Genomic DNA, 62,007 nt, shown 5'->3' on the forward strand with positions numbered 1-62,007 from the left:
TTCATATCCTTTAATATCCTTCATAATAAATCGGTAATCTAGTAAGTAAACGGGTTTCCTTAGGTCTATGAGCCATTCTAGCAAATTAATCAAACCTGAAGAAGGGGTTGTGAGACCATAACCAATTGGTCAGGAAAAGGTAACAACCTAGCTTCCAATTGGTCAGAAGCACAGGTAACAATCTGGGCTTACAATTGGCATCTGAAGTGGTGAGGGGTGCGCAGTCTCATAAGACTGAGCCCTCAGCCTGTGGAATCTGATGCTATCTCTGGGAAAATGGTGTCAGAATTGGGTTGAATTGTAGGACATCCAGCTGGTGTCCGAAAATTGCTTGGTGGCACACATTGTAATTGGTGACTAGAACCCTCTTATCTCCCCGCCTTGGGTGGTCTGGAACTTCCCACTCCAAGACTGAGGAACCTGGCTTTCATTGTCTTTCATCCATTTATTTATTTGTTTACATGTAGTGGTTTCAGAATTGTTTACCCATACACCGTTTACGTACACTTGTCTTTAGACTTACAGTTTCTACTCATTCCCAAAGTTACTTAAGTCAGCTTTCCCCGCCCCCCATATTCTTCAATGAGGTTTATCATACTTTTTTTTTTTTTGCGGTACGCGAGCCTCTCACTGTTGTGGCCTCTCCCTTTGCGGAGCACAGGCTCCGGACGCGCAGGCTCAGCGGCCATGGCTCACGGGCCTAGCCGCTCCGCGGCACGTGGGATCTTCCCGGACCGGGGCACGAATCCGTGTCCCCTGCATTGGCAGGCGGACTCTCAACCACTGCGCCACCAGGGAAGCCCTATCATACATTTTTAATACAACTGGATTCAATTGGATTGAATTGGATTTTTTGTCATTGTCTGAATTTCATCCTGGGATGCCTCAGGATCAACTTCCTAATTTATTTTTTTTATGAGTAAACATTAAGTTTCACTATTTGTGCTGTTATGTTCTATGGATTGGACAAATGCATAGTGTTATATATCCACTACCACAGTAACATACAGAATAGTTTCACCATTCTAAAAAATTCCCTGTGCTTCACATGTTCAACTCTTCCAAATCCCTAAACCTCTGGCAATCAGTGAACTGTTTAATGTCTTAATATTTGCCTTTTTCAGAATGTCATATAAAATGTATGTATGTATGTATGTAGCCTTTTCAGACTAGTACCCTTATAAGAAGACAGGAGAGCTTGCTTAAGCTCATTCTTCTTTCTGCCATGTGAAGATGAAACAAGAAGATAACCATCTGCAAACCAGGAAGCAAGCCCTCACTAGACACTAAATCTGCCTATGCCTTGATCTTGATCTGCTGGCTAGCCTCCAGAACTGTGAGAAATAAGTGTTTGTTGCTTTGGCCACCCAGTCCATCCTAATTTGGTTTTTGTTTATTATTTTATATGGAGCAGCTGTTTTATTTATTTATTTTAAGAATTTTTTAAAAAATTAATTAATTTATTTTTGGCTGCATTGGGTCTTCATTGCTGTGCATGGGCTTTCTCCAGTTGCGGCGAGCAGGGGCTACTTTTCGTTGTGGTGCGTGGGCTTCTCATTGCGGTGGCTTCTCTTGTTGCAGAGCACGGGCTCTAGGCGCGTGGGCTTCAGTAGTTGTGGCACACGGGCTCAGTAGTTGTGGCTCATGGGTTCTAGAGTGCAGGCTCAGTAGTTGTGGCGCACGGGCTTAGTTGCTCCACGTCATGTGGGATCTTCCCGGACCAGGGCTCGAACCCGTGTCCTCTGCATTGGCAGGCGGATTCTTAACCACTATGCCACCAGGGAAGCCCCTTATTTTAAAAAAATATATTTAATTAATTTATTTATTTGGCTGCGCCAGGTCTTAGTCGCGGCCTGCGATATCTTCGTTGCCGCGTGCGGGATCTTCATTGTGTCATGTGGGATGTTTAGTTGTGGCATGAGAACTCTTAGTTGTGGCATGTGGGATCTAGTTCCCTGACCAGGGATTGAACCTGGGCCCCCTGCATTGTAAGCGTGGAGTCTTAGCCACTGGACCACCAGGGAAGTCCCTATCCTAATTTGTTATAGCAGCCCAAACTAAGATAGTGGTGATATCTCGTTGTTTTAATTTGCAATTCCCTAATGACAAATGATGTTGAGAATATTTTCATATGCTTATTTGCCACCTGTATATCTTCTTTGGTGAGGTATATGCTCAAAGCTTTTGCCCATTTTTCAAATGGGTTATTTTCTTATTGTTGAGTTTTAAGATTTTAAAAATATATTCTGGATACAAATCTTTTATTAGATATGTATTTGCAAATATTTTCTTTCAGTCTATGGCTTGTCTTTTCATTCTCTTAGTGTCTTTCACACAACAAATGTTTTTGATTTTTTTTTTTTTTTTTTTTTTTGTGGTATGCGGGCCTTTCACTGTTGTGGCCTCTCCAGTTGCAGAGCACAGTCATCCAGACGCGCAGGCTCAGCGGCCATGCCTTACGGGCCCAGCCGCTCCGCGGCATGTGGGATCTTCCCGGACTGGGGCACGAACCCGCGTCCCCTGCATCGGCAGGCGGACTCCCAACCACTGCGCCACCAGGGAAGCCCTGATTTTTAATAAGGTCTAACCTATTGATCTTTTCTTTCATGGCTCATGCTTTTGTTGTTGTACCTAAAAATTCATCAACCATCCCAAGGTCACACAGATTTTCTCTTATTTTTTTTCTAAAAGTTTTATAGTTTTGTGTTATATATTTAGGGCTATGATCCATTTTGAGTACCAAGGTTTTGTATTATTTTGCTTTTTGTTCTTTTTGCATATGGGCATCCAGTTGTTTTGCACCATTTGTTGAAAAGATTATCCTTTCTCCATTGAATTTCCTTTGCTCCTTTGTCAAAGGTTAGTTGACTATATTTGTGTGGATCTATTGCTGAGCTCTCTCTTTGGTACCACTGATATTTCATCTATTCTTTTACTGATACTATGCTGTTTTAACTGCTGTTACATTATAGAAAATCTTGAAATCAGTAATATGAGTTCTCCAAACATTATCTTTTTATATAACTCCATGCTTTTGGTTGGAACATATATATTTCTTGAAAAAATCATACTTGTGCTTTAAGATTCAGTTCAAACATAAGGTCTAGAAACCATTTACCCATCATTTGAATTCTCATTGCATCCTGTGAATTCAAATGATGGGTAACTGGTTTCTAGACCTTATGTTTATAATCTCCTTCTATAATTTTTATGCCCAGAATCTACCAGTGTTACCAAACTCGATAGTCAAGAAATATCTACTGTTCTCAATGGAACAAACTGATATCTGAATTGTGTATGTAAACATTCTCACCCAATAATTGGCTATATTATATACTCAAATCTTAAAAGGAGACTTTTATACCCTAGTGTCTCCATGTGTTCATTTTTCATATGTTTAAGCACTTGATATTTGCCAGGAACTAGGTGAGATGCTGCTGATGAAATGGTGAATAAGAGTCCTGATCAAGCCAGTCTTGTCAGATTAATTTTGTACTTAACATATTGTGTTAAAATGGTCATTTTTCAGGGACTTCCCTGGTGGTCCAGTGGTTAAGAATCTGCCTTCCAATGCAGGGTATGTAGGTTCGATCCCTGATCAGGGAACTGAGATCCCACATACTGCAGGGCAAATAAGCCCACGCACCGCAACTACAGAGCCCATGCACTCTAGAGCCTGTGTGCCACAAACAGAGAGCCCACACACCGCAACTACTGAGCCTGTGCACCACAACTAGAAAGAAGCACACACACCACAATGAAGAGCCCTCATGCCACAATGGAAGATCCTGCATGCCACAACTAAAACCTGATGCAGGCAAAAATAAAAATAAATAAATATAAAATGGTAATTTTTTAGTTCTTGGTTGTGAGCTCATTGAGGGTAGAAACTGGGCCTTTGTGTGTGATTTTACTTATTAATTAATTAATGTATCTGATGCATAATAATGCCTGGTTGGGATCTCCCTGGCAGTCCAGTGGTTAAGATTCTGTGCTTCCAATGCAAGGGGCACGGGTTCGATCCCTGGTTTAGGAACTAAGATCCCACATGCTGTGCCACACAGCATGGCCAAAAAAAAAAACGCCTGGTCTATGTGTATGATAAGTATTTGGTGAATAAATTATGAAGGACTTTCTTTCAGTTAAATGTGAGTAAGAGAAAGTATTAACATTTTAAAAATCACACCTAAACACAGGGTGGTATCAAAAGCCTAATTGTCTCATTAGAGTAAAAGAAAAATGCAGTTATCTTAGATTTAAAAAAATAAAATACAATCACTGCAGGACACGGTTTCATTTTTCCACTGAGATGCCTGAAACTGCAGATTCTTTTTCTTGAATCCAATCAAGTACATCATGAACACTGTAATAAAAGCAATGTATTCCTAAGTGCTAGATAGGTCAAATGTACTAAAAGATTAATTAATTAACTTACTTAAGGTTGTGAACTAGCAAAGAATGTTGGTTCAGTCTCCAACCAACAATCCTAGTGAACTAGAAATACAAGAGAGGTATGGATTCCAGGAATTTAAAAAATTTTAAAGCCTCCTGACCATGATGGAGTAACTGATATCAAACTAGGTTTCTTGCCAAAAACAATCATAAAACTAGGCAAAATATATGAGGCAGTGGTTTTCAAACTTTGGACAATAGGCAGTGCAGGACTGTGATCACTGATAGAAGAGAAAAACATGAAGTAAGCCCATGATTGTCTCTGCTTTCTGCCTGGGGCTACTTTCTGGAGTATGGTATGGAGAGGTATAGCTCAAGTAAACTCAGAGCCTCACTGAGCGGAGTAGGCTAAGAATTTGGCCTAAGACTAAGAGTTTGGGGATGCTAAGTGGCTGGAATTAGTGGAGTAGAGTCAAGAGAATAGTTTTCTGCAAAGAAGGAGTCCCAGAACTGTGCATAGGGATCTTCTTACATTTTTAATTAATACTAATCTGTGCATGTACAGGGAGAGACTCCACAAAGCCTAGCAGAGAACAGCTTCTGGGGAGTTATGAGCTTCACAGAGATTCTAGAAGTGCTGGGAAAAAGGAAATTCCAAACATTCAGAGTGGACAGACACTTCTGGACACCGTAGTAGTCAGCTCACACCCTAAAAAGGCCACACCTTTAGAGTACGGTTATGCTAGCCCTAAGCAAAGGCTACTCTAGATCTAAGGGAAGAAAGTTTTAAAATAGGTCTTGAAGAGATCAGACTGTTCTGCCAGTAAATTAACTGGCTGCTATAAAAAAAATCAATAATCTTTAAAGAAAGATAACAAAATCTGAACTCTCAACAACATAGCATCCACAATGTACAACATACAATCAAAAATGACTACTCATTCAAAAAAGCAGGAAAATGTGATCCCTAAGCAGGAAAAAAGCAACCAATGGAAATAGAACATGAGATTACCCAGATATTGGAATTAATTAGGAGACAGTATAAATATGTTTATTGACTTAATGGAAAATACAGTCATAATGAATAAATGGACAGGATCTTCAGCAGAAAAATGGAAAGGATAAAATAGAATTGGGAATGAGAGTTTTATAGCTGAAAAAACAAACAAAAATTTCACTGAATGAGCATAAGAACAGATGGGGGGCATCAGAAGAAATGGTCAGTAATCTCCGTGATAGATCAGTAATAATTATTCAATCCTAAGTATGAAAAGGAAAAAGATTGAAAAAAGAAAGATATTTATGGAACAGTATTAAGTGACCTACTGTACTTGTAAATAGAGTCCTAGAATGAGAGGATTGATAGAATGTGGTAGAACAAAAACTATGACCAAAATCCCCCAAATCTAATAAATAGAAAATCCTGTAAGCAGATAGAAAAAAACAATACATAACATATTGGGAAACAAAAATATGAATAATGCTGACTTAATCAGAAACAATAAAAGCCAAAAGACAATGGAATAACATCTTTAAAGTATTAAAGAAAAAAATGTGAATTCAGAATTCTATCCCCAGAGAAAAATATCCTTTTAAAATGAAGATGAAATGAAGATATTTTCAGATAAATGAAGATTTATATCATAACCAGTAGAACTGTAGTATAGAAAACACTAGAGGGAGTTCTTCAGGTTGAAGGGAATTGACATTGGATGATACAGAAAGGAAAGACCAACAGGTAGGAAAGAAGAGTATCAGAAATGGAAAATATGTGGGTAACTATAAAATTTGTTTTCTTTCCTAAATGTTATTAAAATATATGACTGTTTAAAGCAAAATAATGTAACATGGTACGGTGAATTTTATAAGGTATGTAGTTGAAATGACAACAGTAGGACAAAGAATAAAAAGTTCAGGGGCTTCCCTGGTGATCCAGTGGTTGAGACTCCATGCTTCCCCTATGGGGTGTGGGTTCAATCCCTGGTTGGGGAACTAAGATCGTCATGCCCCATAGTGTGGCCAAAAAAAAAAAAAAAAGAATGAGGAGTGCAAATGAAATGATATTGTTACAGGTTCTTATATTTTACATGAAGTGGTATGATATTAATTCTAGTGTAAACTATATTAAAGATGCATATTTAATCCCTGGAGCAACCTCTAACAAGATGCATAGAGGTATAGCTGAAGAGCCAACAGAACTCAAATATACCAGAAAAAATTAATCAACCCCCTCAAAAAAAAGCAGGAAAGGAGAAATAGTTAATTTTTTTAAATGTGGCAAATAGAAATCAACAAAACAGTAAACATAAATCCAAACAAATTAATAATTACATCAATATAAATTGATTACATATTTCAGTGAAAAGCCCCAAGACTGCCACACTGGATTAAAAATGTGAAACCCAAACTACATGCTATCTGCCAGAAATGTATATTAAATGTAATCACAGGGGCTTACCTGGTGGCGCAGTGGTTGAGAGTCCGCCTGCCGATGCAGGGGACACGGGTTCGTGCCCCAGTCCGGGAGGATCCCACGTGCCGCGGAGCGGCTAGGCCCGTGAGCCATGGCCGCTGAGCCTGCGCGTCCGGAGCCTGTGCTCCGCAACGGAAGAGGCCACAACAGTGAGAGGCCCGCGTCCCGCAAAAAAAAAAAAAAAAAATGTAATCACAGATAGGTTCAAGGGAAAAAGGTAGAACAAGATATACTTGTGCACACAGTAAGCACAAGCAAACTAGAGTGACTCTACTAATATTAGATAAAACAGATGTCAAGACAAGAGACAGAGGCACAGGGATATCGGCTCGGTGCTTTGTGACCGCCTAGAGGGGTGGCATAGGTAGGGTGGGAGGGAGGGAGACGCAAGAGGGAAGAGATATGGGAACATATGTATAACTGATTCACTTTGTTATAAAGCAGAAACTAACACCATTGTAAAGAAATTATACCCCAATAAAGATGTTAAAAAAAAAAAAAGACAAGAGACAGAGAAATGTTTCATAATAGAAGGGTCAATTCATTGGGGAGAAACAATCATAAATGTGCGTATGCTATAATAACAGCTTCAAAATACATGATGCAAAAACTGAATGAACTAAAGGTAGAAATAGACAAATCCACAATCGCAGTTTTCATGTATCTCCTACTTCATACATATTTTGCTGTTCGAAAAATGAGATTTAAGATTAGCCTAGATATTTTCAGATAACTTCTAAAGTTTTTTGAGAGGAGAAAAATCCTTCCATCTATGAACTAATACATAAAATCCAAGTCCGGAGGTCCACCGCCCGCTCCCGCCCCAATCGCTCGCACGTGCGCTTGCGCATTCCTCTCAGCCCGTTGGGGCGAGGACCAGGCCCTCCCTACCGGGACTACATTTCCCACAAGCCTCTGCACCTAGTTTCCTTCCGGCTTCCTTGCTGGTGTCGGCTCGGAGAGGTGAGTTGGTCTTGTGCATTGAGGAAATGGGCACGGGGGCGGCGCGGGGGCGGCGCGGCCCTCTGTGTGCACTGGGCTGAAGTGACTGTGTAGTTTGTGACGCTGACTGGACACTGGGCACCCTGGTGCGTCCTCTGTCCTCCTGCCTCAGGGCCGCACAGTTGCAGCGGCCCAGAATGGCTCCGAGTTAGATTTATGAACCTCACAGTGAAGGCCCCTAACAAAAAGACGCAGAACAACAGCTCTCAGAACCACAGCTTAGCCAGAGCTCCCTCCCAAGGCAGCTTTTGAGAACTCGGAGACGTATTCCAGCCCTGGTCTTTGTACTCTGGCCATTCTCACCCAGAAGGGTCAGCTTCTCCCCAGGCTCCCTCTTACTTCCATCGGGTTATGTGTGTGGTGGATGGCGGGAGCAAATGTGGTAGCGGGGGTGTGTCCTTAATCTGGACAGGCTGAGCTCCGAAAAAGGCGCAATGTGTCTAGATTCCCGTCTCCGTCCCCCAACCTGATGATCTTTAGGAATGGAGTCAGAAAGGAGAAAATAATTATGTATATACAATTATATATGTGTGTGTGTGTATATATATGTATATAATTATATATAGGTTTATGTTTCCTCTTTGTTCCATGAAATGTAATTTTTATTTTTTTCTAGACGTGGGGACGTTTGCTTCTCCTGTGAAAGAGTGAAAAATCAGGTCGGACTGAAAAAAGATAAAGCGGCCCTGCCATTAATCTGGATGGGAGAGGATAGACAGATAAAGCAAGCTGCAGAGTTAATAGAAAACATTATTTCTGCCCAGGTCATGCAGCAGTTGTAAAATGCCATAAAGACTCCCTTTTTGAGAGCTTATAGCTTTCTTACCAGTGTTGCCCCAGACCTGCCTTGCTGATTTTATTTTATCACTGGGGATACCCAGTTACTAAATTACCCTCACTTCACTTTCTAGCACTTAATCTCCAATTAATCCCTGCCGCTCCTATTCTCACCTCAGAAGCAGCAGTGACTGAAGTATGGTTCCCCACTTCTTCAGAATCCTTCAGCTGGAATTCAGCTCTTTACAAAAGAGCTTTTCTTATCCCTCTCCTCCATCACATTCCAGCCATTCCTGTAGAATTTCCTCCCTCTCTTGAGTCAATAAATCTTATTTTGTTGGACTGTACAGAATTGTTACAGGTAGTCTTCAGTTGGTTAGGCTTTAATACCGGAATATCCTATCCATTGGCGTGGTACTTTGTTCTTCCTTCCCAGTGAATGGTGGAGAGGATGAGGGTAGAGTCCCCCCCACCTCCACTAAGGGTATCCTCTCCTCTCCAGTGGCTATTCAGATGAACATTTGGCAGTCATTTAATTCCACCTGTGAGCTGCTGCTTTCTAATAGTTTGAATGGTCTGCAGGTAAACCTCATGCAGGGAGGCTAACTGTAGAGCTTTATTTATTTTTTGTGTGTGTATGGTACGCGGGCCTCTCACTGCTGTGGCCGCTCCCGCTGCGGAGCACAGGCTCCGGACGTGAAGGCTCAGCGGCCACGGCTCACGGTCACAGCCGCTCCACGGCACGCGGGATCCTCCCGGACTGGGGCACGAACCCGTGTCCCCAGCATCGGCAGGCGGACCCCCAACCACCGCGCCACCAGGGAAGCCCAGAGCTTTATTTTAGGCTGTGATTTATTATGATTTATTTATTACAGTTTAGTTGGAATCATACACTAGGTGTTTTGATCTTTTCCACTGCCCTGAGGTCAAAAGCAGGAAAAGATTGGAGATGGTTTGATTGGTGACAGGGTCTTATTCTTTTGAAGCTTTTAGGAGTGGTAAGGTGATAGATTTTTAACAGAGAGCTCTGTGTTAACAAGACAAGGGATTACTAGTGGGAGGGAAGGGAAACATCAGTAGAAATTTGAAAATTGGTTTGAGGTTTTTGACGGCATGAGTTTGTTTCAGGCCACATATTTATGTGGTCTTATGACAGGCAGTTTAGTATAGTTGCAATATGGGTTATGGAGCCAAATTATCAGGGTGCTAATCCTAATCCTTCACCCTTAGAGCTGGGTGAAGTTGGGGCAATTTATTTCATCTCTTTGTGCCACAGTTCCTTCATCTGTAAAAAGAGGATAATAATAGAACCTACTGTGTAGGGTTGCTAAGAATAGGTGAATTAATATATGTAAGGTCCTCAGATAATGCTTGATACATAAGTACTCAGTAGATTTCGTTGATATTATTAAAGTGTGATCCATGTTTTTCCTCATCACCCAGATCCAAAAATTATGAGGATTTTGCCATGTATGCTTCATCCACATACCCTCCCTTTGTAAATTGTTGTTAATCAAGAGGAATTGCCTATCAGTCTGAAGCTCTGAAATTTATTAGCATTCTCAGGAAGAGCGGGGCTGAGAAGCTCAAACTTTTTGTGGAAGAAAAAAGAAAGCTCAGAAGAGAATTTTCTTTAATAACTGTGGGAAGAAGTATGTAGTATTCTTCATCTTCAGTGATATAGCTGACGTTTATTAAATGTTTATTTGCTACTTTAGTGTGTTATTATATGTAGTGTCTTATTTAATACTCATAACAATGCTTTGGGATAGAATCTATAGTTATCACCATTTTATATGGGAGGAATCTAAGGCTGAAAAGTTAAGTAACATATCCAAGGTAACACACTTAATAACTGTCAGAGCTGAGATTTATATCTTGGAAGTTTGACAGAAAAGCCTATGTTAGTAATTACAACAGTATACCAAATCTCATCATCACATCTACTTGAACAAATCCTTCCCACCTTACTCAGTAATCCATCATGAGGGGGGTGATATTAAGATGATGACAGCAAGCACTGTCAAGTTATGTCCAGATTATAGCTGTGAGGTCTCTGTAAAAGGAGGATTTCATACAGTAAGATTTATGCCTTACAATTTTTATTTTAATGATGTTACATGCAAGGTTAGAAAAATAGGACAAGAAGATCTAATAGCAGTTGGAGGGCTTCATAGGCATCTTAGCCCAAAGGATTGGTTCAGAAGCAAAAGAAACCCATTTGTCAGGACGCTGTGAAAGGAAGCAGCCATGAGACTGCCATCAGTGCCTAAAAGATATGAGAGACTTCGTCATCCTTTTCTAGGTAGTACTCTAACATATGGGTAAATTAAATCATGGAGTTGGTTCATGATTAAATCATGAATTAGACGCTGAAGTAAAGAAGAAGAGCCACTCAGGAAAAACAACAGCTGTTTTTAGAGTATCCTGAACTTTTTTCTTCAACAGAAGACTGGAAGAAAACTTGAATTGGGAAAGTCTTTCCCTTCTTTGGAGTATTTGCATACTTTAGGGTCACACTGTGTTTAATATGGTGGTGAGTGTTGTGAGCTACAACTGTAAACATTTTAACTGGTCCTTCTAGGCATACATGTGATTTTTTTTTTTCTGTCAAAATAGTTTAAGGCCACACATGCTGGGATTTTTTGTATTTAACATATTGGCTTTACCCATTTCATCAAAGTTAGGGCAACATCATCACTTTTTACTCTTTGCATGGTTTTCAGTGGTATAGATGCACTACAGTTTTTTTGTGTTTTTTTTTAATTTATTTTTTTATTTTTGCTGTGTTGGGTCTTCGTTTCTGTGCGAGGGCTTTCTCTAGTTGCGGCAAGCGGGGGCCCCTCTTCATCGCGGTGCGCGGCCCTCTCACTATCGCGGCCTTAAGCACAGGCTCCAGACGCGCAGGCTCAGTAGTTGTGGCTCACGGGCCTAGTTGCTCCGCGGCATGTGGGATCCTCCCAGACCAAGGCTCGAACCCGTGTTCCCTGCATTAGCAGGCAGATTCTCAACCACTGCACCACCAGGTTAGCCCCCTGGCAGGAGTTCTTTAGACCCAACCAAGTTGTCAGTTACTTGCCACGCAGTCTTAATTTGGATGTTTGGTGGTCGTCTGGGTGGATCTTTTCAAGTCCAAAGAGAGAGAGCAATAGGAGAATGAGAAAGACTGAGGGGGAAAAGCCTTGGCCTCAGTGCGCTTCTTCACGGCCAGAGAACTGGTCTCTGCCAGATCCTGCAGTCGACGTCAGCTGCCACTTAACGGGCTACTTGAATCTACATGGCTCAGGATGAGTCCTAGCCACCCTTCAGAGGGGAGCCATAGCCCAGTAGGCGGATCAAGATTATGGCCTTTGAGGCCCTGCATTGGGTGCCAGAAAAGATGTTGCAGGAAAGAGAGTGGGGTGCGAGAGGATGGTCACATCCCAAGTCATGTCTGAGTCCCTGGGATGGCCGCCAAGTGTGTGTTCTTGGCTTTGTGCAGGCAAGAATTCAAGAGCAAGACATAGTAAAGTGAAAGAAGGTTTATTCAGGGAGATACACACTTCATAGACAGAGTGTGGGCCATCTTGGAAGGCAAGAGGCCACACTACAGTTTATTTAATCATTCCCCAGTTTAATTATTTTCAGCTTTTATTCATTATAAACCAAATCTGTTCACACATCTCTGCAAACATCTCTATGTACATGTGCAAATAGTTCCTTTAGTCCCAGAAGTGGAGTTTCTGGTTTACAGCGTTATGGGGTTTAAATGCTGTTCCACACAGTTCTAAATTTGGACCAACCTAGTGTGCTGTGACCTTGCTAATATCATCAGTCTTTAGATCTTTTAGATCTCCCAATCCAGTCGCTGTAAAGAGGTATTTTTTGGTTGCTTTAAACACATTTCGTTAATTAGAGTGAGGTCTAGTATCTTTTGAAAGGTTATTTCTATTTTTTAGTGAATTGCCCTTGCTCAGGTTTCTCTCAGTGAAGTAGAAATTCTACCCTTCAGAGGCAAAAACCAAAGTTGAAAGATGGCTTTTTAGTTAGAGAAATGTGGACTCAAAACAAAGCTCTGCCACTTAATAACTGAATCTGGGCAAATGATCTGACCCCTGAGCATCAGTTTTCTGAACTATGGAAAGGAGAGAGGAACTACTTTGCAGAACAATGCTGAGTGATGTACCTAAAGCAGCCATCACAAGAAATTTCTCAATGAATGTTTGTTGTTGACTAACTGCAACAATCATGAATCCTCTACTGAAAGAGGGGGTGGAAAAGGACGTCATGGTGTGAGAGGTTCTGACTGGGAAACAGAGTAGTGAGTTGTCCGGGCTGGGGAAAGACCAGTGCAGCTTTACAGTGTCAGGAGCTGCCAGGCCCGATCTGTGTGGTTTTCAGTCTTTGTGTTTAGGAGGTTCAGGCAGGATCCTGGGGCTCATAGGAGGCTCTGTGTGGATGGTGTGGCCCTTTCTCAGCCCTGAAAAAATTGTACTGGAAAGGGGAGATGCTGCTCAGGACAAGTCTGAGGAATCCAGTGTCAGGACCAGATCCACACTGCCAGATGGGGAACTGGATAGAAATCCTCCCGCTAAAGTATCTGGGCTCTGTACAAAGATCATTATTGTTTAGCTGAGTTTTGTCAGGGCTTGGATTTCTTCAGACTCCCTATACTCTCCTCCAGTTGGGTATGAGAGCAATGTGGGTATAATGGTGAAGAGTAGTTTGGAAGCAGGAATGGAAGAGAAAAAAAGCTCATACTAACATAAGTCATTTTGGGAGCTCTGAGGCACATCTGGTTTCATGGCTGCTTTTTCTTCTTCCAGATCTGGCTTATCTGGACTCTAGTTCTCCAACAGAGAAATCTTGAAAAGGACTGACCGGTTCTTGCAGTTGGAAACAATGGCCCATGTAAGTTGGTGTTTCTTCTTCATTTTTGAAATATTGCCAATTTCTAGGCCATGTTTCAGGATAAGGAATATTATCCTGAAACTTCCTATTTAACAGAATTCCATCCAAGAACCCACTCTAGTTCCTCTCATTCCTGTCAGAGTTAGGGACAAATAGCCCAGTGTCCCCTATGTGCCCCCTTCCCTTTTTTCCACTAATGTGGACCATCTCCTATCTACAGAATCTTCTGTCAAGAGTCATCAAGGAGCAAAAGTGAGATGCCTTGAGAAGAATGTGGGTATTCTCTGCAGAATGTCCCCCCGTTAACATTTTTGATTTTAGCTTTTGATTTTAATACCTAAACTTCAGAGAAAGCATATTTCTCTGAATTACAGTGATTTGGGGCCTAGTTTTATATGGGAAAAATTGACATCCCCGATACACAATTTGACATCTTTTAAAAGTTTTTTTAACTTTGTATTGCTGTATAACGTACATAGAGAATAGTGCACAAATCAGAAGTGTGCAGCTGAATGAATTTTCATAAATTGAGTATATCTATGCTATCAGCACTCAGGTCAAGAAAGAGAATATTACTAGCATTCACGTGTCCCCCTTTCAGTCACTTTCTACCTACGCAGTCCAAATGTAACCAAATGTAATCCTGACTTTGAACACCATACAATAATGTTGCCTATTTTTAGAACTTTATGTAAGTGAAATTTTATAGTTCAATGTAACTTTTTTTAAAACAGAAAACAATGTGTAGGAAGTCTTGCTATATTCCAAATACAATTGCTGGATCATCAGAACCATCTGCAGATGTTTTGAAATGCATGCAGATATCATTAAAGGGGATGTGTATAAGTGGTACTGCTGGTGATAAGGCAGGCCTCAGAGCATCATACAGAGTGTGAGCCAGGCCTGCCATTATGTTCTCCTTGGAAGCGCATTTGCAAAGTGCACTTCACATGTAACCCCTGTTTTTGTCATTTTGTAAAATGAGTTCCTAAGAAGTTGGAAAAGTATTGAAGAAACTTGTAGAGAAAGAAGCAAAGCAAGTGAGAAAAAAAAATTTGGTAAGAGACAGTGAAAGTACTAAAGCCAGAGATATCATGTGTGCACTGACCCACGTGTACTCTAATTCTGTCCTGGGGGAAATGTGAAGCTAGTTGGAGGGTTGGAATTGATATATAATGCAGTATAATTCTTTGCTTTAAAATGATGGGAAAATAGGCACCCACACAAAATGGTGGGAAAATAGTGTTAGAATATCTTGATTTTCAAGAATGGATTATTAATATTAAATGGGAGATCCCTGTTTTGAACACTCCTTGATGATCTTGTGGTTTGATGAAAGAGAGAATTTGGTCTTATTTGACTGCTTATAGGGAAAACTCCAAACTTCTCCACAGACCTGAATTTTTTAAGTACATAAGATGAGATTTAGTATTGGCTGGTCTTAGTCCTTGTATGCGTTGAGATCTTATGGTATGTAAGGCTTTTAGGATTGGGTGGATAAGGTAGGGAGATGATTGCGACCTTGTATTGTGAGGCCTAAAAGTTCATATGCTGCCTTGATATATTATCAGACCTAACCAAGAGTTCGCTGCTCTCCCCAGATGTGGCCCCCATGCGATGGAAAAGACTCTTTACCTGGCTAGTTTCCCTATCAGCTAGACCAGCTAAACCCCTCTTAGTCTTCAACCTAATAGGTTTCACCTCCTTGCCAGCCCACAGAATTATTCAAACAAGCTCATCACATCCTCCTGCATTGGCCAGGGACCCCTCATCCTCTTTTTACTATAAAGCCTGCCTCCCACAGATCCTGCTTGTTCACCTTATTCCTGAGTGCAACCCCTGTGTGGCCCTGCATGATGTGTGGTGTCTTCCTCTCCCGGGCTGTGAGTATATGTGACTAATAACCTGCTGTCAGTCTCATCTGTCAGGTGTCGGATATTCAGTCATCTCATACCATTTAGGGTGAGGGATCCCTCCTTCAGCAATGGGGTGAGTAGGAGGTGATTGGAACAGAACTGCAAACAGAGAGGAAGAATCATCTCCAGGAACCCCTGAGAGAAGGATAATAGGAGCAGAGTCCATCGTGTAGTTTTACAGGATGTGCTGGTTTAGAGCAGGGTTTCTCAACCTTGGAACTACACTTGACCTTTGAACAACGCAGGGATTAGGGACGCTGATCCTTTGTGCAGTTGAAAATCTGGCCCTCTGTATATGCCGTTCCTCCATATCTGGAATTCCTCATCATATGCAGTTCTGCATCCACAGATTCAACCAACCAAGAATTGCATAATAACATATAACTGGTACCACGCAGTTCAAATCTGTGTTGTTCAAGTTTCAACTGTATTAATATTTTGAGCCAGAGAATATTTTATTGTGGGGGATTGTCCTCTGCATTGTAGGATGTTTAACAGTATCCCTGGCCTCTACCAGTTAGACACTTCTAACACTCACACCCCTTCACCCTAGTTGTGCCTATCAAAATTGTCTCCAGACATGGCCAGATGTCTTCTGGGAAGTAAAATCACTCCTCATTGAAAACCACTGGTCCAGGGTGATACGTTTACCATTCGGTATCCTCTAACTCAGGAATGAGGAAAGATGTTCAGTGAGGGATGATGAATGATAAATAGTAAGAAGATCATCCAGATGCATAAGTAATAGATAAAGTAGAATGTGAGAGTTGAGGAGGATTTTTGAGACTGTATTGAATCCAGACATCTAAAGAGAGAGGAAAAAAAGATTGGATTTAATACATTTGAAATGTGGACTGCCATGTAGCAAATTTTTAAAAATTTACTAAAGAATTGGTCGTAACAGGGAAGATGCTTATAATAAAATGTGACTTTATGGTGAACTTGAGTCTATTTTCTTAGAGATTTCATAGTACATTTCATTTTTATCAATGTTTTTTCATGATCAGTAAAGGGGAAAGAAGGTAGAAGACCTCATATTTCATAAGAATTTGTGGTGGAGATACAGCTTGCAGAGGGTTTGTGTGCACTGTTTCATTTAATTGGAACTTCTTTTGGTTATTTTATTCCTTTCCAGATATTTTTGGGTAAAAATTTAATCTTATTTGCACTCACAGGACTGTTCAAGGCATGTAGCACTATGCTTCAGTGATACTAATTTTCTTACTGTCCTTACACATGTCATAAATTTGCTTGCTGTGTGCTCCCTCCCTCTCTGCAATGCAATCATTGATCCCTCTTTCCATTTAAAAAATATTTCATTTATTTTCACAAGTTATCCATGAGTTTTATTTTTTCAGGGTTCAGTGACATTCAGAGATGTGGCCATAGACTTCTCACAGGAAGAATGGGAATTCCTGGACTCAGCTCAGAGGGACTTATATAGGGATGTCATGTGGGAGAATTATAGCAACTTCATCTCACTAGGTAAGGCTATTTATCCCCAATTATACTGGCTTTCTCTTCTGTCAATATCAGGACTATGTTTTGAGAAACTAGATAAAATTTTTCTCTCTGTTCCAAAGGAATGGTTCAAGCTTTTTTAGGTTGGAAGTAGGCCCCTCCTTTTAACACTTCATCACTCTCAGGTTCAGCAGGCTAGGTCCTTCAGACTTTCCAGGCTCTGTTGTTTCCATGTTTCCTTAGTATTCAAGGGGCTGGGTTTGAATTCTGGGTTTTTTACAACAGACGCATTCTCCAAGAAACCAGGCTCGGAATTGATGTAGATGCTTAACCCTCCTTTATAATCCACCTGCAAAGAGAATACCTAGACTCAGGGATTCTGAGTCTCTTTAAAAATCAGAGGAGCCTGTAGAACTTACATAGTATGAGGTGGATCCACAAAGTTCATCTAAAACTCAAGTAAGTGCATTCTGTTTCCTATAACAGACATATTCAGTTCTACTTGCTTTGTCGTAGAAAGTTAAAGTCTAAGACCTTTGCATTCAACATTAAATGAATATCTTAATAAGAATCTGAGGATGTCTGAGGAAGCTTCTTATTCTCTCAGCAAATTGATAACAATAAAAGTTAATAGCTAGTATACACACATATTATGTGTATATATACATATAACTGCATATACTTACATACTATTCTGAGCATTGTATGTTATTAATTAATTCTCACAACAACTCTATGAGAAATATGCTATTATTATCCTTATTTCAGATGAGAAAATTTAGGCACAAAATGTTAATAATTTGCAGAGGTAACATAGCAACAAAGGCAGGATATGAACCCATGCAGTCTGGATCCATATTCTGTGTTTTCAACTATTACAAAAGACTGCCTCTCAACAGAGCTTGTATGAGGTATGAGTTTAAATTGTTTTAAGGCCTGTTCTTACGCATCTGGTGTCTACTCCTTGTGGTCCTGAGGTTACCCTAGTATGAGTGTTCTTCAACTACCTGGCATTTCTTTGCTCTTAAGCTTTATAAAGTACCATTTTGATCTATCGTTTATTATAAATTTAACCAAATCTGAACCTAAGGACTTTGGGGCTTATAATTTCATGTCACATTATCTTTTAAGCAGGACCTTCCATTTCTAAACCAGATGTGACTACCTTATTGGATGAAGGGAAGGAGCCCTGGATGGTTGTAAGGGAAGGGACAAGAAGACATCACCCTGGTGAGTGAGGGCTTAGCAGGCATGGGGAAGTCATTACTGTATGTAATAGCCAAGTATGTTAGAGTAGAGACATACCCTCGAGATGTTACACATCTCTCTTCAAAAGCACATAGCCTGTGGAGAAAAGGCCTGAGACCTAGGAAGCAAATTAAAATCTTTAACCTTTGGGCTAGCAAATTAATCTTTAATCTTTGGGCTAGCAAAGGAACTTCCTACTGGCCTCGATTACAACTCTGTTTCTTGTCTCATGTTTCTCTCCCACTTCAAAGAGAGAAACTGTTCTCAGTAGAAGGAAAAAAATGATAATAAATATGAGTTAAAATCAACAAAATAGAAAAAGAAAAAAAGTGAAAATTAATAAAGCTTAGAGTTGATTTCTTGAAAAGATCAACAAAATTGATAAACACCAGCTTGACTAATCAAGAAAGAAAGAGAGGCAATATAAATTACTAATACCAGGAATGAAAGAGAGGTTTTCACTTCACATTTTTACAGCCATTAAAAAAATAAGAGAGGCTTCCCTGATAGCACAGTGGTTGAGAGTCCGCCTGCCGATGCAGGGGACACGGGTTCGTGCCCCGGTCCTGGAGATGCCACGGAGCTGCTGGGCCTGTGAGCCATGGCCACTGAGCCTGCGCATCCGGACCCTGTGCTCTGCAACGGGAGAGGCCACAACAGTGAGAGGCCCGTGTACTGCAAAAAAAAAAAAAAAAAAAAAGAGGATACCATGAATAACTTTATGTCAGTAAATTTGACAAATTTAATGAAATGGAAAAAATCCGTGAAAAATATAGCTTACCAGACCTGACACAAGAGAAAAAAGAAAATATGAATAACTTCATATCTGCTGAAATAATTGAATCCATTATCAGAAGTCTTTCCAGAAAGAAAATGCTAGGCCCAAATGGTTTCACTGGTGAATTCTATCAAATATTTAAGGAAATTACACAAATTCCTTCAGAAAAAGAAAGAACTCCTTCCAATTCATTTTATGAGAGTACTATAACTCTTTTACTAAGTTCATGAAGGATATAAGTCTATAATTTTTTTCCCTTTGGTAATTTCTATCCTTTGTGAATGTAGATGTAAAATGTTTAAAAAATATCAGGAAATTAAATCCAGCAATATATAAAAATGATGACCAAGTAGGGTTTATCCCAGGAAAACCCTATCTTGGTTTAACATTAAAAAATTAATCAGTGTAATTTAACATATTAACAGAAATGTGAGAAACCATGTGATCATCTCCATAGATGTAAAAATAGCATATGACAAAATTCAACATCCATTCATAATAAAAATTCTCAGGAAACTAGAAACTGAGGGGAGCTTCCTCAATCTGATAAGGGACATCTGCTGAAAAAATACTACATCATAAACTTCATCATACTTGATTGAAGAGTTTCCCCCAAGATTGTGAGCAAGGCAAGGATGCCCAGTCTCCCCAATTCTACTTAACATTGTATTGAAGGTTCTAGCATTGCAATAAGGCAAGAAAAAGAGATAAGAGATATTGTAAAGAAATGAAGAAGTAAAACTATTTGGAAATGGCATAATTATATACTTAGAAAATTGTAAGGAATCAAAATAACAGATACTCAAAGCAATACTTGAAGATCACAGTAAGATCACAGGATACAAGGTTGAGCTACAAAAATCAATTGTGTTATTATAAACTAAGAGTGAAAAAAATTAGAAAATTAAAGTCAATTAAGAAAACTTAAAGTCAATTAAGTCAATTTACAGTAGTGTCAAAAAAACAAAATACTAAGGAATAAATTTGACAAAATGTGTAAAACCTCTATAATAAAAATGATGGAACATTGCTAAGAGAAATAAAAGAAGACCTAATGAATAGAAAGATACCATTTTTGGGATGGGGACTCGGTATTGTAAAAATGTCTATTGTATAGATTCAACACAATTCCAGTCATAATCCTAGGAACCTTTTTTTTTTTTTGTAGACATTAACAAGCTGATTCTAAAATTTATATGGAAAAGCAGTGGACTTAGCATGTCTAAAACAATCTTGAAAAAGGAAGAGCATATTATAGAACTTAGACTACATGACTTCAAGATACTTCAAGATATATTATAAAACTCTAATAATCAAGACATTATGGTGTTGGCTAAGGATCAACAAACAGAACAGAGACCCTAGATGTAGACCTCACATGCGCTTAAAGGGTCATTTACTTATTGACAAAGGCATCAAAGCATTCTAGTGGAGAAAGGAAAGACTTCAACAACTGATGCTGGAATAGCTGGAAAAAAATCTTGAACTCTGTCTCATTCCAAAATTAATTTGAGATGTATTTTAAACATAAATATAAAAACTAAACATTAAAAAATCTTAAAAGCCAAATATAAAAGCTAAGTATAAAAAATAAAATGAAAATTTAAGAACTAAGTATACATTTTATATATAAGAAATATAAAGCTTTTAGAGGAAAACATAGGGGAATGACTTGGTAGTAGGCAAAGGTTTCTTAGGAGAAAGCAATAACCATAAAAATTAAAAATTGATGTCACAATTTATCTAAATTAAAAACTTTGTCTCATCAAAATATACTAATAAAAAAATGAATAGGTGAGTCACAGACTGAGAGAAAATAGTAGTAAAACAAAGGACCAGTATCCAGCCTCTACACTACAACTCAACAGTATAATGATGAACAACCCAATTAAAAAATGGGTAAAAGGTACATCCATACCATGGAATAATACTCACCAACAAAAAGGAATACATTATTAATACACACAACGACTTGGATGAACCTCAAGGAAATTATGCTGAGTGAGAAAAACCAATCACAGAAGGTTATATACTGTATGACTCTAATTGTCTAATATTTATGAAATAATAAAATTATAGAGATGGGAAATGGATTAGTGGTTGCCAGGGGTTAGGAACATAGGGAGGGGAGGAGATGGTTGGGCTATAAAGGAATAACACAAGGGAGTCTTGTGGTTATGATATAGTTGAGTATGTTCATTGTGGTAGTGGTTATGTAAGGCTATACATGTGATAAAATTGCATGGAACTATATACATACACATACGCGATGGCATGTATAACTGGTGAAATCTAAGTAAGCCCTATGGATTATACCAAGGGTAATTTCTTGGTTTGAATATTGTACTATAGTTTGTAAGATGTTAACATTGAAAGGGGCTGGGTGAAGCCTGCAGGAGACTTTCCTGTACATTTCTTTGCAACCTCCTGTGAATCTACAGTTATTTCAAAATAAAAAGTAAATAAAAATGTCCTGTTGGGAGTGATAGGTAAAAGATTTGACAAAGAGAGGAGCTACTCTTTTTTCTTGATCAATGACTACAATTCATCTATATCTAAATCTGTATTAGGCAGCTCAGGCTGCCATAAAAAAATACCATGGACTGAGTGACTTAGACAACAGAAATGTATTTCCTCCTAATTCTGGTCGCTAGAAGTCTGAGATTAACATTTTGTGCCTGATGAGGGCTCTCTTCCTGGCTTGCAGATGGCCCTGTTCTCACACTGTCCTCACATGGTGAAGAGAGAGAGCACAATCTCTCTCTTCCTCCTGTAAGACCACCAGTCCTATCCTATTCTACCCACCAGTCCTGTGAATTAGGACTCCATCCTTATTACTTCATTTAACCTTAATTGCCTCCTAAAAGCACTTTCTCCAAATACAGTCACATTGGGTGTCATGGCTTAAATGTATAATTTTGGAGGGACACAATTTGGTCCATAGCAATATCTATATGGGATCAAGTTTCTTTCCAGTCTGACTAATATATATGTATTTGCTTGCCTAAAAATATGTTGGTTCATTTATTCGGCAAATACTTGTGTGCCCAGTCTGAACCAAGCACTGTCCTAGACACCAGTAGGACAATTGTGAGCAAGAGTGGTAGTTCCCAGCAGTCTTGCTGTTTACATTTTAATAGGAGAAAGGACATTAAGTAAACAAGTAAATGAATAAACAATATTATATACTGACAAGTGTTATTAAGAAAAGTGAGAAGAAGAGGGATAGAAATTGGCAGGTGTAAACAGGTTTGTTTTAGGGTGGTTGGGGCTTTTTGAGAAGGTGATATTCGAGTGGAAACATGAAAAAAGAGCTCAAACCATATGAATATCTAAAGCAAGAAGCAAGAGCAGTCCTAATGGAACAGTAAATGCAGAGGTCTTGGGTCGGAGGAAAAAAGGCTTTGATGTTTGAGGAACAGCAAGAAGACCAGGATGATTACTCAAAAGGTAAGTGAAAAGTAGAGTGACAAGATGAAGTCAGTAAGTTAGGCAAGGGCTAAATCTTGTAAACGTTTGTATGTCATAGGGGAAGGCATGTGACTTTATTTTTATTTTTTGCCCTGTTGCACCGCTTGCCAGATCTCAGTTCCCCAACCAGGGATTGAACCCGGGCCACAGCAGTGAAAGCCTGAAATCCTAACCCCTAGGCCACCAGGGAACTCCTGGCATGTGATTTTGAAGTGTGATAGAAAGGCATTGGAGGTTTCTGAGCAGGGGAATGACATGAGCTGGTTTATTTTATAATTATCACTCTATGGAGAATAGATCGAATGGGGGCAAAATGGATAGTAGGAAGACCAATTAGGAGGCTATTTCATTTGTCCCAGTGGAATATGGTAGTGGTTTTTAATTAATTAATTAATTTATATTTATGGTTGCATTGGGTCTTTGTTGTTGCATGTGGGCTTTCTCTAGTTGCAGCGAGTGGGGGCTACTCCTTGTTGCGGTGCACAGGCTTCTCATTGCAGTGGCCTCTCCTGTTGTGAAGCATGGGCTCCAGGCACGGGGGCTTCAGTAGTTGTGGCATGAGGGCTCAGTAGAAGTGGCTCGTAGGCTTTAGAGCGCAGGCTCAGTAGTTGTGACCCATGGGCTTAGTTGCTCCGTGGCATGTGGGATCTTCCCAGACCAGTGCTCGAACCCGTGTCCCCTGCATTGGCAGGTGGATTCTTAACCACTGTGCCACCAGGGAAGTCCCTGATAATGTTTTTGATTTGAATGGTACTGGTGGAATGACAGATATTAGGCTCATGGTGGGTTTGTCCAGAAGATACTGGGCTGCTCCTCTGTCTGGATCCTCTCCTCTTCTCACTGGAACTCCCGAACAACCTATACAAGGCTGCCCCCACAAGTGGATGTCCTCTTTACCCAGATTGGACTCCTCATACAGCCTCCTCCCCCCTATGTAGATAAGGAGCATCTTTGTCTTTTAATTGGTATATTTTATCCATCTACATTTAAGTAATTTTCTTATATATTTGGGCTTAAATCTACTGTCTTCCTAGTTTTTTCTGTTTATTCAACATGTCCTTTCTTCCTTTTTTCCATCTCCTGCCTATTTTTGGATTAATCAAGTATTTTTCTTTTTTTTTTTTTTGCGGTATGCGGGCCTCTCACTGTTGTGGCCTCTCCCATTGCAGAGCACAGGCTCCGGACGCGCAGGCTCAGCGGCCATGGCTCACGGGCCCAGCCGCTCCGCAGCATGTGGGATCTTCCCAGACCGGGGCACAAACCCGTGTCCCCTGCATCAGCAGGCGGGCTCTCAACCACTGCGCCACCAGGGAAGCCCTGTTAAAGCTATCTGTTAAAATTTTTTTTTTTTAATCTTTAGGCTCTGTTGTCAGGCAAAGGGATTTTAAAAAAAAAATTTTTTTTTTTTGGCTGCTCTGTGCAGCTTGCAGGATCTTAGTTCCCTAACCAGGGATTGAACCTGCACCCTTGGCAGTGAAAGCATGGAGTCCTAACCACTGGACTGCCAGGGAATTCCCATAAAGCTATCTGTTAAATTTTTAATTTTACTTATTGTAATTTTAAGTTATAAAAATTCTGTTTGGATATTTTTAATGAATTCTACCTCTGGTTAAATTCTCCATCTTCTATCTGTTTTCTTGGAATTTTTGAAAAATATTATTTATTTGGTTGTGTGGGGCCTTGGTTGTGGCAGGTGGGCTCCTTAGTTGTGGCTCGTGGGCTCCTTAGTTGCAGCATGTGGGCTCCTTAGTTGCGGCAGGCGGGCTCCTTAGTTGCAGCTCCAGGGCTCCTTAGTTGTGGCTCTAGGGCTCCTTACTTGCGGCTCCCCAGCTCCTTAGTTGTGGCATGTGGGCTCCTTAGTTGTGGCTCACCAGCTCATTAGTTGTGGCACACAGGCTCCTCAGTTTGGCATGTGAACTCTTAGTTGTGGCATGCATGTGGGATCTAGTTCCCTGGCTGGGGATTGAACCCAGGCCCCCTGCATTGGGAGTGCGGAGTCTTAGCCACTGTGCCACCAGGGAAGCCCCTGTTTTTTTGGAATATTAATCACAGTTTTGTAATAGCTTGGGTCTGTTTCTGTTGTCTGCTTAACCTCTTGGTTTTTTAGTCATTTTTCTCCAGTCTTTTATACCTGATTATTTATGGTCAAATTCTGGACATTGTGTTTGAAAATTTTTAGAGGCTCTGAAAGTTTCTGAACAATATGTTGTCTTTCTTCAGAGATGATTTAATTTGCCTCTGGTAGGCATACAGAGCATGGGCTGATCAACTTCATCCATTTAAGAATAGTCTGTTTACTGCCTGTTTGTAGCTCTTCTGGGGTCTCAGCTGAAAGTCTTGGATGATTATTAGGAAACTTCCTCTTTAGAGGGATCTGGACTCCAATTTCTGTCTCCCTAGCACTTTGAGACTGCCAAAATCTCTACTTGGACTTTTAGCCTTTTAGAAATTACTTTCTGCTTAACTTCATGGCCTTGATTGATGCTCAGTTTGAGGGTCAGCAAATACCTCAGGGGAAATTCCATGCAGAGTGTTGGCTGAATTCAACATGTTTGCTTTCTCTCCAGGACGTTGGCTGTCCAGTCCTGGCTGCTTTGGTTGTTCATTAGTATCATCAAACAATTATTTTAATTAACCATTTCAGTTGTCTTGGGTGGGTTAGTCTAAAACTAGCTTCTCTGTCATAGTCAGAAACAGAAGTCTCCTTTCCCACCTCTTCTTATAGTATTTCTATATTTTAGAGTAAAAAACATGTAAATTATGTTCTGTAACCCTAATCCTCACATTATTAACACACTTTGTTAAAATTAGTCATAGAGTTTAAAAGTTTCAATACTCATACCAATTGTTATGACATAGTTTTGATTTTCCTTCTTTCCAGATCTCTCTTTCTTTTCTTAATTTATTCTTTACTGAATTCCTCAAGAAAGGCTGATGGGTCCTAATGAAATTTACATATCTTCTACTTTACTTTATTCAAGTACATAATATTGTTATCAACAATGTTTCTTTATCATTTTATTTTGAATTATTGAATTTTATTTTATTTTTTTTATACAGTAGGTTCTTATTAGTCATCCATTTTATACACATCAGTGTATACATGTCAATCCCAATCTCCCAATTCATCACACCACCACCACCACACCCTGCCACTTCCCCCCTTGGTGTCCATACATTTGTTCTCTACATTTGTGTCTCAAGTTCTGCCCTTCAAACCAGTTCATCTGTACCATTTTTCTAGGTTCCACATACATGCGTTAATATATTATATTTGGTTTTCTCTTTCTGACTTACTTCACTCTATGACAGTCTCTAGATCCATCCACGTCTCAACAGATGACCCAATTTCGTTCCTTTTTATGGCTGAGTAATATTCCATTGTATATATGTACCACATCTTTTTTATCCATTTGTCTGTTGATGAGCATTTAGGTTGCTTCCATGACCTGGCTATTGTAAATAGTGCTGCAATGAACATTGGGGTGCACATGTCTTTTTGAATTATGGTTTTCTCTGGGTATATGCTCAGTAGTGGGATTGCTGGATCATATGGTAATTCTATTTTTAGTTTTTAAAAGAACCTCCATACTGTTCTCCATAGTGGCTGTATCAATTTACATTCCCACCAACAGTGCAAGAGGGTTCCCTTTTCTCCACACCCTCTCCAGCATTTCTTGTTTGTAGGTTTTCTGACGATGTCCATTCCAACTGGTGTGAGGTGATACCTCATTGTAGTTTTGATTTGCATTTCTCTAATAATAGTGATGTTGAGCAGCTTTTCATGTGTCTCTTGGCCATCTGTATATCTTCTTTGGAGAAATGTCTATTTAGGTCTTCTGCCGGTTTTGGATTGAGTTGTTTGTTTTTTTATTGTTGAGCTGCATGAGCTGTTTATGTATTTTGGAGATTAATCCTATGTCCATTGATTCATTTGCAAATATCTTCTCCAATTTTGAGGGTTGTCTTTTCATCTTGTTTATTGTTTCCTTTGCTGTGCAAAAGCTTTGAAGTTTCATTAGGTCCCATTTGTTTATTTTTGTATTTATTTCCATTACTCTAGGAGGTGGATCAAAAAAAATCTTGTTGTGATTTATGTCAAAGAGTGTTCTTCCTGTGTTTTCCTCTAAGAGTTTTATACTGTCCGATCTTAGATTTAGGTCTGTAATCCATTTTGAGTTTATTTTTGTGTATGGTGTTAGGGAGTGTTCTAATTTCATTCTTTTAAATGTACCTGTCCAGTTTTACCAGCACCACTTATTGAAGAGACTGTCTTTTCTCCATTGTATATCCTTGTCTCCTTTGTATATCCTTGCCGACTTTGTCATAGATTAGTTGACCATAGGTGAGTGGGTTTATCTCTGTGCTTTCTATCGTGTTCCATTGATCTGTATTTCTGTTTTTGTGCTAGTACCATATTGTTTTGATTACTCTAGCTTTGTAGTATAGTCTGAAGTCAGGGAGTCTGATTCCTCCAGCTCCGTTTTTTTCCCTCAAGACTGCTTTGGCTCTTCGGGGTCTTTTGTGTCTCCATGCAAATTTAAAGATTTTTTGTTCTAGTTCCGCAAAAATGCCATTGGTAATTTGTTAAGGATTGCTTTGAATCTGTAGATTGCTTTGGGTAGTACAGTCATTTTCACAATGTTGATTCTTCCAATCCAAGAACATGGTATATCTCTCCATCTGTTGGTATCATCTTTAATTTCTTTCATCAGTGTCTTATAGTTTTCTGCATGCAGGTCTTTTGTCTCCCTCAGTAGGTTTATTCCTAGGCAGTTTATTCTTTTTGTTGCAGTGGTAAATGGGACTGTTTCCTTCATTTCTCTTTCAGATTTTTCATCATTAGTGTATAGGAATGCAAGAGATTACTGTGCATTAATTTTGTATCCTGCAACTTTACCAGATTCATTGATTAGCTCTAGTAGTTTTCTGGTAGCATCTTTAGGATTCTCTATGTATAGTATCATGTCATCTGCAAAGAGTGAGAGTTTTACTACTTCTTTTCCAATTTGTATTCCTTTTATTTCTTTTTCTTCTCTGATTGCCATGGGTAGGACTTCCAAAACTATGTTGAATAGTAATGGTGAGAGTGGACATCTTTGTCTTGTTCCTGCTCTTAGAGGAAATGCTTTCAGTTTTTCCCCATGGAGAATGATGTTTGCTGTGGGTTTGTCATATATGGCCTTTATTATGTTGAGGTAGGTTCCCTCTATACTCACTTTCTGGAGAGTTTTTATCATAAATGGGTGTTGAATTTTGTCAAAAGCATTTTCTGCATCTGTTGAGATGATCATATGGTTTTCGTTCTTCAATTTGTTAATATGGTGTATCACATTGATTGATTTGCATATACTGAAGAATTCTTGCATCCCTGGGATAAATCCCACTTGATCATGGTGTATGATCCTTTTAACGTGTTGTTGGATTCTGTTTGCTAGTATTTTGTTGAGGATTTTTATATCTATATCCATCAGTGATATTGGTCTGTAACTTTCTTTTCTTGTAGTATCTTTGTCTGGTTTTGGTATCAGGGTGGTGGTGGCCTCATAGAATGAGTTTGGGAGTGTTCCTTCCACTGCAATTTTTGGAAGAGTTTGAGAAGGATGGGTGTTAGCTCTTTTCTAAATGTTTGATAGAATTCATCTGTGAAGCCATCTGGTCCTGGACTTTTGTTTGTTAGAAGATTTTTAATCACAGTTTCAATTTCATTACTTGTGATTGGTCTGTTCATATTTTTTCTATTTATTCCTGGTTCAGTCTTGGAAGGTTATACCTTTCTAAGAATTTGTCCATTTCTTCCAGGTTGTCCATTTTATTGGCATAGAGTTGCTTGTAGTAGTCTCTTAGGATGCTTTGTATTTCTGTGGTGTCTGTTTAACTTCTCCTTTTTCATTTCTAATTTTACTGATTTGAGTCCTCTTCCTCTTTTTCTTGATGAGTCTGGCTAATGGTTTATCAATTTTGTTTATCTTCTCAAAGAACCAGCTGTTAGTTTTATTGATCCTTGCTACTGTTTTCTTTGTTTCTATTTCATTTATTTCTGCTCTGATCTTTATGATTTCTTTCCTTCTGCTAACTTTGGGTTTTTTTGTTCTTCTTTCTCTAGTTCCTTTAGGTGTAAGGTTAGATTGTTTATTTGAGATTTTTCTTGTTTCTTGAGGTAGGCTTGTATAGCTATAATCTTCTCTCTTAGAACTGCTTTTGCCGCATCCCATAGGTTTTGGATCGTCGTGTTTTCATTGTCATTTGTCTCTAGGTATTTTTTGATTTCCTCTGTGATTTCTTCAGTGATCTCCTGGTTATTTAGTAACGTATTGTTTAGGCTCCATGTGTTTGTGTTTTTTACGTTTTTTTCCCTGTAATAGATTTCTAATCGCATAGCGTTGTGGTTAGAAAAGATGCTTGATATGATTTCAATTTTCTTAAATTTACTGAGGCTTGATTTGTGACCCATGACGTGATCTATCCTGGAGAATGTTCCGTGCACACTTTAGAAGAAAGTGTAATCTGCTGTTTTTGGATGGAATGTCTTATAAATATCAATTAAATCTATCTGGTCTATTGTGTCATTTAAAGCTTCTGTTTCCTTATTTATTTTCATTTTGGATGATCTGCCCATTGGTGTAAGTGAGGTGTTAAAGTCCCCCACTCTTATTGTGTTACTGTCGATTTCCTCTTTTATAGCTGTTAGCAGTTGCCTTATGTATTGAGGTGCTCCTATGTTGGATGCATATATATTAATAATTGTTATATCTTCTTATTGGATTGATCCCTTGATCATTACGTAGTGTCCTTCCTTGTCTCTTGTAACATTCTTTATTTTAAAGTCTATTTTCTCTGTTACGAGTATTGCTAGCTTTCTTTTGATTTCCATTTGCATGGAATATCTTTTTCCATCCCCTCACTTTCAGTCTCTATGTGTCCGTAGGTCTGAAGTGGGTCTCTTGTATACAGCATATATATGAGTCTTGTTTTTGTATCCATTCAGCAAGCCTGTGTCTTTTGGTTGTAGCACTTAATCCATTCACGTTTAAGGTAATTATCGATATGTACCTATGACCATTTTCTTAATTGTTTTGGGTTTGTTTTTGTAGGTCCTTTTCTTCTCTTGTGTTTCCCACTTAGAGAAGTTCCTTTAGCATTTGTTGTAGAGCTGGTTTGGTGGTGCTGAATTCTCTTAGCTTTTGCTTGTCTGTAAAACTTTTGTTTTCTCCACCGAATCTGAATGAGATCATTGCTGGGTAGAGTAATCTTGGTTGTAGGTTTCATCACTTTAAGTGTATCATGCCACTCCCTTCTGGCTTGTAGAGTTTCTGCTGAGAAATCAGCTGTTAACCTTATGGGAGTTCCCTTGTATGTTATTTGTCATTTTTCCCTTGCTGCTTTCAGTAAGTTTTCTTTGTCTTTAATTTTTGCCAATTTGATTACTATGTGTCTCAGCGTATTTCTCCTTGGGTTTATCCTGTATGGGACTCTCTGCACTTCCCGGAATTGGGTGGCCATTTCCTTTCCCATGTTAGGGAAGTTTTTGACTATAATCTCTTCAAATATTTTCTTGGGTCCTTTCTCTCTTTCTTCTCCTTCTGGGACCCCTATAATGCGAATGTTGTTGCATTTAATGGTGTCCTCGAGGTCTCTTAGGCTGTCTTCATTTCTTTTCATTCTTTTCTCTTTATTCTGTTCCACAGCAGTGAATTCTTCCATTCTGTCTTCCAGGTCACTTATCCGTTCTTCTGCTTCAGTTGTTCTGCTATTGATTCCTTCTAGTGTATCTTTCATTTCAATTATTGTATTGTTCATCTCTGTTTGTTTGTTCTTTAATTCTTCTAAATCTTTGTTAAACATTTCTTGTATCTTCTCGATCTTTGCCTCCATTCTTTTTCCAAGGTCCTGCATCATCTTCACTATCATTATTCTGAATTCTTTTGCTGGAAGGTTGCCTATCTCCACTTCATTTAGTTGTTTTTCTGGTGTTTTATCTTGTTCCTTCATCTGGTACATAGCCCTCTGCCTTTTCATTTTGTCTATCTTTCTGTGAATGTGGTTTTTGTTCCACAGGCTGCAGGATTATAGTTCTTCTTGCTTCTCAACAATATGTTTAACCTGAAAATTTTTTAATATTTTAATGCAGTTTTTTGTCATCAATGTCAATATTATTTTTGTTATTTTTTATTTTTTTTAAAGTATGTATTGTAATTTATTTTGATTGCTTCAGGTGTTAGTTGCAGGCACACAGGATCTTCGTTAAGGCATGTGGGATCTTTTTGTTGTGGCTCGCAGGCTCTTTGTTGCGTCACTTGGGCTTCTCTCTAGTTGTGGTGTGCAGGCTCCAGGGCACGTGGGCTCTGTAGTTAGTGACACACAGCCTCTCTATTTGAGGCGCATGAGCTCAGTAGTTGTCGTGCACAGGCTTAGTTGTCCCGTGGCATGTGAGATCTTAGTTCTCTGACCAGGGATCAAACCTGCGTCCCCTGCATTGGAAGGTGGATTGTTTACCACTGGACCACCAGGGAAGTCCCTGTATGATTACTGGAGCTTTTTAGTGTGCCTCTACTAACCTTTGGAGTATTCCCTTCTTATTAGTCTTCTTTTCCAGTTTTTAAAAAATTATTGGTTATTTCTCCATATAGATTCTTGAATTAACATGTCTAATTCTAGGAAAAAATAAATTCATTGGTATTTTTAATTTGGATTGTGTTAATTTTATTCTACCTCTCTGTTTGCATAAAATGCATCTGTTGGATCTTACAGCAAGATTGCTTTTCTAAGGAGCATTATAAGAAAGAAAGAAATCATTTGACTGTCATATTATTTCTGTTAAAAGACTAACTTTCTAGTTCTAGAAGAGAAATTATTTTCTTCTTCCTCTTGTTGAGTAGAATTTTCCACTGGGATTCAGAATCACAGAGTATCAGTTAAAACTGCAAGCCACCTTATGGCCACCCCTCTTATGCTTTTGGGATCTCTCAGGAAGGAACCACATGGTGCTGATTTCTCTGAAAGCTGCTTTCTCCAAAGCAGGAGCAGCACTTCATCCAGGAGGTCTCAGAATTTTGCAGCTCAGGTGGAGTCATATCCTGATCTCTTTGGTTGCCCTGCTGAGACATCCTCCAGACTTCCCATGTTTTGGGGTCTGCTTGTGTCACCCTAAGAAATAGGGACTGTGTAGTGTAATCTCGTGGAGGTTTACCTGGATTTAGGGTGTCAGTTACCCCAGTTTTTCAGTAGTAGCTATATATTTGTGTAGAAAACCCCAAACAAAAATATTTCGCTAATCCTTTTAAAACATATACTTAAGGGCTTCCCTGATGGCTCAGTGGTTTAGAATTCATCTGCCAATGCAGGGGACACGGGTTCGAGCCCTGGTCCGGGAAAATCCCACATGCCACGGAGCAACTAAGACCGTGTGCCACAACTACTGAGCCCACATGCCACAACTTCTGAAGCCAACATGCCTAGAGCCCATGGTCCACAACAAGAGAAGCCACCATAATGAGGAGTCTGCGCAGCACAACAAAGAGTACCCCCCACTTACTGCAACTAGAGAAAGCCCGCTCACAGCAATGAAGACCCAATGCAGGCAAAAATAAATTAATTAATTAAAAAATTTTTTAAAATAATAGAACATATACTTAAAAGCCATTTACACAAATGGATTTAAAGTGTAGTGTTGATCCTTAATTCGAATCAGTGTAGCATTATTGCATTGCATTAGGCCACTTATATCTCTGACCTACAGGCTTTTTCCATTCTAGGTGATAATCTGGTGACTAAAGTAAGCCATTACAAATTAATTTTTGGAACAGAGTTTGGGCAAAAAGAAAAATGACTTTTAGAGTTCATAATTAAATATTTCAGAACAAATAAAAAGAAGTAGAATATAGGTGAGTTAGAGGGACAAGACACTTTACATTCATTTTTTTTTTAAATAGACTTCATTCATAGTCTCCATTCACAGCAAAATTCAATGGAAGGTACAGAAATTTTCCACATACTCCCTGAGGATTGCATTATTTTTATAAGTTAGTGGGAATCTACATGTTTTTTGTGTTTACATTTTTATACTTTAAAAAATTCAGTTTATTGATGAATATATAATTGACATACATTAAAATTCACTCTTTTTAGTATCCAGTTTTAGGCATTTGAATAAACATATATAGTTATGTAACTACCACTACAATCAATTTTTAGAACAGTTCCTAAGTCTCCTCATGCTCCCAGTGTTTCTTCACTAAGTTAAATCTAGCTTTTGGGCTAAGAAATACACTTTTTATCATGTTAAGGAAGTAACTGTATATTCCTATTATTTTGAGTGCTTTTTTTTTTTATAAATAATGAGTGCTGAGTTAATGTCAGATGGCTTTCCAGTGTCTTTAGAAATAAGTGTATAATTTTAATCCTTAGAATAATTAATATTATAGGGATTTCCTTGGCAGTCCAGTGGTTAAGACTCCATGCTTCCAATGCAGGGGGCATGGGTTCAGTCCCTGGTCAGGTAACTAAGATTCCACATGCTGTGTGGCCAAAAAAATAAAATAAAATAAAAATAAATTTTAAAAAAGAATAATTAATATTATAAATTTTTTAGAAGATTTACTAATGTTGAACTGTCCTTCCATTCTCAGGGTAAGCCTCGGTTAGTTATGATATATTTTCTTTTAGTGTGCTATGAGTTTTGGCATGAAATTTTATAAGTGATATTGGCATATAGCTTTCCTTTACTAGGTTTAGATTTCATTTTTAAACTCACTTAAAAATAATTTGGGGGGCTTCCCTGGTGGCGCAGTGGTTAAGAATCCGCTTGCCTGTGCAGGGGACATGGGTTCGATCCCTGGTCCAGGAAGATCCCTCATGCCATGGAGCAACTAAGCCCATGCGCCACAACTACTAAGCCTGTGCCCCACAACTACTGAAGCCTAAGTGCCTAGAGCCCATGCTCTGCAACAAGAGCAATGAGAAGCCTGCACACTGCAACCAAGAGTAGCCCCTGCTCGCTGCAGCTAGAGAAAGCCCACGTGCAACAACGAAGACCAAACGCAGCCAAAAATAAAATAAACTTTAAAAAATAACTTGGAAAAAAAATAACTTGGAATTATTTTCTTATTTTTAACTTGCTGGGCTACTTTAAATATTGTGCTACATGCTTTCTAAAGTTTTGATAATCTTCAAGATAGTTTTTGGAGAAGGTCTTTGACTACTTTCTCTATATTTTCTTAGAAAATTACCCTTTATTGCCACAGTAGTTCCTTAACGATTTTCAAAATATTCTGTTTTATTAATAATTTGTTAGTGTCAAGAAGTGTAAAGGGTCTGAAATTTTACCCTACTTGCAAGCTAACAAGTAGCCTACAGCAGTGTCATGGATGCTGGCAGAAGACACAAGACTCCTAATCCAAAGGCAGAGGATTTTATTGCTCAAAGCACAACAAGCAGCATGAACATCAACATATTTGCCTTGTTCCTCTTTGCCCACAAGTTCCATGGGGGTGATGCAGATGGTCCAGGTAGATACGTGAACATTCAGTGAGCTGCATTATGGGAGAGGACCCGGAGTTTAGAGAACCCAAATCTTTCATAATGGGTAATACACATGCATGACCTTTGCTTTGAGGGAGATACTACCTTTATTATATTGAACAGTTAGCAAACCTGTAGGTTGATTTAGAGAGAGAGAGTATCTCTGCCTTCCAAGGGTATTTGTTATACAAACATTCTCAAAATGATAGTCCAGAAAAAAGGTAGTCAGTGTTTCTGCTTGCAAGATATGCTCTGATACCTAGTTGCTGTTTTTTATTTTGTTTGAATGCTTTCCTTTTTTTCCTTAAAAAAAATATATTTTTTTAATTTATTATTTTTGGCTGTGTTGGGTCTTTGTAGCTGTGCACGGGCTTTCTCTAGTTGTGGCGAGCGGGGGCTGCTCTTCGTTGCGGTGCATGTGCTTCTCATTGCGGTGGCTTCTCTTGTTGCAGAGCACGAACTCTAGGAACGCAGGCTCAGTAGTTGTGACTTATGGGCTCCAGAGCGCAGGCTCAGTAGTTTTGGTGCACGGGCTTAGTCGCTCCATGGCATGAGGGATCTTCCTGGATCAGGGATTGAACCTGTGTCCCCTGCATTGGCAGGCAGATTCTTAACTGCTGTGCCACCAGGGAAGTCCCTCCTGTTTTTTCTTATTATCTTAGCAGTTGGTTAATATATTTCATTTAATTTTTTCAAACAACCTGGGTTTTTCACTTGCATATTAATTTCATTATTTTACTGTTATCTAATTAATGGAATTCTGCATTTATTTTAATTTATTTTCTCCTGGGTTCCTCAGTATATTTTGTTGTTCTTAAGTTTTGAGTGGGATACTCATATATTTTTTTCTTTCATTTCTATTGCTCTATTTAAATGTATTGATGAATTTTCTTCTAAGATCTGTAGCTGTATTTCATAGATTCTTGATAATGTGGTGTTTTCAGTATTCTAGAAATTCTTCAATTTTTTTAAATTTAGTAAATAGTTTTAAATTTTTGAAGTGAAGATGTCTCTTGGTTTTAAGATTTTATTTCTCATTTTGTTTCACAGTGATCAAGCAATGATTTGAGTCATTTCAACAGTTTTATACATTTATACGGTAGTCACAGAAAAATACTTTCCTATCTCTCCTATCCCATCTTCTCCCATCTCTTTTCTTACTTCATTTGCATTTAGATATTCTTCACTCAAGTCCCCCATCTGGGTCACTGTCTTCAAGCCCACATCTAACATAGCCTTTATTTGTACTCTCTTGTACTCAGGTGATACCAAATCCCATTCCATAGTTGACAGCCATTCTTCTGTACTCAATATCTACACACACCTTTTTGCTCAGGATTTCATAAGCCTGTCAATATTAGCATGATTGAAAAATATTTGAGATCATTCTCTGGGAAGTATGAAAGTTTCTGCGGCTATGTAGGATTGGAGAGGAGCACCTAGGGAAGATATGGAGGAGCAAGTGTTTGAGTAAATGTAGCACTGATGTAGTAATCGTATGAACTCTGGTGGAGATAAGCAAGTCATTGTAGTACAGTATAAAAGATTAGAGGCAGGGCCTCCCTGGTGGTGCAGTGGTCACAAATCCACCTGCTAGTGCAGGGGACACCAGTTTGAGCCCTGGTCTGGGAAGATCTCACATGCTGCGGAGCAGCTAGACCCGTGCACCACAACTACTGAGCCTGCACTCTAGAGCCCACAAGCCACAACTACTGAGCCCACGTGCCACAACTACTGATGCCTGCATGCCACAACTCCTGAAGCCTGCATGACACAACTACTGAAGCCTGAGCACCTAGAGCCCGTGCTCCACAACAAGAGAAGCCACCTCAATGAGAAGCCCACGCACTGCAATGAAGAGTAGCCCCTGCTCACTGCAACTAGATAAAGCCTGCACACAGCAACAAAGACCCAACACAGCCAGAAATAAAATAAATTAAAAAAAAGGTTAGAGATGGATGTATATATTTGTTAGTGATTACATAATTGTGGGAATTAAATGAGTAACATCTATTGTGAATTTGGGGTTGCTTATTCAATAGTAAGTGAACTTAGAATCGTTTCTGCCACTGGGAAAACTTAGGGGTAAGAGACTAATGGAATAACAAGTGAGAAAATAAATATGTTATTGCAATGTTATAGAGACGAGCAACATGTTTCTGGGATAGAGCATAAAGTGCTTAGACTTAAATAGGATCAGCAGGAATATCTTTTCTGAAAAAGTGATTTTTGATTTGAGATCTGAGGATGAAGAGAAGTCAAGCACACAAAATCAGAGGATTTCTCAAAGAAGGAGCAACCTGTCAAGAGCCCTATTTAATGGCAACAGTTGCATTAAACATTAAACAGTGCATTTTGTGAGCTGAAAAGAGGCCTTTATGGCATGAACAGAGAAAGTAAATGGGAGAGGAGTTGATAAGCAGAAGCCTTATTATTCATGCTCAGGTATTTCTGTTTTATTCTAATTGTAAAGAGAAATCATTGAAAACGTTTAAGTAGAGAGACTCAAACATTGATCAGCAACAGGGTCATTTATTGTCAGATATAAAAAAGAACAAAACAAAAACATGTGCAGGAACTAGTCCTGTAGATCTTGTTTCAGTCAAACATCTCTGTATAGTTTTAACAGACCTTTAGGTGATTCTTACACACACTTAAATCAGGCCTCCACTGATTTACCTTGTTTGCCTAATCACCAACCTCACCTCCATTCCTGAACTTTCTTTATTCTCTGTTTCCTTTGCCTTGTTTTGAAATGTATGAGAATATAGTCTGTTCCATAATACAGTTAATAATCCGTAATACAAATTAGCTTAGTAATGATATGAAGTAGGGAATGATATCAGTATAATGTGGAACTTAGTTGTTTCACAGGTAATTTTCCTGGTTGAATAGTGCCAGAATGGTAGAAATAGATTTATAACATTCAGCAGGAAAGGCAAAAGCCTTTAATTTGATACTTTATTGTTAAGAGCCCTTACACCTCCATATTAAGAAAATTAATAATAAATGCCTACATTCAGGCTCCCTCCCCAGACATGGATACCATCAACCTTGCATGTCTCCTAGCTGATGACAGGTTTCACTTCATCCTATTTCCATCTTAATGGTAGCCTCACTGGCTCAGGGCTTTATTTTCATGTACAATGTCTCAGCACCTGAAATCCAGTGTTTTCAATTTTTTGTGTGCATTTTAATATCCATGATTCAGCCTTCAGCTGTGTTGAGCTGCCTTTCAGGTTATCTCTTGAGATATCAATTATTATATTTGTTAGTGCTCTGCCAATAAAGTTGCATAGATTTGAGTGTTCTTCTCCAGCCCTGTTTTCCCCATAAACTCTAATTTTTGGTGTGTAATTTTACAGAAGATAGGTTTTTTTAGGTACACATATGTGTTATTGTAGCAAGAATGCCTATCTTCTAGAGATGTCTAATCCATTCACTGGTAATGATGCTGAAAATTCAGCCTTTGTGCACCAGTGCCATATCAAATCTTGGAGACAGAGGTTTGGGTGAAGTAGAAAAGAATAGCTTTATTGCTTTGCCAGGCAAACGGGGACACAGCAGGCTAGTGCTTCAAGAACTGTGTGTCCCAACCCAGGAGGATTTGGTGAGTTTTATAGCAGTGGTTCAAGGACGGGGTTGCTGATAAGGATCAGGTTGTGTGCAGGGCCTGTATTCCTTTAATCTGGCCTCAGGTGGTCTCCTGATGAGCGTCTCGAGGTTATCAAACTGTGACTTTCTCTCTGGAACATCTTCTGTTTGGTGCCGGTTTTAGTTCTGCAGAAGAACTCAAAGATACTGTTATGTGTATCCCTTGAGGTAGAACCAGGACACCCCAAGGCTGTACTGTTGTTTCTTGACTACTCCTTCCTTGTTTCTGCATCCCCTCCCTTCCCTGATGAGCAACTGTTCGAATTTGCCCTTTGGGACTCAGGGAAGGTCATGGAGGCTGGAGTCTGTTCCCTGCAAACAAAGAAATGGGGAACACAGAAAGGCTTCCGTGCCCAGGAGCCCCCCAGAGTCCTGCTCAGTTTCAGTAATAGGCATTATTTTAGGTGCTTTTTATTTCTGTATAGTTTTCTTTCTTCTGGAACCGGAAAACAGCGTGTGTTTGCTTTCTTGTTTTCTTTCAGATTTGGAGTCCAGATACAGGACCAATACTTTATCTCCAGAAAAGGACATTTATGAAATATATTCATTCCAGTGGGAGATAATGGAAAGAATTAAAAGCTATGGCCTTCAAGACTCCTTTTTTAGAAATGATTGGGAATGCAAAAGCAAGATTGAGGGGAAAAAGGAACCACAAGAGGGATATTTTGGGCAAGTGAAAATTGCTTCTGAAAAAATGTCCACTTACAAAAGGCATAATCTTCTTGCTGAGTATCAGAGAATTCATAATGGAGAAAAGTTATATGAATGTAAGGAATGTAGGAAGACCTTTATTCGTCGCTCAACACTTAGTCAACACCTGAGAATTCATACTGGTGAAAAACCTTACAAATGTAAAGAATGTGGGCAGGCCTTTAGACAGCGTGCACACCTTATTAGACATCACAAACTTCATACTGGTGAGAAACCCTATGAATGTAAGGAATGTGGGAAGGCCTTTACAGTCCTCCAAGAACTTACTCAACATCAGAGACTTCATACTGGTGAAAAGCCCTATGAATGTAAGGAATGTGGGAAGGCCTTTAGAGTACATCAGCAGCTTGCTCGACATCAGAGAATTCACACTGGTGAGAAGCCCTATGAATGTAAGGCATGTGGGAAGACTTTTAGGCAGTGTACACACCTTACTCGACATCAGAGACTTCATACTTCTGAGAAGCTCTATGAATGTAAGGAATGTGGGAAGGCCTTCGTATGTGGTCCAGACCTTAGAATACATCAGAAAATTCATTTTGGGGAGAAGCCCTATGAATGTAAGGAATGTGGAAAGGCTTTTAGAATATGCCAACAGCTTACTGTCCATCAGAGTATTCATACTGGTGAGAAACCCTATGAATGTAAAGAGTGTGGGAAGACTTTTAGATTAAGGCAACAACTTGTTCGCCATCAGAGAATTCATACTCGTGAGAAACCCTATGAATGTATGGAATGTTGGAAGACCTTTAGTAGTTACTCACAACTTATTTCCCATCAGAGCATTCATATTGGTGAGAGACCTTATGAATGTGAAGAATGTGGGAAGGCCTTTAGACTACTCTCACAACTTACTCAACATCAGAGTATTCATACTGGTGAGAAACCTTATGAATGTAAGGAATGTAGAAAGCCTTTTAGATTGCTCTCACAACTTACTCAACATCAGAGTATTCATACTGGAGAGAAACCTTATGAATGTAAGGAATGTGGTAAAGCTTTTAGACTTTATTCTTTTCTTACTCAACACCAGAGAATTCATACTGGTGAGAAACCCTACAAATGTAAGGAATGTAAGAAGGCCTTTAGACAACATTCACACCTTACTCAGCATCAGAAAATTCATAATGGAATTTAATACAAGAAGGCTTTCAAATGTACATGTTACAGAACATCAGAAAATTCATTTTTGAGAAAATTTGTTTCATGCTCATAACTAAGCATTAAGAAGTTTATATTTCAGAAAAAATTGTTGCTTTAAAACCTTCCACCACCATTCAGACATTGTATATCTTCAGCAAATTTATATGAGGAAATAATATAATGAATACAGGAAAATCTTTAGCCTTATCTATCATTATCACCATTTCACCCCTTTATTACCAGTATTAGTTAAGGTACTTAAATTTCTGTGCCTCATTTTGCTCACTTGTAAAATGGTGATAGTAGTACCTATGTATATTAGTTATTTATTGCTGTGTAATAAATTACCACAAACTTAGTAGCTTAAAATAATACACATTATCTCAGTTTCTGTGGGTCAGGAGTCTAGGCATAACTTAGTTGGGTTCTCTGCTTCAGGGCCTCTCACAAGGCTAAAATCAAGATTTCAACCATGGCTGAGTCTCATTGGAAGGCTCAACTGGGGAAGGGATGCACTTCCAACCTCATGTGGTTGTTGACTGAATTAATTCACTGAGGGCTGTTGCGCTGAGGTCCTCAGTTTCTAGCTGGCTGTTGGCTAAATGCTGACTTCAATTCCTTGCTACATGGGCCTCTTCAAGGTGGCTGCTTACTTCATCAGAGTGTGCAAGCCAAGGAAGCAAGAGGCTGCTAGCATCAAAGAAGCTATCGTCTTGTGTAATCTAATCATTGAAATGACATTATTTCATCACCTTTTCTATCTTCTTTTGGTTAGAAACAAGGAACTAGGCCACCCTACACTCAACGGAACAGGCTTACACAAGAGTATGAATGCCAGGAGGAAGGGACCACTGGGGCCAATTCAGAGTCAGCCTGCTACATCATGTAATAGAATTGTTGTGAGGAGTGAGTAGTTAATACTTGGAAAAATAGCAGCCACATAGCATGTTTTCTGTAAATATTACCTATAGTTGTTATTAACATCATTAGTATTAGTGAATTCATATGAGAGGAATATCCTATAGAAGTAATAAATGTAGAAATGCCTCCTGTCACTGCTCAGCACTTACTAAACTTAAGATAATTTATTCTGGATAAAATCTAGGAGGTTATACTGAATGTGAGAAGTTCTTCATCACTTGAGCTGCATCCGAAATTTCATGCTGAAAAGAAACCTTATGAATTTTATGAATATGAGGTTGTTAAGAGTATAACTATTGGAAGAATCAAAGAGAAATACGAAATTATTTTCCCATAATAAATTCCAAAGAGTAAATGTTTTATAATCTCTCATCTCTGACCACCATTCAATTAATTAGAAATTATCAAAAAGGTGGCATAAAGGAACTAACCACTTGGAAATTTAATTGTGTGTTTGTGTGTGTGTGTGTGTGTATGATACTCTTGTATAAAAGAAAGAAAACATTCCATTACAGTCAATATACTTTTTGATGCTCAAATTGCCCCATCTTCAGCCAGTGGGAGTTGGGTCTTTTCACATGATCCCAATAGCAGTTTGATAATTTGCTCAGTTATGGCTGCTATGGGAAATGCTTGGGTACCAACTAATTATTCTGAAAACCAATAAATAAATGGAAAAATAAGTATTTATTTTGCTTTTCCCATGTGAATCAAGTTTCAGAGTCACCCAAAACTCATCAAATTAATTTTTTTTTAATTTAAGAAATCTCACCAGTAAATACAGAAAAATTGATAGGATTAGAAAATTTTTCTAGTTCCTAATGGAATAATGGGTCCAGAAAATGATCTTCAGTGGATATTAAAACTATTTGGGAAAAAGTTTATAGGGAGAACGTTACATTGGATTTATCAAGCTGACCACCTCTGAGCCCTTTATTCAATTTTAACGTCTATAAAGGTGGGACTATCAGACAATAGGCACCTCCTGATACAATGCAATTAGGAAGTACATACCACTACCTATGAAGTCTTATTGCCAGAATAATAAACTGAAGGAATCAAACCTTTAAATCAAAATTTTTAAAGCCAAGAATTTGGGGAATAGATGAAAAAGTAAATGGCACCGCAAGGAAGCAGCCAAGCAGATCCAGAATGTGTAAAATTCTACAAAACAAATGACCTGATTTCTTCAACTAATGAGTGGCATGAAAAAGAAAAGAAGGGCACTGTTAACAGATTAAAAAAGACGAGGCATATCAACTAAATTCAATATGTGGGTATTATTTGGACCCAGATTGAACAAAATGTAAGACAACATTTTGGAGACTGGGGGAAATGTGGACATGCACTGAGTATTAAATGATTTTTAGAAATATTAGATTTGTTTGTTAGGGATGATAATGTCAACGTGGTTATTAAAAGATAGAACATCCTATGTGTTAGAGATACATATATATGAAATAAGATACCCAGATTTGCATTAAAATAACTCCAGCAAAAGAAAAAGAAAGCAAATTGGCAAAGAGCTAGAAAGTAGATTAGCAAAATGTTGATAATTACTGAAGTAGAGTAGCTGTTTATGGAGGGTTCATTGTTTTAACATTTTTACCTTTTTATGTATTTGAAGTAATATTTAAAATCAAAGCTGAAATTATACACTACTTAAGAAATGATTGTTAATGAGATGCCTGCATATCTAAATTTGTCAGATGTAACCAAAGTTCTATTCAGTGAGAAATGTGTGCCCCCGAATGCATTAAGGAAACTTCGTTTGTGGGCCCAGTCTTCATCTTCTTCACTTACCTGCAGCAATCAGTGCTGGGCCTGTCATGTAGATAAATGTATTAAAGGAATGAATAAGCATTTATGTCAAGAAACAAGAAACAGAACAAAGTCAAACCAACACAAGAGAAGCAAAGTACAAGTGAAAGTAGAAATTAAGAGATTAGACACTAGTAGACTTCCAATGTTAATGACTGTATCTTGGCAGGTCTAATCAAGGAAAAGAAAATGAAATATAAACATTCAGCATTATGATAAAAGTGATTACAGATTATCAATAAATTTTCCTTTTAATTATAAGGTAACACTGTATGTACTATATGTATTCCAATATATGTAAAAATACAGATGGATTACATTTTCTTCTCTATAAGTATGTTATCACAATTGACTGTGCTCTAGAACCCACAGACCAACAAATAAATGTGTGTGTGTACGAAGTTCCTGTTTAAGGAAAAAATCTGATAGTTGTGTAGGTAAAAACCTTAAGAATAGATAATCCTTAACAAGATTTTACTAATTAATTTTACACAGGTGAAATAATCTGATACAAAACTAGATGAAGATGAAGAGCAAAATCTAGACCAACTTCACTTATGAAAATTTTATTCTTCATAATTCTAAATAGTTATATTTAGAATTTCTTACAAAATCAGTCTTCACTAATAGGCCAGTGTTTTGCCTTTCCCAAGTACAAAGTAGCTCCAGAAGACCAGTGTTTAACCAACATTCTCCACAAGTTTGCTTCAGAGAATACTAGTCCTTGATGATATTTTAAAAAATATATCTGGGGAAAAACTGTAAATGAAACAAAGGATAAAGTATCTACTTCTGGGGGAAATCCGAGTACACATTATCAGCTTGTCGAAAGATGTATTAAAAAAATTTTCATTTAACATAGTGTATCTCAAATTTACTTCATTGTGCACTTCTCACTCCAAATACCTTTTAACACCTTTAGAATGTGAACCACTTTGGTAGATGCTACCATAACCACAATGAATGTCTTCAAGGATGTCATTTCAGACATGGTGAGTGATTGTGTTGGGAAGAGGTGAGGAAGGGCACTTTTCTTTTGCAGCTTACATTATACTCTGAAAGCAGCTTCCTGCTTGAATGGAAGGCTAGTGATTTTCTATAGAATGGAAAAGATTCCAGCCTGGTGCTTGATAATGTATGTATTAAACATGCTTAAATATTCTATTAAACAGTGATTAGGACAAAATGATTTTTCATTGTAATAAAAATGCTATATTGAATACCATTTTGTGCGGGTTTTTTTTTCTTATTTTTAGTTTTTGGAATCAAGCCAGTTTATTGAGGGGCTTTGGGGGAGAGTCGAAAGGCTGGGAGGACAATGAGATCCGATGTCCTTCTCCCAGCCGGGACCTCCCCAGCTTCACAGTCGCTGAAAGCCGTTTTCTTATTTCTTTGAAGAGTTGAGACTCAAAGGTGCATATCTAGAAGTGCTATGTATACTGTGTTTCACATATTGCTAGATTATTGCTCCATCATTGCACCACTACTGAATCCCTTCAGTTATAGAATATGAGTGTCTGTACTTCCCTGATTGCAAGTGAATTGAGCACATTTTTTCATATGTGTTTATTGGCCAATTATGTTTCCCTTAGTGCTTTTTTTTTTTTTTTTTTTTTTTTTTTTTTGCGGTACGCGGACCTCTCACTGTTGTGGCCTCTCCCTTTGAGGAGCACAGGCTCCAAACGCGCAGGCTCAGTGGCCATGGCCCACGGGCCCAGCCGCTCCGCGGCATGTGGGATCTTCCCGGACCGGGCACGAACCCGTGTCCCCTGCATTGGCAGGCAGACTCTCAACCACTGCGCCACCAGGGAAACCCCCTTAGTGCTTTTTTTATTCATGCATTTTCTCTCTTTCTTTCTGGGTTATCTCACTGATTTTTTTAGGATTTTTAAAATAATCCAGGTATTGATAATTCCAGGTATTACACATTTATAAATGTTGGACTTATTTTCTCTCAAGGTGGCTTGTGTTTTCACTGTGTTATGGTGTTTATTGTTTTGCATACAGTTTTCATTTTAAGCCATACCAAATAATTGTATTCTTTTTTCTTTTTTATATTTTGTTTTCTGCCATGTATCTGCAAATAGAAATAAGTTCCCTCAATATTTTTTATTATTTATTTTATTTCTATTTCTTATTGCAGTAGCTGGAGTTTTCAGAATAAAGTTGAATACTAGTGGGAATAACTTCCCTCATTTTTCCAATTTAATGGAAATCACATATCTATTTAAACATTTAGTATAATGCTTATTGACTTAGAGTAAATAGTCTGTTATATGTAAGTAGTTTCATTCAGTCCCTGTTCTACTTAATGCCTGTTAGATTTTGTTGGGAGCTATTTTATCATCTGTTGGTGTGAACCTGTTTTTTCTCCTTTAATTTTCTGATGTGATGAATTATGCAGATTTCTTGACAAATTCAGGGGTTCCTACAACCATTCTTAGGTTGAGTAGTTTACTACAACAACTGACCCAACTCAGGAATGTAGTGCAGTTATGATTAGTTTTATTACAGTGAAAAGATACAAATTAGAATCAGCTAAAGGGAGAGATGGATGCCTAGGACAAAGTGTGGGAGGGATCCAAATGTGGAGCTTCTGGTCATCTTCTCCTTGAACACAAGGATGTCATTATCTCCTCTTGGCCATGAGTTGTGACAATATGCACAAGAAAGCTTGCCCAAGCCTGTGGTCTCCAGATTTTTTGTTGGTGCTCACATTCTGTCCATGAGGTTAGGCTGATCTTTAGCCTTCAACTCCTTCAGAAGGTTCAAGCTCACACCTTTCAAGTATGAGCATCGAAGTTTCAAGTCTCCAGTTCTTCCAGTGGTCAGAACTGATATGGTGTGTCCCAAAACCTCTATCATAAATCACATTGTTAGACTGGTGGCTTGGGCCCCCAAGCAAACAAAGACGCTCCTATCAGGCAGGACATTCTACGGGCCTAGAGATTACTTACAAGCCTAAGGACATGCTGCCTGTAAGTAAAATTCTATACGTATATCCCACGAATGCTCAAATGCTTTGTATTTAACTTGATGTCATCACATTAGGCTGACGACGAGAATCTTTGTAATGTGGGCTTAGTAAGAGCAGAGCTGCATGTCAAAGTGAATTTCATGTTTACCTATATTCTATTTTACCAATATACAAGAATAACATGATGTCTTAAAGGGTGCAGGTAGTTCAGAAGTATTATTGGAAAAGGAAAGAAGAGTAAAAATACTCTACTATACCAAGGGATGGAGAGAAACATGTTATTGTTTATTTTATATAGGTAACATCTGTTTAATTGGTCCTATTACATTTCCATTCTCTTTTTTAAAAAGCCTTTTTTTTTTTTTTTTTTTTTTTTTTTTTTTGCGGACGCGGGCCTCTCACTGTTGTGGCCTCTCCCACTGCGGAGCACAGGCTCCGGATGCGCAGGCTCAGCGGCCATGGCTCACGGGCCCAGCCGCTCCGCGGCATGTGGGATCTTCCTGGACCGGGGCACGAACCCGTGTCCCCTGCATCGGCAGGCGGACTCTCAACCACTGCACCACCAGGGAAGCCCTGATATTTCTATATATTTCAAAATTATTACCACAATAAGTCTAGTTATGATATGTCACCATACAAAGATATTACATAGTTATTGACTGTATTTCCTACAAGGTACATTTCATATCCATGACTCACTTACTGTGCAACTGGAAGTTTGTGCCTCTTAATCTCCCTCACCTATTTCTCTACTTCCCCCAACCCCTCCCCTCTGGCTTGTTTCATCTCTGTATCTATCAATCTGTTTCTGTTTTGTTATGCTTGTTCATCTGTTTTGTTTTTTAGGCTCCACATATAAGTGAAGTCATAGAGTATTTGTCTTTCTCTGTCAGACTTATTTCACTTAACATAATACCCCCTAGGTCCATCCATGTTGCCGCAAATGGCATCATTTCATTCTTTTTAATGGCGGAGTAATATTCCATTATAATAAATACCACATCTTCTTTATCCATTCATCTGTTGAGGGGTATTTAGGTTGCTTCTATGTCTTGGCTATTGTAAATAATGCTGCAATGAACATTGGGGTGCATGTATCTTTTCAAATCAGTGTTTTCATTTTCTTCAGATACATAACAAGGAGTGGAATTGATGGATCATATGGTAGTTCTATTTTTAACTTTTTCAGGAATCTCCATATGGTTTTCCAGAATGGTTGCACCAATTTACATTCCCACCCACAGGGTTCCCTTTTCTCGACATTCTTGCCAACACTTATTGTTTGTCAGCTTTTTGATAATAGCCATTCTGACAGCTGTCAGAATGATCAGGTCATTCAAGATGGCTGTTCTCTTGCTCTTTGTGAATCCCCTACTCGACCAGTTCCTCCTTCACCTGTAACCTACTCACGTGAATGTCTTTGCCTCCTGCCCCAGCTAGTGATGGTTCTAATCCTCCGGCCAGAATGGCCCCACCTGCTACTTTATTAAAGGGAAATATCTGCCCTCATGATGCATGTTAATCTGAGGGGCTGTGAGGGACGTGCCCCAGCTGCTGGTTTCCCTGGTAACTGATGAGCCAAGCTGACGTCATTTCCCCTATAAATTGTAGGCTCCTTCTCCCTTGAGTAGTGGAGACTGTTGCCGTGTCCTATTCGCTGTCTGATGCACACTGTGGGGTGTCACTCCAGGACCTTGCTTCAGGTATGTAAGATCCTCTCATCCGATAAACCACTGATATCTCTGTTGCCATCTCTGGGCTCTTTCTTCGGTCTTGAGGCTGGGCAACTACAAGGCTTGCAGTTCTGTGGGGTACAACGCAATAGTTGGCCAGCCAGGAGGCCGAGGAAACTCCCACAAGTGCCATGAGGTCAGGATATAAAGATGGGGGACAGAAAGTTATGGGGGTGATCCCGAGGTGGCTGTCCACTAGCATGTGGGGCCCTGTGGCAGCTGACTACCATGAGGCATGTCTTTCTCTTCCATTATATCAATGATATCCTGTTAACCTCAGAGTCTCTTTCCAGTTTAAAAGTAGCAGCCCAGGGGCTTCCCTGGTGGCGCAGTGGCTGAGAGTCCGCCTGCCGATGCAGGGGACACGGGTTCGTGCCCCGGTCCGGGAAGATCCCACATGCCGCGGAGCGGCTGGGCCCGTGAGCCATGGCCGCTGAGCCTGCGCGTCCGGAGCCTGTGCTCCGCAGCGGGAGAGGCCACAACAGTGAGAGGCCCGCATACCGCAAAATAAATAAATAAGTAACTTTTAAAAAGTAGCAGCCAAATGCTTATGGCTTATCTGAATGCACATGGATGGCTGATGAATAAAACACACAAGGACCTGGATTATCTACAAAAGACAAGCCTCACCCTCCGACCCCTCACCCCTAAACAATTACATACACAAGCTTTAGGGATATTACCTCAGGGATAGGCTTGTGAATTGGACGTGGCCAGTTACCCGGAAGGGTTTGGTTGGGGCCTGTGGCAATGGCAAAATAATAGTAACCTTCTGGTCCCAGCTATGGCAGAGGGCAGAGCAACAGTCTAGTGTGATGGAATGACAGCGATATGCATCTACGGTGCATTGCAAAGGCGGAAGACGTTACCAAAGACCTACCTGAGTCATCTAACAATGCAAGAAAACCCTACTATTTGGGGTCTAGAACGCCTGTGTGCAACATATAGGACCCCCATGGACATCAACAGTGAACAAGGAAACTACTTTACCAGCCACGATGTTCAGGAATGGGCTGATTAAAAATGACATACGCTGGCATTTCCACCTGCCCTCCAACCTCACTGCTCCCGGGCTAATGGAAAGAATAAATGGACTCCTTAACAACTGATGTTGAAAACCCATGCTCTCGATATGCGGACCAGAGGCTAACTCAAGCCCTAAGGACTATAACTGAACATCTCAGGAGCAGTTTTCCCAATGACCAAGCCATATTAACCCAGAGACAACTAGTCAACACAATGCGAGTTCAACGATTGCCCACCGAAGGACGGTTGCCAACTACTGGTCAGGACAGTAACTCACTCTGGCCCTTGCCACAGGGTCTACCTCCAGGGGAACACGTTATAAAATGGCCCTGGGACTGGCAGGTAAGTCCCAGGTGTTTGGAGTTTGCCGCCCCATGGGGGACAGGATTAGAAAGGGACTGACAGACTTCACCTGTCTCCTACTCGGCCCACCTGAGACTACTAAGGTAATTACTCCGGGCCCCTTACTAGAGAAAGGCGCCATTACATTAACCCTGTGGTGGGTTGTTACACCACCTCTCCAGTATTCGGCACAAGCTGTGGGGCTAAGGGTGGACTGGCAGAATGGTACTGCAGGCCAGGACCACAGGCAGAGGTGGTATTATCTCAGAATGTGATTACTGCTTGTATTTTGCTTAATGGTCACGACCTTCCCTGTGTTGTGCCTGTTAAACATCTTACATTTTGTCCCTAGTGTGAGGGGAGGGAATTTGTTCATGGACTGGGCCACAGTGGAGGCCTCACTGTGAAATGAGTCTGATTGCTGGGTCTACAGCGAGAGGCTGTTGGTGTCCTCCTCTGGATTTCCATGAAAACTTGACCTGATAAGCATCTGGCTACGAAGTTTTTCCACCTCTTGGACTCTCGATATCCTTTAGATGCTGTTGTCTGTATTGCATTTGTGGTATTTGATTGCGGCGCACCTCTACATACCTGACCCCAGGGATATCTTGGAAGAGGGGTGGTCCAAAATTGTAAGGGTCGTGCAGGGTATGTAGGGGTGGAGTGTTTGGTCAGGTCACCCAAGGTGGCTGTTCTCTTGCTCTGTGCATCCCCTGCTCGATCAGTCCTTTTTTTTTTTTTTTTAAATAAATTTATTTATTTTTTGCTGCGTTGGGTCTTCGTTGCTGCACGCAGGCTTTCTCTAGTTGTGAGGAGCGGGGGCTACTTTTCGTTGTGGTGCGCGGACTTCTCAGTGCGGTGGATTCTCTTGTTGTGGTGCACGGGCTCTAGGCACGCAGGCTCAGTAGTTTGTGGTGCACGGGCTTAGTTGCTCCGTGGCATGTGGGATCTACCCGGACCAGGGCTCAAACCTGTGTCCCCTGCATTGGCAGGCGGATTCTTAACCACTGTGCCACCAGGGAAGCCCTCGATCAGTCCTTTCTTTACCTGCACCCTACTCACGTGAACGTCTTTGCCCCTTGCCCTAGCTATGAATGGTTCTAATCCTCAGGCTGGAATGGCTCCACCTCCTAGTTTACTAAAGGGAAACATCTGCCCTAGTGATGCTTGTTAATCTGAGGGGCTGTGAGGGACGTGCCCCAGCTGCTGGTTTCTCTGGTAACTGATGAGCCAAGCTGACATCAATCCCCCTATAAATGGTAGCCTCCTTCTCCCCTGAGTAGTGAAGACTGCTGCAGTGTCCTGCCCACTGTCTGTAAGATCCCCTGTCCAAAAAACTATTGACGTCTCTTGCTGTCTCCAGGCTTTCTTTGGTCTCTAGGCTGGGCAACTACAAGGCTTGCAGCCCAACAGTGTGCTACTCTGGCCCATTTACCAGGTGACCTGAAAATCTGGTGATTTTAAGTGGGGCCCAGAACAAGAGAAAGCTCTGCAACAGGTCCAGGCTGCCATGCAAGCTGCTCTGTCACGTGGACCATATGATCCAGCAGACCCAGAATGTTTGACAAAATATCTCGGCTCCATGGTCCAGCCATATTGACACACAAAATTAACTATCACAAAGATATTAAAAACTATAAACAAGTAAGCTTCATTCAGTAGGTTATTTTAAAAGTCAACAGGGACTTCCCTGGTGGTGCAGTGGTTAAGAATCTGCCTGCCAGTGCAGGGGGACACCAGTTCAATCCCTGGTCTGGGAAGATCCTACATGCCACAGAGCAACTAAACTCATGTGCCACAGCTACTGATCCTGCATTCTAGAGCCCACGAGCCACAACTACTGAGCCTACGTGCCACAAGTACTGAAGCCTGTTTACCTAGAGCTGATGCTCCACAAGAGAAGCCACCACAATAAGAAGCCTGCGCACCACATCGAAGAGTAGCCCCTGCTCGACACTAGAGAAAGCCCGCATGCAGCACCGAAGACCCAATGCAGCCAAAAATAAATAAATAAAATAAATTTAAAATATCCAAAATAAGGCTTTCCTGGTGGTGCAGTGGTTGAGAGTCCGCCTGCCAATGCAGGGGACGCGGGTTCGTGCCCCCGTCCAGGAAGATCCCACATGCCGTGGAGCAGCTGGGCCCGTGGGCCGTGGCCGCTGGGCCTGCGCGTCCGGAGCCTGTGCTCCACAACGGGAGAGGCCACAACAGTGAGAGGCCCGTGTACGGCAAAAAAAAAAAAAAAAAAAAAGTCAAAAAACTTGGGAGGCTTTTTTCTTTAAAGTGTGATTTTAATGCTTCAGATAAATTAAGGATTCTCTCAACTGCATTTGTTACAATATGCAATATGTTTCTTACAATACTGTGTTAGTTTCATGTGTACAGCAAAGTGATTCAGTTATGTATATTCACATTTTCCATTATAGGTTATTACACGATACTGAGTATAGTTCCCTGTGCTATACAGTAAATCCTTGTTGCTTATCTATTTTATATGTATTGATATATGTATCTGTTAATCCCATACTCCTAATTTATGCCTTTCCCCCCTTTCATTTTCCTCTTTGGTAACCATAAGTTTGTTTTCTATGTCTGTGAATGTTTTTCTGTTTTGTAGATAAATTCATTTGTATCTTGTAGATTCCACATAAAAGTGATATCATATAATAATCTTTCTCTGACTTAGTGTGATATTCTATACATCCATCCATGTTGCTACAAATGGCAATATTTCTTTTTTTATTTTTATGGATAAGTAGTGATCTATCGTGTATATACACCACATCTTTATATCCATTCATCTGTTGAATGGATATAAAGGTTGCTTCCATGTCTTGGCTATTGTAAATAGTGCTGATATGAATGTGGGGTTCCTGTAAATTTTCGAGTTAGTTTTCATCTTTTCCAGATATATGCCCAGGAGTGGGATGGCTGGAGCATATGGCAGTATGCTCCAGCCATACTGGAATACTGGAGCAGTATTCCAGTATGGAATACTGGAGCAGTATTCTTTTAAGGAACTCCCATACTGTTCTCCATAGTGGTTGTACCAATTTACATTCCCACAGACAGTGTAGGAGCATTCCCTTTTCTCCACACCCTCTCCAGCATTTATTATTTGTAGACTTTTCATAGCCATTCTGACTGGTGCAATGTGGTACTCATGGTTTTGATTTGTATTCCTCTAATAATTAGCGATGTTGAGCATCTTTTCATGTGCCTGTTTGCCAGCTGTATGTCTTCTTTAGAGAAATGTCTCCTTAGGTCTTCTGCCCAGTTTGTTGGTTAGGTTGTTTTGATATGAGCTGTTTGTATATATTGGAAATTAACCCCTTGTCAGTCGCATCGTTTGCAAATATTTTCTCCCGTTCTGTAGGTTGTCTTTTCATTTGGTTTACAGTTTCCTTCGTTGTGCAAAAGCTTTTAAGTTTGAGGTCTGATTGTTTGTTTCTGGTTTTATTTCATTTGTCAAGAGAGCCAATATGTTTTTGAATGTGAGAACTGTAGAACACTAAATGTCAACTTCCTTAATCAGTTCAAACAACATAAATGCTGAAATACTATACTATAATGTTTGTTATAATGGACTTGCTAAAATTAATCACAATACTATACAACACATTTAGATTTTATCACATTATGCATTCCATCTTGGGATCAACTGACGCCTTAAATATTTAAGAATTTTAAAAATTCATTAATTAATTTATTTTTGGCTGCATTGGGTCTTCATTGCTGTGTGTGAGCTTTCTCTAGCTGCAGTGAATGGGGGCTACTCTTCCTTGCAATGAACGGTCTTCTCACTGTGGTGGCTTCTCTTGTTGCAGAGCATGGGCTCTAGGCGTGCGGACTTCAGTAGTTGTGGCACGCGGGCTCAGTAGTTGTGGCTCACTGGCTCTAGAGAACAGGCTCAGTAGTTGTAGCACATGGACTTAGTTGCTGCACGGCATGTGGGATCTTGCCGGACCAGGGATCGACCCTGTGTCCCCTGCATTGGCAGGCGGAGTCTTAACCACCGCACCACCAGGGAAACCCCTAGAATAAGTCTTAAATATGTAATGTGAGTCATACAAATTTGTTCTTCCTCTTTAGCATTGTGTTGGTTATTCTGAGGATTTTACTTTTCCTCATAAACTTTAGAATAATTTTGATATCTATAAAATTTCTGGCATTTTGATTGAGAATTGGAGTGAATCTACAGATCAAGTCTGGAACAGTTGACTTCTTCACAATATTGAGTATAAAATTTTTTTTTGAATTTTATTTATTTTTTTATACAGCATGTTCTTATTAGTTATCCCTTTTATAAATATTACTGTATATATGTCAATCCCAATCTCCTAATTCATCACACCACCACCACCCCCCGCCACTTTCCCCCCTTGAGTATTCAAATTTATGAACTTGATTCTCTCCATTTATTTAGATCTTTGATTTATTTCATCAGAGTTTTATAGTCTTTCACATATAGATCCTATATATAAATAAATACATATATATATGTACACACACTTACATTTTGCTATGAGTCTGTCAAATTAATACTTGTTAAGTGGAGCACAGGGCCAGATAGCTATGACTCAACAATAGACCACAAGAGAAATTGAAATAGGGAAGTTTACTCACAGGTCCTGGAGAAAGTACCCAGCATGCATCAAGGGGACATTGGGGGAGGTCAAGGCAGAGTGCAGACAGAGAGTAGGACCTGGGGCACATACTTTTATTAGGGTCATGAAGGAAGGCTTCGGGGTTCCTGGGTTAAGGCTGGATTGGCCAATTCAAATCAAAAGAGAGCTTTGACAAGCCCCACAGGGGCTGCAGAAGACTAAGGGGTGCACAAGAAAGTGCTGGGAGGCAGGGGAGATTGTTGATCACAAAGGTATTGAGGAGGTCATATCAGGAACTTACATTTGCTAGTGACTCTACAGACTGTTATCTAGGGCATGAGCTAGAATGAGGGGGCTAGTGTCAGTTGAAAGTCCCTGCAGGCTGCTTGGCCAAACAAAATGGATGCGAAGACAGCAGTACTATGGGTAGCTTACCTAAACTCTCAACAGATTTATACCTAATTATTTACTTTCATGCTAATATAAATGGTGCTGCATCTTTGAATTTCACATTCCTATTGTTCATTACTGGTATATAGGAAAGCAGTTGACTTGGTATCCTGTGACCTTGGTATACTTGCATGTTAGTTCCAGGAAGTTTTTCTTGATCCTTTGGGATTACATAGACTATTGTGTCATCTATGACCAAAGAAAGTTTTATTTCCTCCTTCCAATCTGTACACATTTTATTTCATTTTCTTACTGAACTAGTTAGGACTTCCAGTCTAATATTGAATAGGAATAGTGAAAGAGGATATACTTGCTTTGTTCCTGATCTTAGGAGGAAAGCATCCAGTTTTTCACCATTAAGTATGATGTTAGCTGTAGGTTTTTTGTAGATGCTCTTCATCATGATGAGGAAGTTCTCCTCTTCTAATTATCTGGGAATTATTTTATCATGAATGGATTTTGTCAAAAGCTTTTTGTGTCACTGATACAATCACATCCTCTCTCTTTTGTCTGATATGGTGGATTACATTAATTTTTTTTCTTTTTTTTTAATGTTGATAGCCTTGAATAGCTGGAATAAATCCCACTTGATCGTGGTGTATAATTCTTTTAATATATTGTTGAATTTGATTTGCTAATATTTTTGTGAGAATTTTTTCATCTGTATTGATGAGAGAGATTGGTCTGTAGTTTTCTTACAAATTTTATCTGGTTTTGGTATTAAGATAATGCTGGCCTCATAGAATGAATTATTAGTATTCTCTCTTGCTTCCATTATCTGGAAGAGATTGTGGAAACTGGTTTCATTTCTTCCTTAAATGTTTAATAGCACTCACTGTTGAAACCATCTGTGCCTGGTCTTTCTTCTTGGGGGGTTATTAATTATTGATTCAATTTCTTCAAAATAAAGGGCTACTTGGTTATCTATTTCCCCTTGTGTGAGTTTTGGTAGTTTGTGTCTTCAAGGAATTGGTCCATTTCATCTAAATTATCAAAGTTGTAGAATTGTTTATAATATTCCCATATTATTTTTTTTTTTTTGCGGTACGCAGGCCTCTCATTGCTGTGGCCTCTCCCGTTGCGGAGCACAGGCTCTGGACGCACAGGCTCTGGACGCGCAGGCTCAGCGGCCATGGCTCACGGGCCCAGCCGCTCGGTGGCATGTGGGATCTTCCCAGTCCGGGGCACGAACCCGTGTCCCCTGCATCGGCAGGCGGACTCTCAATCACTGTGCCACCAGGGAAACCCCCCATATTATTCTTTTAATGTATATGGGATCAGTACTGATGACCCCTCTTTCATTTCTGATATTGATGATTGGCATTTTCTTTTTCTTTTACCTTGGCTAGAGATTTATCAGTTTTATTAATCTTTTCTAAAATTTTGCTTTCATTGATTTCCTCTATTCTGTTTTCAATTTCAATGATTTCTGCTGTAAACTTTTTTTTTTCTCTTACTTGCTTTAGGCTGAAGTTACTCTTCTCTACTTTCCTATGGTAGAAGCTTAGGTTCTTGAGTCTATATCTTTCTTCTTCTCTAACATATGCATGTGATGCTATAAATTTCCCTCTAAGCACCATTTTCACTTATTACCACACACTCAATGGCTTAAAACAACAGTAACTTATTCTCTCTCAGTCCTGGAGGCTAGAAGTCTGAAATCAGAATAACTGGGCTGAAATCAAGGATTCATGTGTCATGCTTCCTCCCGGGGTTCTAGGAGAAGATCCATTCCTTGCCTTTTCAAGCTTCTGGTAATTGCTGTAATTCCTTTGGGTGATTTCACTTTAGCCCTCGGAACTGACATCTTCAAATATACCTTGGCTGTGTCTTCACATTACCTTTTCTTCTGTGTGTGTCAAATCTCCCTCTTCCTCCTTTTTAGGGCCCAATCAGGTAAACCAGAATAATCTCTCCATTTCAAGATCTGTAACTTAATTATATCTACAAAGACACTTTTCCCAAATAATGTAACAATCACAGGTTTAGGGATTAGGATGTGGATATTATTGAGGGGAGTACATTTTTCAGCCTATTACAGTTTTATTTATCTTTTTTTAGTTTAAAATATTAAAAATGTCTCGAGACTTCTTTCATCCATCTGTTATAAAGAACTGTGTTAAATTTCCATGTATTTGGAGATTTTTCCAGCTATCTTTCCAAATCCTAGTTTAATTCCATTGAGGTCTGAGAATATATTTGTATGATTTCTACTTTTAATTTGTTAAGGTGTGTCTTATGGCCAGTAATGTAGTCTAACTTACTGAATGTTCCATGGGAGCACAGGAATGTATATTCTATTGTTAGATGGAGTATACTATAAAGGTACAAACTTCCAATTATAAGATAAATACATTGGGCATGTAATGTACGACATGATTATAGTTAACATTGCTGTCTTGTACATTTGGAAATTGCTAAGAGTAAATCTTAAAAGTGTTCACAAGGAAAAAATTTTGATGCCTATACGAGGTGATGAATTTAACTGACCTTATTGGGTTAATCATTGCACAGGATAGTATGTCAAGTCACTATGTTGTACACCTTAAACTTGTGCTGTATGTCAGCTCAATAAAATAAAAACTCAAAACTAAAAAATTGAATTCAATCATGCTGGATTGACAGTAATGCTGTTAAAGTCAACCGTATCGTTACTGATTTTCTACCTGTTTGATCTATCATTTACTGACAGGAGAGTGAAGTCTACAACTGTAACTAGTGGATTTGTCTATTTCTCCTTTCAGTTCTATCAGTTTTTGCCTCATGTACTTTGATGTTCTGTTGTCAAGTACATGCATTTAGGATTATCTTCTTGGAAATTGCCTCTTTATCATTATGTTGTGCCCCTCTTTAATCCTGATAATGTTTGTTCTGAAGTCTGCTCTGATGCAGGTATAAACGGATCTTGACCGTGTCTGAGTTTGCCCGTCTCTCTAGATTTCAGGATAGTGGATTGCCCTGCAACCTGTTTTCTGATGTGCCCAAGAGAAGTTTTGTTTTTTAATTTGTCCAGCTTTTTCTTGTTTTGAGATGAGAGTGATGAATTCTAAGCACTTTAAATCTCAGCACCAAAACCAGAAGTTCCTGATCTTTTTTTTCTGTTAAACATATTAGTTTTGTTAATCAACTTCACTTAATCTTTCCTCTATCACCTTCATTCTGATATTGAGCCCATATGGTGAACTATGAGTTATATTTTTCAGTTCTAAAATTTTCATTTGGATATTTTTTACCCAGAGACCCCCTCCCTCCTCCCTGTCCTCTGGTAGGTGAGACAACTTGCTTTTCTGTTCTACCATGTATTTCTTGTGAACCTCTAGGGCCATGCAGTAAACAGATATAAAGAAAGCAACAGGATCCCCAACATGTTTTTGGAAACACAGTTCCTCTGGTCAGAGAGAAAGGTTTTCCTCCCTTCAAATTTTTGGCATTGTCCCAACTGCCTCTGCTTTCACCACTATTGCTGCCATGGGACTGCTGCAGGCCTTTCTGGTATTTTGTGGTACAAAATCTCACTTCGAATTTCTCTTCAAGACTTCTTCATTAAGCTCCCAAGCTTGTGGTATCAGTTGATATTCTCCTATGTTTTCTTTTTTTTTTTTAATAAATTTATTTATTTTTGGCTGCATTGGGTCTTCATTGCGGTGCGCAGGCTTCTCACTGTGGTGGCTTCTCTTGTTGCAGAGCACAGGCTCTAGGCATGCGGGCTTCGGTAGTTGTAGCACGTGGGCTCAGTAGCTGTGGCTCGCAGGCTCTAGAGCACAGGCTCAGTAGTTGTGGTGCACAGGCTTAGTTGCTCTGCGGCATGTGGGATCTTCCCAGACCAGGACTCGAACCCGTGTCCCCTGCATTGGCAGGCGGATTCTTAACCACTGTGCCACCAGGGAAGTCCTCATATGCTTTCCATCTTCTAAAAATCTGTCATTTTTTCTGTTAATTCCCCTTTCATCCATCCTCTTTTTTTTTTTTTTTTGGCTGTGCCGCCTGGCTTGCGGGATCTTAGTTCCCTGACCAAGGATTGAACCCAGGCTACCGCAGTGAAAGCACTGAGTCCTAACTACTGGACCTCCAGGGTATTCCCTGTTCTTTTGATTTTACACTTGACTGTCATTTTAAGGGAGAAAGCAGAAATAAGCACTGTATGTAATCACAAGTCTGTCTCTTCTCTGGTCATTCTGTTCCTTGTTTAGTTATCCTATGTGGACCCTCCTAGTTTTATGCCACACTTTCACTGTAATTGTCACAAGGTTTTCTGCAATGTGCTAAGTTATCTTTAAAAGCAATCAAGGCTATGGATAACTGTTATTGTTGGTTTCTACCCATACTCAAAGGAGCTTCCCTCTCAAATGTTAACCAACAGAACACATTTCCACTTTGGATTTCTCTCCTAGGAGAGCAGGTCTGAAACCAAGACTCAATTCCACAATAAAACACTGCTGAAATTATATGAATTTACTATAAAATAATAGAAAATTTACAACTGTTGAAGTTAGTAATAAATTGCAGCTAATATTTATATAACAGTATGTGTATTATCTTCATCAACAGTTAACAGGTCAATTAGGATCTGTTCTAAACACCTTGCACATTAATTTGTTGAACTGATGATTCTTGGTACAAACTTTTAGAAGCAGCCTGAGAAGCTCAAATAGTGCTTCGATGGATGGGCATTTTTTAAAGCAAGCACAGAACTTTTATACAAATTGAGAATATTCTGAGCCATAAAACAAATTTCAACAAATCTCAAAAGGATTAGAATCATAGGATATGACCATCATAGTAATGATTCAATGAAGAATCATCAATGGATATTAAACCTTTAATGGAAAACAATTATTTTAATAATCTAAAAGCATCTCCCCACATATTACATATTAACTACAAAGAGAAAGATATTCTTTCCAGTGGAGAAACCTGGAAAACATCACCTTAATCAGGTGATTAAGTTACCATCACCAATAATAAGATAGTCGTGTCATGTATTCCTTCACAAATGTCTGAAGAGAGATTAGTGTTTGTCAAAAATTCATAAAAGCAAAGATGCATATTCTGAACTTAATCATGAGGGAACCCTTAACAGACTCAAATTGAGTAATCCATCACATTAACAGCTAAGAAAAAATATTTAGAAAAAGATAAACTTGAGAATACTAAAGTAGACACAAATCAGAAAAGGAATGCAGGACTTCCCTGGGTGTCCAGTGGTTAAGACTCTGCACAGGGGACACTGATTCGATCCCTGGTAGGGGAACTAAGATCCTGCATGCCACACGGCACGGCCAAGAAATAAAATAAAGGTGTATTTTTTTAAAAAAAAGGAATGCAAAAAGAGTATTGAATAGGTCATCAGTTTTATATGCTGAGGGCCTGCAAAGAACTTAAAGCACCCCAGCAGAAAGCCAGCAAGTGCAGGGAGCAGTGTGGCAGGATCACCATTATCATGCAAATAGGAACTTGACTCTCCAATACTTAAGCTCCATAAAGGAAACAATCAGAAACTAGGACAGCTGGGAGATGAGAAAAAAAACGACATGGATTGCTTCTGCCTTTCCAGTCTCTTTCTCAGCTGCCATCTTACCCACCCTCCAACATGCCTGAGGTAAGGGAAGGGAGAAGCCCACCTGTAAACGATGCTTAAGTAAGTCAGAGAAAGGGTGGGGAGGAGGGATAGATTGGGAGTTTGGGATTAACATGTACACACTGCTATGTTTAAAATAGATAACCAACAAGGACCTACTGTTAAAAATAATAATAATAAATTAATTAAAAGCAAAGGTTTTGCTTTCTATACGTGGTCTGCCCATGATTTTATCTGGGGTCGGAGAAAGTACTTGTTCTACCAAATTTAAAGGGACAGTGTTAAATAATAATGAATCTGCCTTGTCATCCCCCAAGTTGTGATTACTCATTACAATTCACAGGCTTCACCTGGACCCCACTGTAGCTGGGAGCCGGCATGCAACTCCCCGGCTTCTACCAGGCACTACCTGAACACTGGAGATGGAAGACATGAGTATAATGAGGTGGTGGCAGCATATCCAGGGGTAGGACCCACAGTGGCAGGAGTGACTGGTTCTCCTGAGACAGCTATGGAAGTTTCTAGCATCTATTCCATAGAACAATAGGTGATATGCAGTAAGTAGCAGCAGCAGTTTTCCTTAAACACAGTACCATCCAAGTACTGTTCAAGGAACAGTGTATCTGAGCCTTTATCAGCGCATCTGTGCTATATTTGGGCCTCATTCTTACTACTTTTTTCTGGATGGTGCACTCCAAAGGCCCTATTCCTTGGCTTCCTGAAAATTCTTCAAGTTACAAAATACCTCTTATTAAATCCATTGCTGCTTAGAATAGAATGGATTTTTTATCTGCAATTTTTTTTCTATATTTTATCAGTAAAGAGACTGATAAATGCATAAAAATACAACAGCAAGTAAAAGAATTAGATCAGTATTTTTCAATAGTTTTAGATCCTACTAAAATACTGTTAAAGAAAATTACAGATGTATCACTGCTTGTGTTACTTAGGTGGTACCTCATACCATGCGTTTCTATGTGTACACCAAGTGTTGGTTTGCTATTGCTTCTACAGACCCAGGGAGAAAAGGAGGACCAAAGGGAAAAGACTTGACCTATTTCTGAGATGATTTATAAAATTTTAATCAGAAACAATGAGGGGGACTTCCCTGATGGTGCAGTGGTTAAGAATCTGCCTGCCAATGCAGGGGAGAGGGGTTCGAGCCCTGGTCCGGGAAGATCCCACATGCCGCAGAGCAACTAAGCCCGTGTGCCACAACTACTGAGCCTGTGCTCTAGAGCCCGCGAGCCACAACAACTGAGCCCGCGTGCCGCAACTACTGAAGCCTGTGAGCCTACAGCCTGTGCTCCGCAACAAGAGAAGCCACTGCAAAGAGAAGCCCGTGCACCACAACGAAGAGTAGCCCCCACTCGCCTCAACTAGAGAAAGCCTGTGCAGCGAAGACCCAACACAGCCAAAAATAGATAAAAACATTTTTAAAACAAAACAATAAGAGGCCTAATTACTAGGCAGTAGTTGCTATTGTTTTGTATTTTATTTAGTCAAGAAGATTTAAAAGCATAAAATAAAATGGAAGAAAATTTGGAAAAAATGAGATGAAAGACAATTCAGGAACAAAACCAGAAAACGAGATCTCATATAGCAAAAAGATAATTTAAAACAGGCATCAACAAATGACAACCTGTAGGCCAAATGTGGCCCGTTGTTTTTCTGAATACAATTTTATTGGAACACAGCCATGCCCACTTGCTTACAGGTCAGGATTTCTCAGCTTCAGCACCACTGACTTTCTGGACCAGATAATTCTGTTGCGGGGGTGGGCAGCGGGGAGGGTGGGTAGAATGTTTAGCGCATCCGAGGTGCCAGCGGCACTCCCCTTCATAGCAATAACCAAAAAATGTCTCTTTAATTGCCAAATGTCTCTGGGGTTTGGGGGTAGGGAAGGCAAAACTACCTCTGATTGAGAACTGCTGGTTTATTACGTGTTTTCATATTACAAAGGCAGTAGAGACTGTACGACCACAAAGCCTAAAATATTTACTGGCTGGCCCTTCACAAAAGTTTGAATTTTTGTCACAAAAAGGAAGATACATGCTAGACTAAGAAAACAAACTATAAAATATATGACAGGGCTTCCCTGGTGGCGCAGTGGTTGAGAGTCCGCCTGCCGATGCAGGGGACACGGGTTCGTGACCCAGTCTGGGAGGATCCCACATGCCGTGGAGCAGCTGGGCCCGTGAGCCATGGCCGCTGAGCCTGTGTGTCCGGAGCCTGTGCTCCGCAACGGAAGAGGCCACAACAGTGAGAAGCCCGCGTACTGCAAAAAAAAAAAACAAAAAAAACAAAAAAAAACACAAAAAAACCCCACTAAAATATATGACAAAACAATCTTAACAAAATTTCTACAAATTGCTTTAAAAGCTAGTCTAATTAAAAGGAATAGATTAAAAAAAACAATTCACAGAAATAAAATTCAAATAACTCAGGCATGGTAGATGCTCAACCTCATTGGCAGTTAAGAAAATGCAAACTGAAGGCACATTATTTTTCTTCATCCAATTTAACAAAAAAGGTTCAGTCCTGGTTGAAATTAGGTTGGAAATAGATATAAATTCCTGTAGAGTTTAATGGCAAGTTTCACCAAAAATGAAAAAAATTTAAAAAAATAAGGCATTAACTACATTTTAAATATCTATGTTGTCAGGCAAGGAATCCAACTGATAGGAATCTACCCACTTCCAGAAATTAAAAAAGCAACATGAAACAATACATGTGCAGTAAATTGTACAATCATTTGTAAAAATAAGAAACCTGAAATTTCATTGGTAGAATAGGGTTTGTCTTTATTATGTAATCATTTAAAATTTTTTAAATTTTATATTGGAGTACAGTTGATTAACAATGTGTCAGTTTCAGGTGTACAGCAAAGTGATTCAGTTGTACATATACATATCCATTCTTTTTCATTTTCCCATAAAGGTTATTACAGAATATTGAGTATAGTTCTTTGTGCTATACAGTGGGTCCTTGCTGTTTATTTTATATAATGTGTATATGTTAATCCCAAACTCCTGATTTATCCCCCCCATTTCCCCTTTGGTAACTATAAGTTTGTTTTTGAAGTCTGAGTCTATTTCTGTTTTGTAAATAAGTTC

At 39.4% G+C, this 62,007-nt stretch overlaps 1 protein-coding gene across 8 annotated transcripts; it reads left to right on the top strand.

The window, feature by feature from the left end:
* Nucleotides 1–7,296: 7,296 nt before the first annotated feature.
* ZFP14 (ZFP14 zinc finger protein) lies at nucleotides 7,297–43,446 on the top strand. 8 transcript variants are annotated; one of them, XM_079908602.1, is made up of 6 exons: nucleotides 7,815–7,828; nucleotides 8,484–8,526; nucleotides 13,450–13,534; nucleotides 16,809–16,935; nucleotides 18,043–18,141; nucleotides 38,065–43,446. In XM_079908602.1, exons 3-6 carry the CDS (start codon nucleotides 13,526–13,528, stop codon nucleotides 39,429–39,431), a joined length of 1,602 nt encoding a protein of 533 aa, XP_079764728.1. In that variant the 5' UTR covers nucleotides 7,815–7,828; nucleotides 8,484–8,526; nucleotides 13,450–13,525; the 3' UTR covers nucleotides 39,432–43,446. The 8 variants fall into 8 exon arrangements, with proteins under 8 accessions (XP_079764734.1, XP_079764729.1, XP_079764728.1 ...); XM_079908605.1 differs by having other exon boundaries at nucleotides 18,046–18,141; XM_079908603.1 differs by lacking the exon at nucleotides 8,484–8,526 and having other exon boundaries at nucleotides 7,808–7,828.
* The last annotated feature ends 18,561 nt before the right edge of the window (nucleotides 43,447–62,007 follow it).

Source organism: Stenella coeruleoalba, assembly GCF_951394435.1.
Source record: "Stenella coeruleoalba genome assembly, chromosome: 20".
In the NCBI taxonomy this organism is placed as follows: domain Eukaryota; kingdom Metazoa; phylum Chordata; class Mammalia; order Artiodactyla; family Delphinidae; genus Stenella; species Stenella coeruleoalba.

What these genes read in the sequence shown, in the direction of transcription:
- ZFP14 (XM_079908603.1), top strand. An exon ending in TAGCAACTTCATCTCACTAG is followed by an intron (nt 16,936 to 18,042) that starts GTAAGGCTATTT and finishes TTATCTTTTAAG; the next exon opens with CAGGACCTTCCATTTCTAAA. An exon ending in GACAAGAAGACATCACCCTG is followed by an intron (nt 18,142 to 38,064) that starts GTGAGTGAGGGC and finishes GTTTTCTTTCAG; the next exon opens with ATTTGGAGTCCAGATACAGG.